Raw genomic sequence first — 72,089 nt, forward strand, 5'->3', positions numbered from 1 at the left:
TACGCCATTTAAAGAATTCGATCTACACCATACGATTAGCTCAAAATCCAAGAAAAATATATAGAACAGTTCTAAATATGAAACAAATCAATAAAGATTTAATTCCAAATCATTCACCCAAAAACTGGGAACCGGTTTCCCAGAAAAACGTTAACTGTGCAAATCGGGTAGAACGCCTTTTGCCCATTTACGCAGATCCAGATCTGGTTCAATTCGGTTCAAGATTTGAACCTGGCTCTGATACTGTTGAAGGGATGAGAGATCCATCATATGAATGACCGAGCCCTGCAGGAAGGTTTGGCAAAATTTCAAAATTTCTCTCTCATCTAGGAATCGCATTCCCTATTTTCAAAAACTACATTTCCAAGGATCAATCTTGAACAAAATCGGACCAGATCTGAAACCAAAAGGGAGGAGAGGGATATACCAGATACGGAGTACCAGTAACTCCCAATAAAGGTGTTCACGCCCAAGGAGAAATCCAAAAACTGCTTCCACTGAAGATGACACATTGTGAGGTGAAGCAGGATCAGCAGGACGGCTCTTCATCAAGAACCGAATTCTTCAGCAAGAATGGGGTAGAGGGCTGGTGAGCACAACTTCAAATTGCCTCTTCTGCCAATAAGCAATATCAAGAGCAATTCTTGATCACTCCTACAAGTGGAGATCGAACTAGGTAAGGGTGGCAAGAACAAGGGAGAACTCTGCAAACTGTTGTAATGTTTGTTGTGTGTTTTGCATGTTCGCCCTACTCTCTTATTTATAGCCTTAAAGAGACAACCTCCTAATCTGATTAGGAGTTTCCTTATCCAAATCTTTATTTCGATTTGGACTCTTTAAGTGATAAGGATAATCCCTTATCTTATCTACAAATTAAGATCATCTTAATCCTAATTAAATTAGGAGTTTCCTGATCCAAATATTTATTTGGATCTAAACTCTTTAAGTGGGTAAGACTTATCCTCTTATCCTTATCTATTGATCCAAACCCAGATCTGCCCCTATTTAATTAATCTAATTAACCCAGTTTGAATTGGGCTTTAGGCCCATAAAGTTTATGTGCTCACTTAACCTCTTAACCTATTGCCCAGTTGGCTCTCCTTGTACGGCGTGGGACCTAAACATTCATCTACACATCAGCACATGGATTCAGCCCAACCTTTGTTACAAGGCCTGGCCGAATTCACTGTAGAAGACATCGAACCCCTGAGTCCATCACCATGGGCTCTTAATGGGCCCAACATTTACACTAAATGGTCCTTGGGTTCAGCCACCTTATGAAAACCCAAGGACTGTGGGCAGATGCAAGATTAGCCCATCAAGTATTACCTTCAATGATCTTACACTTAACCTCTTAGCCCATAAATCAAACACTACCCGACAAGAGAGGACCTCTCCCTCGGCTGTAATGAACAGTCGTGCACTCTCTACTCACATGGATCACGAGAATTAAAACCTTTTTGCAAATATTTTGAAACCATAATATATATGTATATCTCTATATAAATATATTTTTCAAAAACAAATTTCAACGATTGAAATCAACTGTCAGCAGTTTTAGGTTTCCATCAGAGAGAGTGCATCCCCGATCATTCCCTTTGTCCGACAAAGGGGCTGATCCTGTAACTATGTTCACCTATTCAGATGAATTCTCGGACTGTCCCAACATACCCAGGTTTTGACCCCCACTAAGGATCTCACTGATTAGATTATCAAAGATAGCCCAATCCAACACCTGGTGCAGTACCATAATCGAGTCTAGGGGTCAGGTGTAACTTTCCAGTTTTGCCCATCTATCTCCAAGGTCCAGGGCAATACTGGAATTTTGGTCTGATTCAGGGCTTCAAGAAAACCCACACTGTATGTACCTCAGGTCTCACCCTAGCAACTAAGACAAGCCACCCCAACCAACTTGGCGATACATCAGTGTCAGACTTGGCAGGATAAATATCCCAGATCTATCCAACAGCTGTGAAGATTCTAAACTAACACGAGTCGCATAAGTGTCTAGTTTAAGGGTACTACGCAGAAACACACCACAATGACATGAATCAATTTTATACATTATTCATTTACAATAAATGTCAAAAGATACATCAATCTGATTGGAGCTAAGGGTGAAACTGTCTAAAATGAAGCCCTTATATAGGTGAGTCATAGGTCTTACATAACACCTACGAGATCCCCAGCTCATGCTTCTAGGAGTCTGTTCCTTACTCAGAGGCAGACTTCATGTGAGCTGATAAGGCTTATCGAGTCCATCTGATCTAGACAGGATAAGGATAAGACTTGCAGATGTGTGGCTTGATCCCAAAGAAGTCGGAGACAGCAGGCTAGCTTCTAGAAGTTGGCTATGTGTCACCTCGATAGGCCGGGCCATCACGAGCTACTCGAACCTCAGTCTTGGACGAGGTGCCCGAGGTATCCGAGCTGACTTGGCCCACTGAGGTGGCAGGGAATGCTGAGTTGTCATCTATGTCATCAGGTCGATCCACATGTCTGTGTGCTAATAGGTCAGGCCAAATTACCCCTCATTAATTGCCCCCTACTCTCATGCCAAAGGTGGTCAACTCGGTGTGGGAGTTCACGATGAGTTTGTGTGAATTTGGCCCAGTCTCTAGCTTTGCCGAGGTCCGGTCTATGGGTGAAACTTGATTGACCCAACTGGCTTTAACTTCGGGTTAGATCATGTCTTGGGAATGCACAGACCTCACGAGGACTACAAATTCTACGGACTTTAAAACATGCGCTCAACCGAATTTGACCTCTAAGGTCATGCAACCACCCCTCTCGGGAACCATCGATTCCAACTGATCTGAATCATCCGTGATCGGCTATACCGGTTATAAATAGGGGCCTTGGGGTCGCATTTGCTTCATCCCATTTGAGCTCTCACATTTGGAGGTTGCACGCTAAGCTTGGTGTCTTTAGGTCGGTCTTTTGTCCATGGTCTCCAAGGTCGGTCTTCGGTCTTCTCTTCCTAGGTAAGTCATCTTCCTTTGTCCTAGTTCATTCTTTAGCTTTGTTCCATTATGTCGAGTAGTATCCCTTTTAGCATGGAAGTAGAGTCTGACCAAGCCGAGGAGGATACCTCGACACAAGATTTGGAGTCTGGTCCTGCCGAGGTGGGTACCTCGGCTCAAGACCGGCAAACCTCTCACAAGAAGGCCTCATCTTCTCGTTGTGCACGTCACCATAAAGAACCGGACCACTTTGGTCATTCCACAATGTCCCCTAAGTATATCCGTGCACTAGCTGCTCGGTACAAGTTCATTCTTGACTAGTACAGTTACTACCTTCCCTTAGAACATTTTTCTTGGGACCATGACGACAAGGAGATAAACGTCTTCGCGGAGCACCTGAAAGCTAGGATCCTCTTCCCACTTCATCCCTTCATCGCCAAGGTCCTAAAATTTTTTTACGTCACCATGGATAAGCTTCACCCGAACTTGGTTCGCACCCTGGTCAGTACCATTTCTCTTTTTTACAACTTCAACTTTCCCTTAGGTTTAGACACCTTTAGTTCGATCTTCTCAATAAAGCAAGATCCTACTGGTCCTTCGACCTTGGACAAATTTAGCTATTATATATCATACCGAGCTGGATATAAGCTCCTTCACAAGTATCCCTCGAAGGTCCCAGCTTGGAAGAGGAAATACTTTACTCTTGTTGTTGATGGGGGATGGCCTTTCCCAACACACTGGAGGAAAGGCATTAAGGACCCTGGAGACTAGATGGATAGGAAAATGCAGAAATAGATATGTTCCCTGGTGGAGTTTGGCCTGAAGTTAGTTGGCCGAGGAGAAGCTTGTTAAGGCCGAGCTGAGTCCCCCGGGTAGGTCGCCATTTCGGGCACAAGCACTTCGTCTTTTCATGTTACTTTGTCCTTGTTGCTTTGACTGGCTTTCTATTCATCTTCCGCAGGCATAATGTCTGACCTTTTGATGAAGAGGCTCTTCTCCGACATGAAGAAGAGAAAGAGGAAGACACCCCGAGGTGATTCTTCCCAGGAACCAGCCGTTGAGCCCACTACCCTTGCTAAATCCGAGGAGGTTCTAGTTATCAACTTGGTCAAGGAGGACCAAGAGAGGAGGTTGCCACCCCATCAGCCTGAGGTGGCCCAGTCTTTCGAGCTTCAGTCCAATTGTCCCCAGGCTAGCTCTTTAGATGAGGGCCTTGGGGAGAGCCATAGCATCATGGACTTTAAGACCAGCCTCAAAAAGAGCCTGGAGCCCATTTTCCCCGAGGAGGTCTCCCAGCTTGCCGAGCAACGGACTCATGAATTGGGCATAAAGACATTACACTACATTATGGTGGTATGTCCTGATCTCATTACTGTGCCATTATTTGAATCTCATCTCTGAAACATAGTGAAATTGATTCCTTTTGCAGACCAATTCTATGATTCACGCCCTCTTGAAGTAGTCCGAACAACAGGCCGTGAAAATGAAGAATGCTGAGGTGGTAGCTACAGAATACCGGACCAGAGCGGAGAAGGCCATCGATGTCATCCACAAGTTAGAGGGTGAGGTGGCGGAGAAACACGAGCACTCCGACCAACTGCAGAAAGAGGTCGAGAGGCTGAAGAAAGAAGTCAAGGTGCAGAGGGTCGCTTCCACTAAGCACGAGGCTATTCTCACCGAGGGAATCAAGGATGTCAAGGTTCTTGCCATCCAAAAATATAAGGCTTCGGCAGAGTTTGACAAGATGAGAGAGAACCTCGGTACCGCGGCCTTCCGTAAGGGCTCCAAGCTCTGCCGCTAGATGAAAAGGCAGGCATTTCCCAACCTCGACCTCAAATCTATCACTACCTCGGCCATCACTACAAAGATGCTGGATAAGGCCGAAGAAGACCCAAACTCTGAGGTGGTGGAGGATGACAACCTCAACAAGGGAGCTGCGGAGAAGGATGGCCAGGATGCTGCTTCCGAGGAAGACATGGACACCGATGAAGCAAAAGATGATTCTACTACCACTGAGGAAGACGGTGGTGAGGCGCCCTGGGATACTTGATCACTTTGCCTCTTTTCTTGGACCCCCACTATGCAAACATCATCCATCGATCCTCTGAGCTCAGTTTAGTAGACTTTTTATCCTTTCCTTCTTTTTTATATATAAATTCATATTTTGAGGTAATGAAAATATAGTTGCTCTTTTGACCACCTCTCGTACAATAATCTTCTAGATACTCAACTCGCCAAAAAATCTCCTAAGTGTAGCTTCTCTCGAGGTGCCTAACTTCTAGAATGGCTAGGCATGGTATGGGGTAACTTGAGGTAATTGTGAACTGAGGCGAATAAGCACAATAAGGTATATAACCAAACTACCTATGCGCCAATAAGGCATAACTAAGACGTATCCGAACTTCCCATATTTGATGTGTGCACAATTTACATATAAATTCTGGTGTTTATGCATGGTTTTGATGCCGATTTGTGTGAATTCTTACCCCAATTGAGCTTGATTTCAGGAAATTGTCAAAGGGGACAAGTCTAGGGAAAAAGAGCATAAAACCATGCTAAAGGAGGCCAAATTGAAGGTGATACAGCCCAACTGGGAGCAAGGCCCAGCCGAGAGGTCAAAAGAGAGCTATTCGGCCCTTAAAGCCCATGCAACACTCTTTGGGAGAGCCCAAAGAGAGAGCCCAGCCGCAACCTTTAAAGGGAGCCTATTCGGCCCAGCAAGGAGGAGGCCCATTTGCAGCTCAAGAGCAGCCCAAATTGTAGCTCAAGAGCAGCCCAAAGTGAAGCCAAGAAAGGCTAGGGGCGGCAGCTTCTAGAGAGTTCAAGAGAGCTAAGGACAGCAACTTCTAGAAGGTTCAAGAGGCTAAAGGCGCCAAACTTTCTAGAGGAGAGAACTTTCTAGATGAGAGAACTTTCTAGATGTGAGAACTTTCTAGATGAGAGAAAGGGGCCAAAGAGAAGGCTATAAAAGGAGAAGAGAGCAAAAGGAAAAGGGGTCAAAAACCTTTTGGGGCGAATTCCTTTTGGGGAGAAGAGAAAATAGGCGCAAGAGAGGAGAAGAGAGGAGAAGATTCAAGAATATTCCAGAGAAGAAGAAGCTGATTTCGAATTTGGAGAAGAAGCCATTGTAGGTGATCAATCGAGGTTGTCTTCTTCCTTGATTTCTGCACAAGTGGTAATCGAATTCAGCTAGGGCTTTCATGTTTATTTTCTCCATTAATTCAATCTTTCTTGCTGTAATTGAATGATGTTTCATGTAAATTCAGATCTGTAATTAGTTCTCTAGGGTTATTCGAGTGAATTAGATTCAATTTTGATGTTTCTTGATTAAAAATTTCAATTGTAGAACTGTTAGCCGAGTTGATATCTTGTAATCTCAGATCTGAAATTTCAATTCATGCAATTGTGATATCCAAACTGCTATTCTGTAATCTCAAATCTGTAATTTCAGATCATGAACTTGTAAGGTCTGAATTGCTATTTTGTAATCACAGATCTGTAATTTCAGATCATGAAATTGTAATATCTGAATTGCTTGAGAGAGAATTCAGGTAACTTTAACTCAGTTTGGCCGATTTGTTCCTTGGAAATCCAAGAGTGCTTGAGAAAGACTAAGATTTCAGATCTGTTAATCAAGAACCAAATTGAGTGCAAGGTTAGATATAACTTGCACAATTTGGTTGGTGATCATTCAAATTTGAAATGATGCCCTAGAATTTCTAGATCTTAATGCATGCATGGGGATTAGATTCTTGCTAGAGATAGAAGAATCATCACTCATGCATAGAATGAACATGCGCTTGAGAGAGGCTGTTCATTGCCTTGGGGTTTCACCAAACCAAGGCTGAATCCTAATCTACTCGAATGACCTAGAGATCTAATTTCTAAATCAATTCTATGCATAGTTAGCTTGTCTTCTCAATTTGCTTGCAAGGTGTTCAATCAAATTTGTTAGAGCTAGTTTTGTAGTTAGGATTTCAGATTTGAAGTAGATTTAAATTTTGGCTAATCAGATAAGAGTTGGTTGATGTATTACTAGTAGTTGCTACATAAGTCCTCGTGGGAACGATACTATATTCATCACTCTATTACTTATGTGGTTAGTGCACTTGCTAGTGTAAGCAAATACGCATCAATATTCTTAAAAGCAACTGGGTCTTATTTTATCATGGTACCGAGGTCATCACCAACTCGGCACTAGGACCCTTAGGCTGAGAGTGACTCGTCGTCCACTCTTCAACATATTGTCTAGCCAACGTGTGGCTTGAATAGGTCAACAAAGTTGGTGGTCATTCATACTTAAGCTTTTTATGTGACGGATGCTTGACTCCCAAGGTCATAGGTAGTACTTTCTTAAATTGTCAACATTCCAGGCGCGTGGCACTTGCCTCCCTTCTCCGAACACCCATCGTACCCTGTATGGACCCTCCTAGTTCGGTCCCAGCTTACCCACACTGGGCTTGGGTACCATAACTTTCCGAAGTACTAGATCGCCAACTCAGAAATGGCATCGCTTGACTCAGAAAATGTAGTACCAAGCTACTCGTTGTTGGTAAGCTGCAGTCCAGATATAGGTCAAGTCGTGTACTTCTTCGGTCAGGTCAAGGTTGGTCCGTAGATCATTGTCATTGGCCTCCTTGCCATATGCCTCTAAGTGCAAGGTCAGTACTTCGATCTCAGCAGGGATGACAGGCTCCATACCATACGTTAGATTGAATGGGGTCTCTCTAATTATAGTTTTGATGGTAGTTCTGTAGGCCCAAAGGACACTAGGAAACTCCTCGACCTACAAACCCTTAGCTCAAGAAAGTCGAGCTTTGAGTCCATGGCGGATTGCCATATTCATCACCTCAGCTTGACCGTTCACCTGTGGATGTACTACCAAAGTGAAGTTCTGTTGGATTTCCATCTTGGCACACCAATTCTAGAACTTTATATCCTCGAATTGCTTCCCATTGTCGGATATCAGCACCTCCAGGAATTCAAATCTACATACTGTGTTCCTCCAGAAAAAGTTTTGTACGTTCCAGGTGGTGATGGTCACCAATGGCTCAGACTCTACCCACTTCATAAAATAGTCAACTGCCATGACCAGGAATCTTTTCTGCCCGGTTGCCGGTGGGAATGGACCGAGGATGTCTATCCTCCACTAAGCGAAGGGCCACAGCCCGGTTGCCGGTGGGAATGGGACGACTACACCTAAAACGCAATCCAATTTCTCTTCTCTTATCTTCTCTTCCATCCCACAGTCCTGCAATGCTTCGGTACCCCACCTTTTGCTATTCCGTCCTGCAGAATCAAAGAGAAACAAGAATTAAACTGAGATAACGGATCAAGTAATAAAACGAAAAAGAAAAAATAGTGAAACAGATCCGGACAAATCAAATAAAAATTTTTCTTTGTGCTTCCCCGGCAACGGCGCCAAAAACTTTGTGTTTCGGAAGCGTGTCATTAAGTACTTCAGAACACTAGTTTAATATTTATAATTTTTTTCCAATTCTCAAACAAATACTAACGCAATAAATGGGTGAGAATGGGTCGTATCTATAGGGAAGCGAGGGAAAAATTAATATACACTCAAATCCGGACAAGAGAACACAAGAGGGAAGTGCAGGAATATAAAAATTAATTAATTATACTAAGAAAAAATAGAATTCAAACAGTATTGAAAGTTAAATGTATAGAAACATAAATAAATTAACAAAAGAAATGAAATAAAAATCTGTAATCTGATCAGATGTAGCAGTCTTTGGATCTCTCCTTTGACCCTCGAACTTCTCGAGCTAGGCCTTCCATCTTACCTGGCCGAATTTCAGATCTACAGAAAAGAAATAAAACACAAATTGAATCTAATAAAAATAAATTTGCAGGAAGGAAAAAATTAAACTAGAAATTAAAGAACTGAAAGTAATTCGAAAACTAAAGAAAAAGTGGTTGGGATTTAAATCCAGAGGTGGCAGTAGTGGTGTTGGCGAACTACAAGTAGGAACCCCTTCTCTTGCCCGGGCGTCCTCCTCTTCCTCTACCCTTGAACTTCTCAAGATCAGCCTTCCTTCTTACCTGGGTGAATTGACCAACCCCTTCTATAGGGTCCCTGGGACCCTTTTTAAAGAGAACGGTGGACACAATTGGAAATAGGAAAAAAGATAGGGGGCAGCAGCTGGGATTTAGCAAAGTTAGGGATGCCCTAGGGTTTCAAATGGATGGCTAAGATGGTTTTGAGGTGATCTTATGGCTGAAGATGGAAGGAGAGGGCACCCAATATAATGTAGGGCTGAGATTTGGGCGCCCAGAAATGGAGGATGTAGATTAGAACATCTAGGGTTGAAGGGTTAAGATTAAAAGAATATGTGGTGCACTAGATTGAACGGCTGAGATATAAGATGGAGGGAGTGGCTGAGATTTAATGGTGGGGAGTTGAATGGTGAGGATTAGTAGAATAGGTGGCTCCTAGGGTTAGAATGCTAAAAAAAAGTACCCTACAATGGATGGTGGAAACTAGAAGGATTGGAAGGTGAGGATTTAGCAATTAAGGGTGGCTAGGGTTTGTTAAGAGTGAAAAGAATGGCTTAAAAGGCGCCCTAGGGTTTGCTAAGGCATGAGGAGCATGCTAATACAGTAGGAGGGGCGCCAAACTAGGTTTAGCAGCTAGGAGGTGCCCTCCTGCTCAGTTTTTCACAAAAATACCCCTTCTCTCAGTTGAACTTCACACCAGCTTCCAAAAACTGTATTTCAGCCATGAAAACTTCCCAGCTTTCTACATAATTTGCACAGAGACCCTCAAAGGTCACATAATTGATTTTAACTAGGAAAAGGGTGCACTTTGACTATTCTAAGGCCAAAAATACCCCTGAATTGAAGCCCTTAAGGCATCAAAATGCAGGGTTATCACACCCCCCAACTTAACCATCGCTAGTCCCTTAGCAATGCAGCCTCAAAATTACACTGAGTATATAGATCTTTCCCATCTCAAGATCCTCCCTGATATAATTAGTCAAGCATCCTGATTTCAGCATTCTCAAACTCTATATAGATCGGTATTGGGCTTTGGGGGGTAAAACTATCTTATTTTGTATATTACAGAAACTTGGCTTAAAAAATATTATTTACCCTTTCATTTGCAAACTGTCTTGATAAGATGAGATTGATTTTAAAATCAGATAGGTATTCTTCTTATTATTTCTGACAGCGGATTTCTACCCCTAAACTTATTTTTATTGTTATCTTTCACCATTTGACGCAAATCTCGACACTTGCCTTAGGTGAAGAGACCCGGTTACTAAGTGTTAAGTGTCCTTGGCATTCCCTTTTCCGTTTGATGCGAATCTCGACACTTGACTTAGGTGAAGAAACCCAGTTACTAAGTCTAGGGTATCCATTAACCTTTTATCCCCTCTTTTTTTTTTTTTTTTTTGCAACACTGTTCAGGGTAGTCCACTGTCTCTTAACAATTTGAAGATTTTTTTCTAATTTCTCAATCTTTCTCTTCCTATCTTGACAGGGGCAAACATGGGAGTATTTTCAAATTTCTAAACGGTTTCAACAATATTCAAACAAGACCAATTTTTTGACTCCTATCACTTGCTACTAATTTCTATAGAATTCAATATTCTTTTATCAGTTTCTTCAACTTTTTCTGTTTGGGAATCTCTTTTAATGGAATTTTTTTTATTTTTCAGTGAAATTTTAATTCTGCATATTTAAAGGCTTAGCTTCTCACATTTTTTTTCAATTTTTCTCTCTCTCTCTTTCCACACCCCCCCCCCCAACTTAAATGCCATTGTCCCTAATGACATGACTAAACTGATGCAAAAAGGACTTGGACCAAAGGGAACAATGAATAGGGTTTTCCTGAGGGGTTCAAGGTTTTCCACCTGGTCTTGAATCAAGAAAAGAAACAACAATTCTAACACTACAGACAAAAATCAATTGAAAACTACGTTGGGTTGCCTCCCAACCAACGCTAAGTTTAATGTCTTCAACCGGACACATTCACACACTGTTCTCATCTATACTCCCCGACTCATTTTAATTTTCCGGCAGACAGGGCTCAGACTGGGCTAACCAAGGGGTAGATATGTCATTTAAAAAGTCATCCACTACATCTACCTTGAACTCATCTTCCCCTAGGTTTGGATACTTAGAGGCACTAAAAATGTTTAATTGGACTTTCTGCTCCCCTAATGAAATGTCCATTTTTCCCGATTTATAGTTGATATTTATATCGGTCGTTGCTAGAAATGGACATCTTAAGTTTATCGGGATATGGTTCAACTCCTCGATTGGGGTCATGTCTAGGATAAAATCCAATGGGAAGTGACAACCCTCTACCCTGACCATGACATCCTCAATAACACTTCAAGGAGTGTTGACTGACCAATCAACGAGTTGCAGAATTATCGTGGTTGATTTTAACTCGTCGATCCTGAACCTATCATAAATGGATGGAAGTGGAGTTATACTGGCCCTAAAATCCACTAATGCCCGATCAAAGGTGATTCCAGTGATGACACAGCTTATGAGAGGAGCACTTAGGTCTTTCATATTCTGGGGGAGTTGATTTAGGAGAGTTGTACTAACATCTGCCGAGAGCATCAATTTTTGTGGGGCCAATTGTGGCTCCATCATTTGAGTACACAGCTCTTTCAAGAACTTGGCATAGGCTGAGACATGTTGGATCGCATTGAGGGGAGGGATGTTAATATGGACTTCTCGGCTCTCATTGTGAGTTTCTTTGTTCTTTAGCATTGGCCCGACTGTGAGTGTAGTTGGAAAGGGAACTACGGGTTGGTTTACTATAGGCTCTTCTTCTAAAGTTTCCTTTCCTTCTTCTCCCCCCAACTTAGGGTCTTCCTGCTCCTTTTCAGTAACTCTCTTTTTATCACACGGGTCCTCTAAAATCCTCCCACTTCTTAAGGTTGTAATGGCCTTGGTATTTTCACACTAAGGATTCTTAGGAGGTAGCTGAATTTGTTGTGGAGGAAAACCCGATGGCTGATTTCTAGGATTTACAACCGGTTGACTCAGTATTTTCCCTACTTCTCTCCCCGCCTTGGCTTTGGCTAGCTGTCCTATTTGGCTCTCTAATCTATCAATGGACTGCTGTTGATTTAGGATCAGCTGTTGAAGCTACATGAATTGGTCATCTACTGTACGTGCTTGAGGAGGTTGTGGGTAAGCCTGATAAGGTTGGGCCAGTTGGTTCCTAGGATGCATCTGCTGGAATTGACTTTGCATTTGTGGCCTTTGAAATTGGTGGGCCATGGAGTTAGATAGGTTGTATTGAGACTGTGTATAGGTTTGACATGGTCGAGCCGGTTAAGTCCCATGGTAATCATTGTACTCCCAGTGGGTCTGTGCTTCAGACCACCGAGAGTGCATATCTGGTAGGGGGTTTTCTTGGACTTGGGACCTATAATTGAAATTGGGCTGATTTTCCCACCCAGGGTTATATAGACTAGAGAATGGGTTAGCCATGGGTTGGAAAAATCTGTTGGCCACATGTATTTGGTTTGGATGGACTGGTTGACATGGGCCCATTGCAGCGCACTGGCTGACATGATGGGTCAGGCTTGTACAGATGGAACATGATGGATAGGATGACAAGGTTGGGTATGGGCCACTTTGTTGGCGACGTGTAAGGACTTGGTCAAGTCTTTGGGCCATACCATTAATCTTGTCCAGCTGTCGAGACACATGGTTCCAATCTATTTGTGGCTCAGGTTGGAAGTAACTTCTCATTCCACAAACTCTGGCCAATGAATTCATTTTATTCTAACCCCCTTTTTCTTCTGTTTTTTGAAATCTGAAATTTTAATTTCAAATTTAGATCTTGAAATTTAAATTCTGAAATTTAAACTCAATTTTGATTTTTAAAATTTTTTTAATTCAAAATTTAAATTTTTGAAATTTAAATTCAAATTCAGATTTTGAAATTTAAATTCCTAAAGTTTAAATTCAAATTTGAATTTTTTTAATTTTTTTTATTTTCTCTTTTTTCTTTTTTTTTATTTTTTTAAAGGCAAACAAATCAACCACACGACCTATGGACTAACCTAGGGTTTCCTAAACTAGTGGTTCAACCAATGTGAATCCTTTCAGGTTCACTTGGAATTACACCACTTCCTTCGGTTAGCCAGGTAAGAGGTGGGGATGTGGGAGGCTCCCCTTGCTCTCGCAAGGACCTAATTAAGTAACCACGAAACCCGCCTAGGCGTAGCCATTTAACCTCTTTCCTTATACACCAACTGCCGGTTATGGAAAGTAATTTCAAGCTTCCCTAAAATTCAGCACACCTTTGAACCAAATGTGAGGCTTCCCTAAAGGATCTCTCTATCCAAATTTTAAATTAGGGTTAGGGTGAACCGCACATGAATGGTGGTGATTTTTGGGACAAGGAAGGGTGATGAAATCCCTACCTTATCTTATTTAGGTTGGATGCCCTTAAATGAATTAACGGAAAGACAAAATAAACACAACAAAATGCAACTAACTACAATGCATGAACAATTATTTTTAAGATGCAATTCAACAATTAAACCTAAAGGAATAAAGCAAACAACTAAGCCAAAGGAACAAATAAAATAATAAAAGGAGCAACAATTAATTGTGCTAAAAGAATTAACAACTACCATAAATAAATCCTAACAAACTAATTGCTAATCTAAAAAGTAAACTGAAAATAAAATGATCAGAAAGAAAATTAGGCAAGAAATAGATAAATAAAAATAAAAAATACAAATCTAAAAAAAATTAAACCAAAAATAAAATAAACAAAATAAAAAAAAATTCTGAAAATTTTTTATTTATATTTTTTTTCGATTTTTTTAAGAAAAGAAAACACAAATCTAAAAATTAATACGAAAATGAAATTAAAGAAAGAAAATACGCAGTAAAAATAAAATAAAATAAAATAAATGAAAATTTTTACTTATTTTTTTGTTTTCTTTTATTGTTTTTTATCTGATGTAAAATAAAAAAAATGAATCTAAAATTTAAACCAAAAATAAAATAAAATAAAATAAACAAAAGAAAATTATGTTGCAAAAATAAATAAAATAAAATAAACGAATTTTTTTTTGCTTTTTTAATCTGAAATAAAAGAAAAGCACAAACCTAATAAAGCAAAAAAAATTGAACAAGAAATTAAAATAAAGAAAGAAGAATAGATCTAGAAACAAAAGGGAAGAAAGATAATACAAAAAAAAAATCAAATCTAAAAAAAATTTGAAAATCACTATTCCACCAAAAAAAGGAGTTAAAAAATAAAAACAAAAAGTTAAGAATAAAATGGGACGACTACACCTGAAACGCAATCAAATTTCTCTTCTCTTCTCTTCTCTTCCGTCCCACAATCCTGCAATGCTCGGGTACCCCACCTTTTGCTATTTTGTCCTGCAGAATCAAAGAGAAACAAGAATTAAACTGAGATAACGGGTCAAGTAATAAAATGAAAAAGAAAAAATAGTGAAACAGATCCGGACAAATCAAATAAAAATTTTTCTTTGTGCTTCCCCAGCAACGGCGCCAAAAACTTTGTGTTTCGGAAGCGTGTCGTTAAGCACTTCGGAACACCAGTTTAATATTTATAATTTTTTTCCAATTCTCAAACAAATACTAACGCAGTAAATGGGTGAGAACGGGTCGTATCCACGGGGAAGCAAGGGAAAAATTAATATACACTCAAATCCAGACAAGAGAACACAAGAGGGAAGTGCAGGAATATAAAAATGTATAGAAACATAAATCTGTAATTTCAAATAGTACTAAAAGTTAAATGTATAGAAACATAAATCCGGACAAGAGAACACAAAAAAAGAGAATTCAAACAGTACTAAAAGTTAAATGTATAGAAACATAAATAAATTAACAAAAGAAATGAAATAAAAATCTATAATCCGATCAAAGGTAGCAGTCTCCTGATCTCTCCTTCTACCCATGAACTTCTCGAGCTAGGCCTTCCATCTTACCTGGCCGAATTTCAGATCTACAGAAAAGAAATAAAACACAAATTAAATCTAATAAAAATAAATTTACAGGAAGGAAAAAAATTAAACTGGAAATTAGAGAATAAAAGTAATTCTAAAATTGAAGAAAAAGTGGTTGGGATTCAAATACAGAGGTGGCAGTAGTGGTGTTGGCAAACTGCAAGTAGGAACCCCTCCTCTTGCCCGGGGATCCTCCTCTTCCTCTACCCTTGAACTTCTCAAGATAAGCCTTCCTTCTTACCTGGGGGCAAAATCCAACCCTTTCTTATGAGCCATTGGGTCCTTTTTATAGAGAAGGGTGGATAGAACTAGGATTAGAGAGAAATAGGGACCACAATAGTGTGTACACCAATAAATTTAAATATAAATAATATAATTATATACAAATATTATATATAAATATAAAAATTATATATATACAAGGTTTGAATAGGCTCCAAATTGCATAATATTCGAGCTCGGCTCAATTAGTAAACGAGCTCGGTATTCCAGCTCGAATTCAGTTCGAAGCTCGGTCTGGACCGAGCTGAGCCGAGCTTTTCACGAGCCGAGCTCGAATAGCTTGTGAAAAGCTCGGTTCGCATCCACCCCTAGGTAACACAGAAGGTTGTTCTTGAGAAGTTCAAGGGTAGAGGAAGAGGAGAACGCCAGGCAAGAGGAGAGTTTCCTGCTTGCAGTTCGCCTAGCCACTATTGCCACCTTTGGATCCAGATCCCAACCAGTTTTCCATAGTTTTAGATTTACTTTTTATGCGTGTTTTTGTTTTCCATTCTTTAATTTCCAGTTTTTATTTTTTTCTACAATTTATTTTTATCAATTTTAATTTTTTTCTTCCTTTCTACAGATCTGAAATTTGGCCAGGTAAGACAGAAGGCCCAGCTCGAGAAGTTCGAGGGTCAAAGGATAGATCTGGAGACTGCTACCTCTGATCGAGTTACAGATTTTTTTATTTAGTTTATTTTTGTTATTTATTTATTTTTCTGCAATTTTTACTTTCAGCATTGTTAGAATTTTATTTTAATGGATTCCAGTTCAGTTAATTAAATTTTGTGCTTTTGCAATCTCAAATCCTGTTATTTTGTCCAGGTTGAAGTATGTAACAATTTTTCCCTCGCTTCCCTATGGGATACGACCCCTTTCTCACCACTAACTGCATTTTGTAGTTATTTTGAGAATCAAAAAATTTATAAATATTGAAACTGGTGTTCCAAAGTTGTTAACGACACGCTTCCAGACACACCAAACCTCTCCCCTGGCTGCAAGGTGCAGTGTTGCACTCTCTGCTCAGATGAATCCTAGGAATTAAAACCTTTTGTAAACTTTTACTTAAAACATAATATACATTTATTTTTCATATAAATATATTTTGCAAAACAAATCTCAATCAAGTTTAAAATTGACTGTTGGCAAAGGGGCAGATTCTTTCACTCTGATCACCCACTCGAGTGAATTCTCAGACTGCCCCAACATACCCAGGTTTTGGGGATTATGTGTAACTTTCCAGTTTTGCCCACCAGTCTCCAAGGTCCAGGGCATCACTAGAAATTCGTCCGAGTTCAGTGTTTCAAAAACACACACACTACATGTGCTTTGTGTCTAACCCTTGCAACTGAGACAAGCTGCCCCAACCTTCTTCGCAGCACATTAGTGTCAGCCTTGGCAGGATAAACTTCCCCAAGTCTATCCAACGACTGAGAACATTCTAAACAAACACGAGTCTCATAAGTGTCCATTTTAAGGGTAAATACACAAAAACACACCAATTATAACATGAATCAATTATGTACTTTTATTCGTTTACAATAAATGCACATGTACATCAATCTGGTTGGTTCTAAGGGCATACATTGTCTAACATGCGGCAGGTCTTCGATGTACATTGTCCTCATTATGATGTCGCTTCTGCTAGCCAGCTTCAAAAGTGTGTCGGCCTCAGCATTTTCTAATCTTGGTACTTACCGGACAAACCAAGAGTGAAAGCCAAGCAGGAGCTCCCTCACTTTGGCTAGATAAGTCATCATGGTAGGTTCTTGAGCCTCGTACTCGCCATTCACCTGGTTTACCACCAGCTGAGAGTCACTACATACCACGAGGTGCTTTGCGCCGACCTCCTTTGACAACATCATCCCAGGTATCAAAGCCTCGTACTTTGCTTCATAGTTCAATGCTTCGAATGCAAACCGGAGAGCATACTCCAGCTTCACCTTGCTTGGCCCATATAGTAGGACTCCGACTTCGCTTCCTCTCTGATTAGACGAGTCGTCGACATGGAGGATCTAGGGCTCCTCATCCCAGGACAGGGTCTCCCTGGCCAGAACGGGTGTCGTGCTGGTTGAAGCCTCCAACGCGATGGCCAACTCAGTCACCTCAAGGGTTGGCGTGCTGAACAAACACTCGATGACAAAGTCATCCAAGACATGTGCCTCAATTATTGGGCATGGCTCGAACTGGATTTCGTATTCACTCAATTCGATGGCATATTTCGTCAACCACCCTAAAACCTCGGGCTTCTGAAAAATATGTCTCAGAGGTCTATCAGTTAGGACAACAATAGTGTGGGATTGGAAGTAAGGACATAGATTCTGAGCTACAATGACTAGTGTGAAGGTCAGCTTCTCGATGTTAGTGTACCTGGTCTCAGCTGCCTACAAAACCTTACTGATGTAGTAGGCAGGCCTTTGGACCCGGTCTACTTTTATTAGTACCGAGCTGACTACCTCGTCACTCATAGAGAGGTAGAGTTTTAGCTCATCTCCTGGTTCAAGTCAGGTCAATATTGATAGTAAACTTAAGTATTTTTTGAATTCGTAAAATGCGAACTGACACTCTTCGGATCACTCAAAGTCCTTGTTCTTTTTATTGGCCTTGAAAAAGGGTAAACACAAACCAGTCGACTTGGACATAAATTGGTTCAGGGCAGCAATTCAGGTAGTTAATCGTTGTACTTCTTTTATTAACTGGGGTGGTCTCATATCTAAGATGGCCTGGATTTTGTCTGGGTTGGATTCAATGCCACGTCAGTTTACTATATAACCAAGGAATTTGCTCGATGTGACCCCAAAGACACACTTGTTCAGGTTGAGATTCATGTTATACTTTCTTAAAATTTGAAAAACACAATTTAAATCATCTATTAGAGAAGAAAATTGGGACTTCATGACCATGTCATCCACATAACATTCAACTTTATTGCCTATTAAAGGCTTAAAAACTTTGTTTACAAGATGCTGGAAAGTTGCCCCAATGTTTTTCAATTTGAAGGGCATAACTTTTTAACAATATAGCCTAAGCTCAGTTACAAAATTTGTCTTTTCTTGGTCGGATAAGTCCATCTTGATTTGGTTGTAGCTAGAGTAGGCATCCATGAAACTCAGCACCTCATGTCCTAAGGTCGCGTCTACCAGGCTATCTATTCTATGAAGGGGGAAGTTGTCCTTTGGGCAAGCTCTGTTGAGGTCGATGTAGTCAACGCAGATACACCGCTTGTCGTTGGCTTTCTTTATGAGCACAGGATTGGCTACCCAACTCGGGTAGTGGACCTCTCTAACGAAGTCTGCTGCAAGGAGCTTCCCAATCTCCTCATCTACTACCCTCCACCTCTTTGGGGTGAAGTTTCTTTTCTTTTGCCTAACTGACCTAACAAAAGGGTCCACATAAAGTTTGTGAGTAACCAAACTAGGGTCTATGCTAGGCATTTCTATTGTCGACCATGCAAAAATATCTAAATTTTGAAGTAGAAAACTTACCAGAGTAGACCGGAGTGGTTCATTCAGGTGAGTGCCAATCTGGATAGTCTTTCTTGGCTCGGTATCAGAGACCGAGACCTAGACCGTATCCTCCATCAGTGCAGCTCGCCCATTGGTATGCTCTAGGGGCAGTTCCAGCTCAACATCATCTTCCAGCTTCGCTTTTGCCTTCAGCGTTCCGACGTAGCACTTTCAAGATTCATTTTGTTGCCTCGTACTACCCCCACTCCGCACCTCGTCGAAAATTTCATCGAGAGGTAGTAGGTCGATACCATTGCATGAAGTGCGTGCAAGATGGGCCGACCTAAGATGGCATTGTAGAGGGACGGGGTGGCAACTACCAGGAAGGTGTGCTCGAACCAGACAATGTTGGGCTATGCTCCTGCTGCTACCGGCACTTTAATCCCACCGAGGGGCTTCACCACATCTCCGCTAAGACCGACCTGAAAGGATGAGAGATCCATCGTATGGACGCCCAAATCTTACGGAATAGAATGGGCGAATTTCAAAATTTCTCTCCTTCCTACTGGGAATCGTATTCCCTCTTTTAGAAAAATCATATTTTTCAAGGATCAATCTTGAACCAAGAACCGAACAGATCTAAACAAAAATAGTAGGAGAGGGATATACCTGATACGGAGAAACAATATCTCCCAATGGAGGTGTCCACGCCCAAGGAAGGAACCAAAGACTGCTCCCACTGAAGATGGCGCAGTGCAGGATGGAGCAAAATCAGCAACGTTCTTCAAAAGAACCAGATCCTTCGAAAGAATCAGCTAGACGGCACGTGAGCACGACTTCCAATCAGTCCTTTCACAAAGTACTGATATCAAGATCCAATATTGATCACTCCTACTGGGAAGAGGAGACCAAACTGGCAGTTGTGGCGGTGGCAGGAAGGAGGCGGCAAGAAAGAATTAGCACAATGGTGTTGTATTCTTTCTTCTATGATTTCAGCTCTAAAGAGAATGTGAATTCAATCTCTAAAGACTGCCACCCCCTCCTCCTTTTATAACCTTAAAGGGATCAGCTCCTAATCCCATTAGGAGTTGCTGATCCAAAACATATTTGGATCAGAATTCCCTTTAAGTGATAAGGGTAAACCCCTATCTTATCTGCAAATTAGATCAGCCCTCTCCAAATCCTATTAGGAGGTTTCCAGATCTGAATCTGTATTCAAATTTGGACTCTCTGAGTGGATAGGGTAAGACCCTATCCTATCTGCTAATCTAATCTCAGATTCGCCCCTTCTTTAACTGATCAAATCAGCCCAGTTCGAAATGGGCTTTAGGGCCATCAATAGTACGTGCTCACTTAGCCTTCCAAATTGCTGCCCAGTTGGGCTTCTTTGTATGGCGTGGGACCCAAGCATTGATCTACACATCAGCCACAAGGGTTCGGCCCAACCTTTGTTACAAGGCCTAGCCAAATTCACTAGAAAGCCCAGTAAACCCCTTGAGCCCATCACATGGACTCTATGGGCCCAACACTTACACTAAGTGGTCCCTTGGCCAAGCTACCTTGTAACACCCAGGGACTGTGGGCAGATGCAAGATTAGCCCATTAGGTATTACCCTCAATGGTCTTACACTTAACCTCTCAGCCCATAATGATCATACGCTGCCCGACAAGAGAGGACCTCTCCCTCGGCTGCAAGGAACAGTGTTGCACTCTCTGCTCACATGGATCCCGGGAATTAAAACCTTTGCAAACAATTTGAAACCGTAACACACACACACACATATATATATATATATATACTTTTATATCTCATATAAAATATATTTTGCAAAATAAATCTCAACAATGAAATCGGCTACCGGCAGTCTTGGTTTCCATCAGAGAGAGTGCATCCCCGATCATTACCTTTGTCCGACAAAGGGGCTGATCCTATCACTATGATCATCCACTCAGATGAATTCTTGAACTGTCCCAACATACTCAGGTTTTTATCCCCACTAAGGATCTCACTGATTGGTATATCAAAGACAGCTCAATCTAACACCTAGTGCAGTATCATAATCGAGTCTAGGGGTCAGGTGTAACTTTCCAGTTTTGCCCATCTATCTCCAAGGTCCAGGGCAACACTGAAAATCTGGTCTGGTTCAAAGATTCAATTAATCCTACACTGCATGTGCCTTGGGTCTCACCCTGGCGGCTGAGGCAGGCCACCCCAACATTTGGCAGCACACCAATGTCAGCCTTGGCAAGATAAATCTCCCCAAACTTACCCAATGGCTGTGAACATTCTAAACTAGCACGAGTCTCATTAAGTGTCCAGTTTAAGGGTATTACACAGAAACACACAACAAAAACATGAATCAAATATGCACTTTATTCATTTACAATAAATGTCATAAGTACATCAAACTGATTGGAGCTAAGGGCATACAACTGTCTAACACGACCAGGGCCATATCTACTGGCTATAGATCCTTCTGGTCTAGCTTCATCTTCTCGAATGCGTCCAGGAATAGGATGTCCGCCAAACTGCCTAAGTCTACCAGAATCCGCTTTACCTCGAAGTCATTGATGGTCATCTTGACAATGAGGGCATTGTCATGCAGATATTAGATCCTGCGATCATCATCCTCAATGAAGTATATGACCTCCACTCGAGGGTGCTTCAATGGGTTCTCGTCTTTGCACTCCACCTCCCAAATTGCATTCTTACTCACCGTCATGTTGCAACTGCAACTATCGACCCATCGGTGGTCATATTAATCACTTCACAGATCAATCTTTATGATCCTAGAGGATCATGGGCTGGCTGGTCACGGTCGTTCTGCTTGCTTGTCTCTGGTGCATCTCTGCACTACTCGGCAGGTCGATGGTCCCTATCATTGTACTTGATGAACTGTCTAAGATAGTCGCAGCAGATCAGCTCCTTGATCTCATCCTTTAGGTTTTAGCAACTCTCTGTATCATGCCTGACGTCATGGTGGAAGTGACAGTATCGGTTCGAGTTACGGTTGGCAGGGTCTCCTCACATCCTAGGTAGCCACTTAACGTAGATGGCTTCCTTAATCTACATCAAAATCTCACCCCATTTTTCATTCAAGGTGATGTAGTTGCAATTCTGGACTGGGGGTTTTAGATTGCCGACCTTATACGGAACTTCGATGTTTTGACCGGCTCTTTCTGGGTGATCTACTCCGCCTGTTGCACGGTGACCTGCTTCTTTTAGGCAACTTGCTTTTTTGCCACTAGTACTTGTTGCTACCTTCTTCTTCTATTCTCTTCCTCATCCCATCCTGTTGCAACTCTAACCGGGAATGCCTCCATGGAAGTTGGTGGGTTCAACTCAAGTTGCCAACGAAGGTCGGGTTGGCGGACTCCCTTCACCGCCGCAGTGAGCTGCATGGCCAGGTCAAGGTTTGGCACTTGGAGCCTCTCAAGGTTGAACCTTTTGATGTAGTCCCTAAGAGGCTCATTTTCTTACTGAACCACATTCAGTAGGCTTGTCGCAGACTTTGAACACCTCTTTCTCATAGCAAAGTGCGTTGTGAAGAGCTCCACAAACTAGCTCCAATTCTTTGTTGAACTAGGGTGCAGTCCCCGGTACCACAATCTCACCGTACCTCTGAAGGTTTTAGAGAAGGCCATATAGAGGCAAGCATCATCTGCCCATGAAGCAACATCAAAGACTAGAATCCATCGCTATGATCATTGGGATCATTCATTCCATCATATGTCTCCAGGGCAGGCGCTTTGAAGTTCTTTGGTCATGGAGATGCGAGGATCTCTAGTCCCAATGGGGAAGGCCGACTCAATGGAATCGAGGTTGGCTGAACAGTGACCGAGCTGACTTCTTCTCTCTTTTCCTTCTCAACCTCTACGATAGGGGCAACGCTACTCTTTATGGTCATGCGGCGTGTGCATCTGCGGCATCTCTTCTTTGTCACTTCATTGGTATTGTTGGCCTCTGTGTTCGCTGGAGTCACAACCTTGGTGTTATCCTACATAGGGGATGGGTCTCGGTTGTCGAGGCGGTAGGACGGGTCCGAGGCCGTGTCCCTACTCCTCACAATGGGCTACTGGTTACTAGGTTGTCAGTCATTCTATTGGTGGTGCTGCTGATCGTTCTGTGGACGGTTGTGCTGGTTGATCTACAGATGGTGGTGCTAGTCGTTCTGATGACTATTCTAATGCTGGTTATTCTGCTGGTTGATCGCAAGGGCTCGGGGTGGCGACAGACGCCGGGGACATTTATCTTGCCAAGGCTGACATTGATGTGCCACCAAGTGGGTTGGGGTGGCTTCTCTCAGCTGCCAGGGTGAGACCTAAGGTACATGCAGTGTGGGTTTTCTAGAAACCCTTAACCGGACCAAATTCCAGTATTGCACTAGACCTTGGAGACAGATGGGCAAAACTGGAATGTTACACCTAAGCCCTAGGCTCGATTATGGTACTGCACTAGGTGTCGGATTGGGCTATCTTTGATATGCCAATCAGTGAGATCCTTGACCGGGTCAAAACTTGGGTATGTTGGGGCAATCCGAGAATTCACCTGAGTGGGTGATCATAGTGACAGGATCAGCCCCTTTGTCAAACAAAGTGAATAATCGGGGAATGCACTCTGTCTGATGGAAACCTAAGCTGCCGGTAGTTGATTTCAAATTCTTGAGATTTATTTTGCAAAATATATTTATACAGATATACATATATATTATGGTTTCACAAAATGTCTGCAAAAGGTTTTAATTCCTGGTATCCATGTGAGTAAAGAGTGCAACACTGTACCTTGTAGCCGAGGGAGAGGTCCTCTCTTGTTGGGTAGTGTTTGATCATTATGGGCTGAGAGGTTAAGTGTAAGACCACTGAGGGTTATACCTGATGGGCTAATCTTGCACTGCCCACAATCCTTGGGCCTTCACAAGATGGCTGGACCCAAGGACCATTTAGTGTAAATGTTGGGCCCATTGAGAGCCCATACTGATAGACTCAGGGGTTTACTGTGTTCTGCAGTGAATTTGGCCAGGCCTTGAATTCATGTGCCTGATGTGTAGATCAATGCTAGGGTCCCATGCCATACAAAGAGAGCCAAACTAGCCAGCATTTAAATGGTAAAGTGAGCAGCGTGACTTAATGAGCCTAGGGCCCATTTTGAACTGGGCTTAAGTGGTTTAATTAAATGGGTGAACTTGGGTTTATAATTTGATTTGGATTAGCAGTTGGATAAGATAAGTTTTATACACTTGAGAGTCCAGATCCTAATATCAGATCTGGATCAAGAAACTCATTCCTAATTGGATTAGGAAGCTGATCCAGGGAAGGTTATAAATAAGGGGGCGAATTCTACAGAAAGATCACTTCTTTTCTGTAATTTTTTCTCCCTCTTCTCTTTCTGCCCTACCTAGTTCGATCTCCACCTCTTGGAGTGATCAAGAACTATTCTTGATATTGTTTCTTGGTGAAGAAACAATCTGAAGTCGTGCTCACACAACCCTACACAATTATTGCTATAGAATCACAGGTTCTTGCTGAAGAGCCCTTCTTGTTGATCTTGCCTCAACATTCATTGTGTTATCTTCAGTGGAGATGGATTTGGTAACCTCTTTGGGCGTGAACGCCTTGGGAGTTACTGCTATTCCATATCAGGTATATCCCTACTTGCTTCCTTTTGGTTTCAGATCTGGTCCAGTATGTTTTAAGAATGAACCTTGAAAAATGTAGTTTTTCTAAATTAGAGAATAGGATTCCCAAATGGGAGAAAGAAATTTTTTGAAATTTTGCCCAGCCACCCTACATGGTTCGGCCATCCATATGATGTATCTCCCATCCCTTCAATTCCGTTGGTTGATCGCAAGGGCTCGGAGTGACGACAGACGTTGGGGAGGTGTTGGACCCTGAGGTGGTGTTAGATCCTGAGGTGGTGTCAGACACTGAGGTGGTGATGGACGTCAGGATTGATGAGGCTGTTGGGGCGGCATGAATGCTCCAAACCTCTCCTCCCATGCTAGTATCTAAAGGTTCATGGTCCTTACGTATTGCACTAGCTCATAGAATTGTCACGCGTCTATCCTTGTGGAAACCACGGAAGGCTCTACTGCTGGGAATGGCGCATTTATTTGTTGTTGTGAGAATGTTGGGTTTGGTATTGCTGGTACTCCTGGAAGAGTTAAGGTTATTGTGAATTGCACGATTGTCACAAAGGCTATCTCTGGGTTCATTGCAGGCTGCTCTTGCCCTCCGGTGAATTGATGTGTGAAATTCAGAAACTAGAAGTAGGAACTTGGCTTTTTGTTGTGGTTCCCATAGACAGTGCTAATTGATGGTGAATGATTTGGATGCTCCTAGATGGATGGCAGCTCGGATGCCAGTCCGCTTAGTTGGTCGGTCAAACTGCAAGAAAAGAACACTCAGATGACCCAGGGTAGGCACTCCGATGCTTAAGTTAGCACTGTTGTTTGCGAGCTAAAGAGCTTGTAAGTAGAGAGCTAGTGAGCAATAATCATGCATACCTTATAGCATTGGAGTTGAAGCCCTTATATAGGCGAGCTACCATAGGTCTTACATAACACCTCTGAGATCCCCGGCCTACACTTCTAGGAGTTCATTCTGCACTCGGAGGTAGACTTCGTGTGAGCTGATAAGGCTTATCGAGTCCATCTGATCTAAGGCGGGATAAGGATAAGGCTTGCAGACGTGCGGCATGATCCCGGAGAGGTCAAAGACAACTGGCTAGCTTCTAGAAGTTGGCTACGTATCACCTTGGTAGGTCGGGCCACCACGAGCTACTCGGACCTCGGTCTTGGCCGAGGTGCTCGAGGTACCCGAGCTGACCTAGCTCGCTAAGGTGGTAGGGAATGCTGAGTCATCATCAATGTCATTAAGTCGATCCACGTATCCATGTGCTAATAGGTTGGGCCAAACTACCCCTCATTAGGTGCTAAGTGTGAGCCCCATCATTAAATGCTCCAACTACCTTATGCTCTAATGCCTTTACTTTGGTTAAAAAGTTGATTATCAAAAGAATACAAAATTGTATCTAAAAAATAGGTACAATAATGCTCTCTTTTAAGAGTACAAAAATGTCAAAAACTACATTTTTTATATGATTATTTTTTTACATGTCAAACAAACACTCGCAAACGCAAACCGCATTACATAAATACCCCAATTCAGCATTTGTATTGCAAACAAACGAAGCCTAAATAGTAAAGATTAAAGAGTAGAAACTTCTAACAATACATAAATAGTCCTAATTAGACCTAAAAATTGAGTTGATTGGCTTAACACATGACCCAACGCAACCCAACCCAATTTTTTCTAGGTTGGGTCGGTTCGATTCATTCTCACATTCAAGTAGCTAAATATGAGATCCTAACTCTATTTTTTCGAGTTGGGTTTGGTCAACTTTTTGCTAGGTCTAGTCATGATACAAATATTGATTCATGATGTGTCAAAGGGGTGAAAAATCTTATGTGCTATAGAGTAGTGAAAACATTTTGATTTACAATTACTCATTTATCAAAAAAAACATTTTGATTCATAATTTGTCGAGGGTGAAAAAACTCATGTGCTATAAAGTGGTGAAAACATTTTGATTCACGATTTGCTGGGGATAGAAAAACTAATGTGCTATAGAGCAGCGAAAAAAAATTGATTCACGGTTTGGTGGGGTGAAAAAACTCATGTGCTATAGAGTGGTGAAAAATGGTGATTCATAGTTTGCCGAAGGCGAAAAAACTCTTGTTCTATAAAGCGGTGAAAACATTTTGATTCACGATTTTCTGAGGCAGAAAAACTCGTGTGCTATAAAGCGGTGAAAAAAATTTTGATTCATGGTTTGCTGGGGGTGAAAAAACCCATCTGCTATACTATGGCAGAAATGATGATTCATAATGTAATAGCGTGGTGGAAAAAAAAAATTCATGTGCCATGGAGCGGAGAATACCCAATAATCTACAAAGTGCTACAGTAGTAGAAAAAACTCATGTGCTATAGGGTGGCAAAGAAAAAGTAATTTATGATGTGCTACAGTGGCTGAGAACTCATATGCTATAGAGCTAGAAAACAATGTGATTTTATTATAATACAATGAATGTTCAAAAGATGAAATTCGACTGGGGACTATTCCAAACTTAAATAAGAGATAAGAGTGACCACCTTTTCCTCAGAAAGCAAAGATCAAAACACATCAGACCTCAAAGACAAACATTGGATATGTAAAAATTGCAAGTCAAAGATTCATATCAAGAAATACCCATAAGAAGGGGGTGCCCTAATTTGGGGAAAAAAATGATGTATCACAAAGTGATTAGTTGCTTAATTTAGGTAGTAAAACCGATTTTGTCAAAGATAGGTACTTATGGTAAGCTACAAGTGAGGGACAAGGTTGAATTTTGAAATAAAAGAATTTTTCTTTTTTTTAAATAAAAGAAAAACACAAACCTAAAAAGATAGAAATTCGAACAAGAAATTTAAATAAAGAAAGAAAATTAGATCTAGAAACAAAATTGAAGAATAAAATAATACTAAAAAAATAAATTGAATCTAAAAAAATAATTAAAATTTTGAAAATCACTATTCAACTAAAAAAAAGAGTTCGAAAATAAAAACAAAAAAATTAAAAATAAAATGGAACGACTACACTTGAAACGCAATCCAATTTCTCTTCTCTTCTCTTCCGTCACACAGTCCCGCAATGCTCCGGTACCCCACCTTTTTCTATTCCATCCTACAAAATCAAAGAGAAACAAGAATAAACTGGGATAACAGATCAAGTAATCAAATGAAAAAAAAAATAATGAAAAGGATCCAGAAAAAGTAAATAAATTTTTTTCTCTGTGCTTCCTCAGCAACGGCGCCAAAAACTTGGTGTGTCCGGAAGCGTGTCGTTAAGCACTTTGGAACACCAGTTTAATATTTATAAAATTTTCTGACTCTCAAACAAATACTAACGTAGTAAAGGGATGAGAGCGGGTCGTATCCATAGGGAAGTGAGGGAAAAATTAATATACACTCAAATCCGGACAAGAGAAAACAAGAGGGGAGTGCAGAAATATAAAAACTAATTAATTAAACTGAGAAAAATATAGAATTCGAACAGTACTAAAAGTTAAAATTGCATAAACATAAATAAATACAGAAATAAATTAACAAAAGAAATGAAATAAAAATTACAATCCAATCAGAGGTAGTAGTCTCTGGTTCTCTCCTTTGACCCTCGAACTTCTCGAGCTAGGCCTTCTGTCTTACCTGGTCGAATTGCAGATCTACAAAAAATAAAACGAAGATCAAACAGAATGAAAATAAATTGCCAAAACTAAATAATGAAACTGGAATTTAAAGAACTGAAATTAAAACAAAATTAAAGTAAAAGTGGTTGGGGTCCGATTCTAGAGGTCGCAGTAGTGGTGTTAACGAACTACAAGTAGGAACCCCTCCTCTTGCTTGGGCGCCCTCCTCTTCCTCTACCCTTAAATTTCTCAAGACCAGCCTTCCGTCTTACCTAGGGGCAAAATCCAACCCTTTCTTAGGAGCCCTTGGGTCCTTTTTATAGAGAAGGGTGGATACAACTGTGATTAGAGAGAAAGAGGGGGCTGGCAGCTGCATTTTAGCAAAGATATGGGCGCCCTAGGGTTTCTAATGGAGGGTTAGGATGGTTTTAGGGTGATCCTAAAGTTGAGAAGAAAATGAGAAGGCACCCAATATTATGTAAGGCTGAGATTTAATGGCTAAAGGCTGAATGGTGAAGATTAGAAGTTAGGTGACTCCTAGGGTTAGAATGCTAAAAAGAGAGTGCCCTAAAATGGATGGTGGAGATTAGAAGGGATGGAAGGTGAGGATTTAGCAGTTAGAGGCTGGCTAAGGTTTGTTAACAATGAAAAGAATGGGTTAAAAGGCGCCCTAGGGTTTGCTAAGGCGTCGGGAGCATGCTAATATAGTAGTAGGGGCGCCAAACTGGGTTTAGCAGCTAGGAGGCGCCCTCCTGCTTTTAGTTTTTCATGAAAACACCCCCTCTCTCAGCTGGAGTTCAAACCAGCTTCCCAAAATCTACGTTTCAGCCATGAAAGCTTTCTAGTTTTCCCCAAAATTTGCACAGAAACCCTCAAAGGCCACAACATTGCATTTACTAGGAAAGGGAACATCTTGACTATTCTAAGGCCGAAAATACCCCTAAATTATTGCCCTTAAGGCATCAAAATGCAGAGTTATCACACCCCCCAACTTAAACATTGCTAGTCCTTTACCAATGCAAACTTAAAATTACACTGAGCATAGAGATCTTTCCCATCTCAAGATCATCCCTGACAGAATTAGTCGAGCATCCTGATTCCAGAATTCTCAAACTCTATATAGATCGGTATTGGGTTTAAGGGGTAAAACTGTCTTACTTGGAATATTACAAAAACTTATCTTAAAAATCTTATTTACCCTTCCATTTGTAGCCTGCTTTGATAAGCTGAGATTGATTTTTCAAATCAGACATGTATTCTTCTTATCATTTCTTGATAGTGGATTTCTACCCTTGAACTTGATTTGCACACTTATTTCTATTGTTACCTTCCACCGTTTGACGCGAATCTCATCACTTGCCTCAGGTGAAGAGACCCGATTACTAAGTGTTAGGTAAGTGTCTTTGGCATTCCCTTTTCTGTTTGACACGAATCTCGACACTTGACTTAGGTGAAGAAACCCAGTATTTGCCTTAGGTGAAGAGACCCGATTACTAAGTGTTAGATAAGTGTCTTTGGCATTCCCTTTTCTGTTTGACGCGAATCTTGACACTTGACTTAGGTGAAGAAACCCGGTTACTAAATCTAGGGTGTCCAGTGTCCATTGTCCATTGACCTTTTATTCTTTTTTTTTATTTTTTGCAACATTGTTCAGGGTTGTCCACTGTTTATAACAATTTGAAGAATTTTTGTCTAACTTCTCCATCTTTCTCTTCTTATCTTGGTAGGGGCAAACTTGGGAGTATTTTCCAATTTCTAAACGGTTTCGACAATATTCAAATAAGACCAATTTTTTACTCCTATCACTTGCTACCAATTTCTACAGAATTCAACATTCTATTATTAGTTTTCTCAACTTTTTCTGTTTGGGAGTATCTTTTAATGGAAAATTTTTTAGTGAAATTTTAATTCTACATTTCTAAAGGTTTAGCTTCTTTTTTTTCAATTTTTCTCTCTCTCTCTCTTTCCTTACCCCCCAACTTAAAGGTCATTGTCCCTAATGGCATGACTAGAATGATGCAAAAAGGATTTGGGCCAAAGGGAACAAGGAATAGGGTTTTCCTAAGGGGTTCAAGGGCTGCTACCTGGTCTCGAATCAAGAGAAGGAAATTCAAATCCTAAAACCAAAAAGCTACATTGGCTTGCCTCCCAACCAGCACTAAGTTTAACGTCTTCAACCAGATGCATTCACACACTTCTCTCTAGATCACTTAGGCCTATTTTTTCAACCTTTCCGCTCTCAGACTCCTTCCACATATGGTTTAAGTCTTTGACCATTGACTTTGAATGTGCTTCCATTCTTTGGGTCAACATTTTTAACTACACCATATGAAAACACTTTTTCCACAATAAATGGTCTATCACACCTAGACCTTAATTTACCAGGGAACAAACGCAGCCTACAATCAAAAAGCCAGACCTTTTGATTTGGTTCAAAAGTTTTTCTTGAAATGTTTTTATCAATGAAGGCTTTTGTTTTGGCTTTATAAATGTGCGAGCTTTCGCAAGCCTCATTGAACAATTCTTCTAGTTCACTTAATTGCAGGGCTCAGTGGGATCTAGCTTGGCCTAAATCTAAATTAAACTTCTTGATGGCCCAATAAGCCCGATGTTCTAATTCGACGGGAAGGTGACATGCTTTACCAAAAACGAGCCTATAAGGAGACATTCCAATGGGAGTTTTGTAGGCAGTCTGGTAGGCCCAAAGTGTGTCGTCCAATCTATCGGACCAATCTTTCCAGTCGGGCCTAATGGACTTTTGTAGAATATTTTTAATTTCCCTATTGGACACTTCCACTTGACCATTTGTTTGGGGGTGATAGGGGGTTGCTATCTTATGGGTGACTCCGTATTTGCGGAGCAGAGCACGGAATTGCGTATTAGTAAAGTGTGATCCCCTATCACTGATGATTGCTCGCGGACACCCAAACCTAGAGAAAATGTTCTTTTGAACAAATTTCATTACAGCTTTGTGGTCATTGGTCCAGGTTGCTACCGCCTCAATCCATTTCAACACATAATCAACGGCCACCAAGATGTATTCGTGACCAGATGATGGTGGAAACGGTCCCATGAAATCAATACCCCAAACATCAAAGATTTCTACAGCTAGAATAGGGTTAAGTGGCACATGTCTCTACGGGACATATTCCTGATAGATTAGCATCTTAGGCAACTCTAGCTAAAGACATGGGCATCCTTAAATAAACTCAGCCAGAAAAAACCACTTTGCAGCACTTTGGCCGCAGTTTTCTTTCCCGAAAAGTGCCCCCCACAAGCGAGAGTGTGACAAAAGTTGAGGATGCTTAGGTGTTTAGACTCGGGGACACAACACCGGATCACTTGATCTGAACAGATGCGAAATAGCTCGGGATGTTCCCATAAGTAATATTTGATTTGAGAAAAGAATCGGTCTTTCTCATTCTTAGACCACCCCTCGGGAATTTTACATACTACTAAGTAATTGACAATATGAGTGTACCATAGGAGAGCATTATGAGAGACAGCTAAGAGATGTTCATCTGGGAAGGAATAGTCCTGGATGGGCTCGCTCTTTTCAATTTGAACTCAGGACAGATGATCAGCTACTACATTTTCAGAACCCTTTTTATCTCGAATCTCAAGGTCAAATTCTTGCAAAAGAATGATCCATCTGATGAGCCTAGGTTTGGCCTCTTTCTTAGACAACAAATGTCTTAAGGCCAAGTGATCAGAGTAGACAACCACTTTCTCTGTGGTGGTATAATTCAATTGGGCTTCCGAGAGGGTATGGCTTGCATAATAGATTACTACAGGACGTTTATCCATCCTTTGTCCTAGAATAGCTCTAATGGCATAGTCAGAGGCATTACACATGATTTCAAAGGGCAAAGACCAGTCAGGAGGTTGCAGAATTGAAGCCTTGGTCAGTGCCCCCTTCAGGTACTCGAAGGCTTTAAGACAAGCTTCATCAAAACTGAATGGAACATCTTTTGCTAGAAGGTTGCACAATGGTCTGGAGATCTGGGAGAAGTTCTTAATAAATCATTGGTAGAAACCAGCATGTCCAAGAAAAGAACGGATTTACTTGACAGAAGTGGGGGGTAGAAGTTTAGACATTAGGTCAATTTTTACTTTATCCACTTCAATACCCCATTCGGAAACTATGTGACCTAAAACAATGCCTTCTTTGACCATAAAATGGCTATTCTCCCAACTGAAGACCAAGTTTGTCTCGATACATCGTTGAAGAACTTTTCGTAAGTGTTCGAGACATGTTTCGAAGGAATCCCCAAAGACAGAGAAACCATCCATAAATATTTCTAGGAAATCACCCACCATTTCTGAAAAAATTGTCGTCATACACCTCTAAAAGGTTGCTGGTGCATTAATAATCCAAACGGCACTCGTCAGAACGAGAATGTTCCATAAGGGCAAGTAAAAGTTGTTTTCTCTTGGTTTACAGGGTAAATGGCTACTTGGTTATACCCAGAATACCCATCTAAGAAGTAGAAATATTTTTGCCCAGCAAGTCTTTCCAGAATTTGGTCAATGAAGGGAAAAGGGAAGTGGTCTTTTTTGTGACTACGTTGAGTTTCCTAAAGTCGATGCATATTTTCCATCCCGTGGTAAGTGAGGTAGGGATTACTTCACCTTGACCATTAGTAACCACAGTGAGTCTAGCTTTCTTAGGCACTACTTGCATAGGACTTACCCAATTGCTATCTAAAATCGGGTAGATATTACCCGCATCTAACCCCTTAACTACTTCTTGCTTGACTACCTCTCTCATATTTGGGTTCAACCTTCTTTGCATCTCCCTACTAGGTTTGGCACCCTCCTCTGTGTAAATATGGTGCATACAAATAGATGAACTAATCCCCTTCAAATCAGCTACTACCAACCAATGGCACCCCTATACTCCTTTAATACCTCGATCAATTTCTCTTCTTGTCTAGAGGTGATCACCGGCAGTGTTTGGTCAGGTCCTAAAAACACATACTTAAGGGAGTCCGATAAGGGCTTTAGTTTCAGTTGTGGGGGAGATTCAAGAGAAAGCACAGGTGGTTCACTCTTTACTTGTGGCAGAGGTTCAACAGTAGGCCAAGATTGAAATGGGCGAGGAGACTTCATTAAGGCATTAATTTCTTTCGTCAGGTCATCTACTATGACCAGATTGGTTTCTCCAGGGTTTCTCTCTACATCTATTGTACAACAATTCCTATTATGTTCTGGGTAGGCAGAAGGATTTTCAGACTCATGCAGGTCTTCACACTTTCCCTCCTTTTGAAGAGCTGAGATTTCTTTAGCATTTTCTAAGTATGGGACATTAAAGGTTGTAAGATCTTGGTATTGGGGAAGACCTAAGGATTCATCTCTAGGGTCTATAACCATCTAACTAAGCATTGAATCATTTTCCCACTGCAGGTTAGCTTCCATGAGCTGAATTACTTGGCTCTCTAATTTTAGGATTGACTGTTGTTGAGCTAAGATCAGTTGTTGGAACTGCAAAAACCTATCATCAAATGAATTGGCTTGATAAGGCTGAACCGGTTGGGTCCCAGGGTAATCATTATACTCATAGTGAGCCTGGGTTGTAGACCATTGAGAGTGCACATCTGGCAGGGTGCTTTCTTGGGCTTGGGCCCAATAAGTGAAATTGGGTTGATTTTCCCACCCAAGGTTATATGGACTAAAGGATGGGTTAACATTGGGTTGGAGAAATCCGTTAGCTGCATGTACTTGCTCTGGAATGACCGGTTGACATGGGCCCATCGCAGGGCACTAACTAACATGATGGGCCAGGCTTGCACAGATGGAACATGTTGGACAGGATGACAAGGTTGGGAATGGGTAAATTGTTAACGACATGCAAGGACTTGGTCAAGTCTTTGGGATCCCATTGATCTTGTCCAGTTGTCGAGACACATGGTTCCAATCTATCTGTGGCTTAGATTGGAAGTAGTTTCTCATTCCACAAACTCTGACCATTGCATTCATTTTATTTTGTTTTAAAATTTTTTTAATTTCAAATTTAGATTTTGAAATTTAAATTCTACAATTTAAACTCAAATTTGAAATTTTTCTCTTTTTTTAATTCAAATTTTAAATTTTTTGAAATTTAAATTCAAATTCAGATTTTGAAATTTAAATTCAGATTTGAATTTTTAAATTTAAAAAAAAATGCAAGCAAATCAACCACATGACCTAGGGGCTGTTGACCTAGGGTTTCCTAAACTAGTGGTTCAACCAATGTGAATCCTTTTAGGTTCACTTGGAATTACCCCACTTTCTTTGGTTAGCCAGATAAGAGGTGGGGATGTGAGTGGCTCCCCTTGCTCTCACAAGGACCTAATTAAGTAACCACAAAACCCGCTTTGGCGTAGCCATTTAACCTCTTTCCTTAGACACCAACCACCGGTTATGGAAAGTATTTACAAGCTTTCTTAAAATCCAGCACGCCTTTGAACCAAATGTGAGGCTCCCTAAAGGATCTTGCTATCCAAATTTTAAATTAGGGTTAGGGTGAACCGCACGTGAAGGGTGGTGATTTTTGGGCAAAGAAAGGGTGACGAAATCCCCACCTTATCTTATTTAAATTGGATGCCCTTAAAATGGATTAACGGAAAAGAAAAATAAACACAACAAATGCAACTAATTACAATGCATGAACAAGTATTTCTAATATGAAATTCAGCAATATAACATAAAAGAATAAAATAAACTAAGCAAGAGAAATAATTAAAATGATAAAAAGAAAGAAACCCTAACACATTCACAACTAACAATGATAATTTAACAATTAAATAAACCTATATGATGCATGCTTTAGAATATGAAACCCTAAATGTTGGAATGCAGAAGTTAATTTTTTTTTCGATTTTTTATTTATTTATATATATTTTATTATTATTATTATGTTTTTTTAATTTTTTTGAAATTCGAAATTCTAAATTTAAATTTCAAATTTTGAAATTCAAATTCAGATTCAATTAAAATTTAAATTTAAATTCAAATTCAAAAATTTTAAAAATTTTCTCTTTAACAATTAATTATTCAATTAAAGCACTAATAAAAAGGAAATTAAATAAGGCAACAAATAATTATAACAAGCAGAAAATAAAAGAAATAATTATGCTAACAAGATTAACAACTACCAAAATAAATTCTAACAAGAAAATTTCTATTCTAAAAATTAAACTGAAAATAAAAAATAAAAAAAAAACAAAATAAAATTATGCAGGAATAAAAAAATAAAATAAAATAAACAAAAAAAAAATCTATTTTTTTAAATAAAAGAAAAACACAAACCTAATAAGATAGAAATTCGAACAAGAAATTAAAATAAAGAAAGAAAAATAGATGTAGAAACAAAACTGGAGAAAAAAATTAATACTAAAAAAATAATTAAAAATTCAAAAATCGCTATTCAACTTTAAAAAAAAATGAGTTCAAAAATAAAAACAAAAAAAAATAAAAATAAAATGGGACGACTACACCTAAAATGCAATCCAATTTCTCTTCTCTTCTCTTCTATCCCACAGTCCCATAATGCTTCGGTACCCCACCTTTCGCTATTCCGTCCTGCAGAATCAAAGAGAAACAAGAATTAAACTAGGATAACAGATCAAGTAATCAAACGAAAAAGAAAAAATAATGAAACAGATCCAAAAAAAGTAAATAAAAGTTTTTTCTCCGTGCTTCCCCGGCAACGGCGCCAAAAACTTAGTGTGTCCGGAAGCGTGTCGTTAAGCACTTCGGAACACCAGTATAATATTTATAAAATTTTTCGACTATCAAACAAATACTAACACAATAAAGGGATGAGAATGGGTCGTATCCACAGGGAAGCGAGGGAAAAATTAATATACACTCAAATCCGGACAAAAAAAACACAAGAAGGAAGTGCAGAAATATAAAAATTAATTAATTAAATTGAGAAAAATATAGAATTCGAACAGTACTGAAAGTTAAAAGTACAAAAACATAAATAAATACAGAAATAAATTAACAAAAGAAACGAAATAAAAATCTATAATCCAATCAGAAGTAGTAGTCTCCGGATCTCTCCTTTGACCCTCGAACTTCTCGAGCTAGGCCTTTCGTCTTACCTGGCCAAATTGTAGATCTACAGAAAATAAAACGAAGATCAAAAGGAATGAAAATAAATTACAGAAAGTAAATAACGAAACTGGAATTGAAAGAACAAAAATTAAAACTAAAATAAAGTAAAAGTGGTTGGGATCCGATTCCAGAGGTGGCAGTAGTAGTGTTGGTGAACTACAAGTAGGAACCCCTCCTCTTACTTGGGCATCCTCCTCTTCCTCTACCCTTAAACTTCTCAAGACCAGCCTTCCGTCTTACCTGGGGGCAGAATCCAACCCTTTCTCAGGAGCCCTTGGGTCCTTTTTATAGAGAAGGGTGGATAGAACTAGGATTAGAGAGAAAGAGGGGGGTGGCAACTGCGTTTTAGCAAAGATACGGGCGCCCTAGGGTTTCTAATGGAGGGTTAGGATGGTTCTAGGGTGATCCTAAGGCTGAGAAGAAAAGGAGAAGGCACCCAATATTATGTAAGGCTAAGATTTAATGACTAAAGGTTGAATGGTGAAGATTAGAAGTTAGATAGCTCCTAGGGTTAGAATGCTAAAAAGAGAGTGCCCCATAATGGATGGTGGAGATTAGAAGGGATGGAAGGTAAGGATTTAACAGTTAGGGGCGGCTAGGGTTTGTTAAGAATGAAAAGAATGGGTTAAAAAGTGCCCTAGGGTTTAGTAAGGCGTGGGGAGCATGTTAATACTGTAGGAGGGGCGCCAAACTGGTTTAGCAACTAAGAGGCGCCCTCTTGCTTTCAATTTTTCACGAAAACACCCCCTCTCTCAGTTGGACTTCACACTAGCTTCCCAAAATCTGCATTTCAGTCATGAAAATTTGCCAATTTTCCCCAGAATTTGCACAGGGACCCTCAAATGCCACACAACATTGCATTTACTGAGAAAATGACACATCTTGACTATTCTAAGGCCAAAAATACCCATAAATTGATGCCCTTAAGGCATCAAAATGCAGAGTTGTAAATACACTCAGATGATCAATAAGGACTTTATTCTATGATGAAATGTATATAAGCTCAAGCTTCATTCGAAGCCTTTCTAACTACTAAAAAGCTTATTTCAAGGTCATAAACGAGAGACTTCACACTAAAAATGCTCAACCCAATTCCGCAACTCGATTAAACTTTGTTTAAAGTCTTTCTAACTACCAAAAAGTTTATTTTAAAGTCACACACGAGAAGTCACACCGGGAAATTTGTTTCTGAAATTTTAAAATTAGAAGGTGCAGCATCTTAGATTCATGCGCACATTGGTTAACACTTCACAGATAACAATGGAAACAACCTAATGGCAGAGAGAGAGAAGACCCATTTTAGCGGCCAAGGCGATATCGCAAAATGGCATTAAATAGCGAGGAAAGAACCAAATCAACAACAGCGAACCTTTAGACCTCACCAACATTCTGTCGCTCAGTTTTAGCCTTTTGGGAAAAATACACTTTGAATTTCTAAACCTTATATTTATACCGTACATGTTTTTATTTGGGATCTTACCAAATTAAGCCTCCGGAAAAGAAATACTTTAGGCTGTGTATAGTTGTAATGCAAATTTATTTGCACTGATAAACAATGAGAGTGTAAATGATTTCGTGCAAATTATGATATTCTTATTTCAAAATTTACCTTGATATCGGTACAAATAAAGTAAAATAAGACCTGAAACAGAATAAAATTAATCTAGAATTACATTTTTTTCATTTGCACTCCCATGCATTTGTACTAATGAAAATAAAATTGCACAACACCCACACTGTCGACTTCGAATCTTTGAAAGATAAAGTTAAAAGTAATTGAAATTTGATAATTTTGTTTGGAGAAAGGTACCCTATTATATTATTTATCGAGCTGTGAAAAAAAAAGTCGCTAAGATAGATGGAACACTACGAAAGAGTAGTTCTGACAGTTCCTCTTCCATCAAGAACTAGTAACAAAATCAGATCTCATGACAAATTTAAGACGGTACTCTGCGACATACTCGATATATAACTGCAACAAATTTAATATATAACAGCTTTTCTGGTTGCATATAACTAAAACTATCAAAAATTAAGAGAACTCCGCCATACTCGACACCCCTTTACGCCAAACTTGAGCTACCAGGTCCCGCGCCATAACCACCACCTCCACGGCCAAAACCAGGCCTTGCACCAGGACCCTGCGAGTTCAAAAGTAACACGTTGAATACATAAATGATGAACCATTATTTTTCAGTAGATCATGACTGAAACTATGACTGTTAAATCATGACTGCTATCAAATAAAATACTTTTTTGACTGAGACTACTTATTAGTGACAATTGAGAGCAAAAATAGCCCACTCAGCCACAAAAGCCACCCACAATACAATGAGATTCAGTCACACCAGTAGAGGGAAGCTGTTCAAATCCCAAACAAGGTTGCAGTTTATCTACCAAAACAGCATGCAACAGCTTGCCAGACAAGGTTACCACTTGAATCAGATGTTTAGTGAAGAGACCCAAGCAAACTCGAAACTCCCCCGGACCCCAATCACAAAATGCACCTGATCATGTTATTTTATAAACTTGAAAGGTAATTAATTGACTTAGTGAAAAGAAGTAGTAGCCTGTGGTTATGATGCTTTGATCCTGCACTCTTACAAAAGGGCAACCATGTTACCATCTGATCACTCTCATTCACACTCTTGTTTGACTTAAAAAACTCTAATTTTTGAATTTGGTCCACTAATTGTGAGGATATTTTTTTTATAAATACACTAATTGTGAGGATATTAATACCCTAAATCAAAATTAAGGTATAAACTCCCATTAACATTCATTGAATCCTATTTTTGACTAGAATACCCCTATTGTTGAATTTGGTCCCTCTCTAATTGTGAAGGCACAAAATATAATTTATACTACATTTCCCCGCATTCAATTCCCTCTCATCAAGTTTTATATTTAGAGTACTAACAACTCCCATTCTCTAATTAAATCATATTAACCTATTCTTTTTACCAATAAATTATACTCATCATTAGCATAAATAAATCTATACTACTATTAAAAGTGTGAATGAGAGTGAAGAAGTCTGACTTAAAAAACACTAATTTTTGAATTTGGTCCACTAATTGTGAGGATATCTTTTTTTATAAATACACTACATGTGAGGATAAATATAAACAACCACTTTTCTCGTCATTTAAACCTCTCCCTAAATCATAATTAAGGTATAAACTCCCATTAACATTCATTGAATCCTATTCTTGACTAGATTACCCCTATTGTTGAATTTGGTCCCTCTCTATTTGTGAAGTCACAAAATGTAATTTATACTACATTTCCCCTCATTCAATTCCCTCTCATCAAGTTTTATAATTAGAGTACTAACAACTCCCATTCTCTAATTAAATCCTATTAACCTATTCTTTTTACCAATAAATTAGACCTAAATCCATGATGTCATATTTAAAAATTTTAAAATAGAAATAAATGAAAATACAAAAAATAGACAATCTCTAATGTTAAGGAAAAATAACAGTGACAAATAATAATTGTTTTTATTGATGTTGAAATGAAATATAAATTCAAAACTAGCGTTTGACCCAAAAGGTTCAATTGATGATGGAATATGTTTCCTAGATTTTTCAACAATTCAACCTTTAAAATCAAATGTGTCAACCCATGACATTATAGTTCAATAATAAAAGGTAAAAAAAAATAACACAAAAATATATATAAAAAAATGTATAACAGATTAATTGTTTTCGTATTTGGTGGTGAGTCAACAACTCAACCTTTTGGATCAAATGTGCCAAACCCTTGATGTTGCATTCATGAGTGTCTATTTGAGATAAACTGGAATAACCTTAATCATTAAACAAAAGTACCACCATCCCGGTACAAACTTTTCTAACTACTAATAGGTATATACTTTACATTTTCATTGCATCCCCAAAGTGTCCCAAAAAATAATTAAAATAAATTAAAGAACATAGTTCCCTCAGGAGACAATATTGAACATCCAATCATTGAAAATAATCGGTATTAGCATGGTAGAAATAAGCATCATTGGGAACGGTAGCCTCAATACAAAAAAATGATAGAAATATAAACTACATAAAACAATAATGAATAAGAATCATAATGAGATACTTGTGCTCAGAATTGATCAAAAAAAGAAGATAATTGTGCTCAGATATATGTCAAACAATCTTTTCCCAGACCTTTGAGTAGGTCTCATAATGAGCTGGGAATAAGAATATCATCATTGCATCGGAAAACAGAAGATAAAAAGCATTAGAATCAATGAATATAGAATGTATGCAGAATACAAGTTCACAAAAGTAGTTGGCATGGCTCTAACCACTCCTCTAACTACAGGTCCAACCCATGCAGCATACAAATTCACAAAATTAATGAATATAGAATGCATGAATGAAAGCAAGGAACAAAGACTGAAAAAGGTGAGTGAAGGCCCCTCTTACGTTCTCTAATCAAGGGATCCAAAGAAAGGCTCTGTAGTACGCAAGTGCATTAGTAGCAGTATCAGTGCTCTTTAATTGGCAAACACCAAGAAAACAGTGATATGTAGTTCTGCTTGTTATGGATGATATGGAAACATCCAAACCCACATACAGTGTTTTAAAGGTGCAAGGCACAAAAAAGGCACAAGGGCCAATTTGCACCCAAGGAGAAGCACAAGGCGAGGCACACGCCTTTTTGAAGCAAGGCGCAAAAATACAAAAAACAAATTGCTAAAAAATCAAAAAAAGTGAGAAATTTCAAAAAAAAATGACAATTCAAAAAAAGCAAAAAAAGATGAAAAAATATTAAACATAATATTAATAAGAAATATAAACTTAATTTTTTAAATTAATGGTTTTAAAAAACCTCTTATCTAAAATTAAAATACATAAACATAACATGTAAAGCATATTCAAATGAAAATTTAAAAATAAAATCAAACATATAAACATTTCCAAGCATTTAAAACCCACAATCTCTTTTTTTCTTTGATTGCACTACTTCAAGTAGCTAATGTGATGTAAAACATATTACATTCCTAATTCTACGAGTCACCTTTGTGCCATGTGGCCCATGCCCCTTGAGGCAAGCCCAAATAAGTCCATGTTAGGGTCCTAAATTCTTAGTTTTCACACAAAAATATTGATTTTATAATTTTAATTGCATTTTAAGAAGATATTTTAGTAGGATGAATGAATAAACATTACCATATAGGGGGTTCTCAGAGCTCCAAGGGTGGACCCCCGCCCAGCCGCTAGGTTCAAAAAAAGCAAAAGTGTACAATTTTCACAAGGCACAAGGTGCATCAGGTGCACACCAAGGCAATCCAGGTGTGTGCCTTTTGGAGGTGCTGTGCCTGTGCCTAGGACCTGGGCAAGGCACGTACCCTAAAATGCACCTCGCCTGTGCACCTTTTAAATCACTGCCCACATATATGCAGCAGCATCCTGCTTCTGCAACTTCTATTCATGTTTGTCACAAAAACATTGGTTATTTGTTAACATTCCAGTAAACTCTTGCATCACTTCACAATGCTTGCAACGATTATCTACTCTTGGCCTTTTCCTTGATGAAATTATCAGAAAACAGATCCATGTCCAAGCACAAGGACTACCAATCTTGTGATTGCAGAGGTGAGCAATTTATCACTTAATTCCAAATATAAAGGGCACATAAAGCACAACATGGGGTTTGGCAAAACCTTCCCCAACCAAATATATCACTAAAACAGACCTATAATACTTTAACAACAAAAATCCTATTAATAAATGTTTGCTTGCCTAGGAAATGATGCATATGAAACTTGTATAGGCTAGAAGCCATGACTGACTTGGTTCATGTTTGAGAGAATTAAATACTTTCATGAACTCAGAATCCAGCATTAAACACCATCTAAACTCCAAGGACAGAATTGCATGGACCCAATCAAGAAGAGCATAAAAGGAGATGTGCATGCAATCTGTGTGTCAACCCTGAAAGGCTCCAAACTCTTGGAGTGCCTATAGAGCATGCATGAATATATTTATGTACATGTCAGAGAGAGTGAAGCGGATAGGGGTGAGCTGGAAGCCTGGGACAAGGGAATAAAAAGAGTAACATGAAATTTTTTAGTAAAATAACAAGCACTATGGGCATTTTAAGGGGTAAAGCCAAGAAGCCAAACCAAGGTACTTTTACTTAAAGCCTAAAGGAATGTAGAAAAACGAATTGGGCTTAATTTTAAAATTTTTCTTTATTTTTGTGGTAATGTGGAAAATGGAAACATTTAAATGCCTGAAGCATAGGATGGGGGTTTGACTTGTATTACGTGTAAAGAGGGAAACAAAAAAGCATAGTGAAGCATGTAGCATATCAACTTGAAGAATTCACACCACCATGTGCCATCAAGCTACTAGAAACCTCAACTCAACTCAGCCTTAATCCCAACAATTTTCAATTGACTTGAACACACCTCTCTACTCTAATTTATGGACAACATCCTATTTAATTTCTCTATCATTACATATGATTGTTCCAAGGTAGAGTGGTTTGCATGAGGATTCTCCTGATAACTCATTATTTAATTTCTCATAGTGTGAGAGTCATCACCAAGACATTCATTATGTTTCTTCAATTCAAGTTAGATTTTGCCACCAATTATAATCAGGAAAACAGACTGAGTACTAATTACTAAAGCCCAGGTACATCACTATTTGCCACACTTCTTTACCTAATAATGTCATGTAGTAGATAACACATGGGAGACCCAATATTTAAGTTTCTCAAGGAAGTGCAAAAGACAAAGTGAAAACAATACTGTCTTAAAACAAGAGTATAGTAATAAAGGCAAATCTACATCAATATTAGAAAGAGAAAAGAGGGTAGGCGAGGGGGTCCTCTAGCCACAAAGCTCATACACTCTGCTCCTCTCATTTTTCAGACGTTGTCATCTATTTTTAATTAAATTATTAAAAATGTAAGAAATTACAATGAAATCCATCATTACTCTAATAAAATCATTCTGAACCTCACCCCCGATAGTTAATGTCTGTAACACCTCCCCTCCCATTAAATCTCCATTGACCCTTTTGACTATCTTAATAAAGCAGGGGCATAAATTAGATGGGCTTGAGTCAAGATAAGAGCCATCCCAACCCTAAAATATGGAACCTAGCATGGACCCAAACTGATATTAAAACCCAAATTTGCAACCCTAATCTAACCAAATTTCTATTCAAGTCCATGCATTTGGGTTCACTTGCTAGTAATAACAACAAAACATACAAAATGTAGCTTCTAATTACACAGATATTAAAATACCAGTACTTAACCAACCGATAGAATCTAACAAATCAACAAATGTCAGCAACCATGACAAGGTGCCAAATAGCATTTAAGATTTCATTACCCTAAACGATGGTTGGTACTCAGGCGGGGCTCCTCCCTTGTCACCGAACTCACCAGGAGGTCCTCGTGGACCACCACGGTACCCATCACGGTCGCCAAACCTAGGCCGGTCTCCCTCAAAACGAGGCGGTCCACTAAAACCAAAACCACAAACTCGTAAGGATGGTTAAAAAAGCATATAGGCGTAGGCCTACCAGCAGAAAACATTGAAAACGGACATCTTTGGCAGGAAACATTTACCGTGGGCGATCTCCGGGAGGCCCGCCCATAGGCCTCCCAGCAGGCTTAACAGATTTCTTCAAAGTGGCAGGGACGATCTCCGAAGGGAGGTTGAGGTATGTTCGGAGGAATTCGATCCCATCGTTTGTGAGGTACCAATAGTAGTGCATCCAAGCGAAGGTCTCACGCACATACTCTTTCGATTTAAAGCTTTGCATCAACTTGATGACCTGTAGATTCGGCACATCGATGTCCGGGTGCTTCGCAAGATTAAAATCTTTCTTCGCATAGCAAACGCCCTCTGTACATTTACAAGAAATCGAGAGATAAAATCAGACGTCAGGAATGAAACAGTGACAATCATTAAAAAGTCCCCAAAACAAGCAAAGAAAATAAAAAAGAAAAAAAGAAAAGTAGAAACCTTGGAAGAGATACTTGGAGATCTCTCTCCGGTTCTTCTCCGGAATAATCTGCAATTGCGAAGACGAGAATATCAATGATCGAGAACAAATCTAATAGTAATGAGCATAGCAACCTCAAATGCATGGTTATAGAGAAAATAGCAAGTTTTAGTACCATGGCTACAAAGGTGAAAGACGCCTTCTCCTTCCTGGTTCTCTCGTTTATCTCTCTCCGTTTTCAGTCACAGCAGAGACCCCAAAACCCTAGAAACATTTTCTTATATAGTTAGATTTGGGCCGAGATTGAATCTAGGGTTATTTGGCTCTCGTACCAGGGCGGCCCAGTTCGGTCATATATACTTATGACCAGCCCGAAGACAGGCCATGGACTGACCTTATTGGCTACCGGGGCTCAAGTACGCTGGTTGAGCCACAAGGCCCACAACCACAATATTCATCAAGTGAAGTAGTGTTTACTTTTCTTTGTAGAGAAAATGGGGTGCTACACAAACCGAGGTAGCAAAAATCATTACGTATCGGCCGGTATTGTATCGTGTCGGATAGAGGTGCTCACGAACCATGGTGCCTGGCGGAGCCGCATAGAGGAGAGGTGAGAGAGAGAAAGAGAAGAGAGATACAATATCAGAGATGGCATTGGTGCGTGCCGGCGAGGTGGCGACCGATGTTGCTGCTTGGTGCTGGTGGTTGGTGTGGGCCGCGCAACCGTCTGGGGAATAAGAAGATTTGAAGATGACTGTAAGAGAGACTGAGAACTTCAAATAGAACTGAGAGAGACGAAAGAGAAAAGATTGAGAGAGTGAGAGAAGGTTTAGCCATTTAGGTTTCTAATTCGAAGAGACAAAAGAGAAGAAAGGCTTGAAAATTTTCGATTTTCGAGACTGGGAGACTGGCAGTCTCCAGTTTGTAGGGGTGTAAACGGATCGAATTCGAATTGGATCAGGCAATATCTGAATTTGAATCCGATTAAAAAATCTGATATCCGATGGATATTGAAAATTAATATCCGAATTCAAATCCGATTAAATATTCGAATATTCGATTCGATTCAAATTTGATTAATTAATTATTTTAGATAATTAATAAATATTTTATTGATATAAAGTATATAAATATATAAATTATTTATATAGCTTAATTATTATATATATAAAATATATATCCTATTTTATATATTATATATAAGAATTAAATAATCGGTTGAATTCAGATATTTATCGAATCGAATCAGGTCATATTCGAATATGAATCTGATTAACTATTCAATATGAATAGGATACCCGAATTCGACCGATTAGATATTCGAATTATCTGGATTCGATTATGTTGAATATCGAATTCGAAATCGGATTTTCGAATACCATTGACACCCCTACCAGTCTGGCACTCTAGCACTCTAGCAGAGGCAGACTACTGAATAAACTTTCAATTGAAACTTTATTAGATTTTCAAAAAAAATAAAAAATATAATATAATATATAATATTATATAAATATATATTACTGTATATATATCGATCGGTTCGGTTAATCGCCGATTTTTTTAAATGGTTAACCGAAACTATCGGTTTTTTAAGAATATCGAACCGAAACTGAACCGACCGGTTCAGTTAACTGATTTTTCGATTCGGTTTCGGTCGGTTCGGTTTTTCAATTGTTTTTTGCTCACCCCTAGTATCGAGCCCTTCCTGATACGCCCCTACAAGGGTTGTATCAGGTCAGGGCCTGGTTTAAAGGGTAGCCAAGACTTAAACTAGCCCCTCTAAACCAAAATCGAAAAAAAAAAATGGAAGTTAAAAAAAGGGCCGATACTGGCCAATAAGTATCAATACTTTGAATTTTGGGTAGCTCTTCCCCAAGAATCAGAAAAACAAATTTAACTAATGTTATGCAAGATTTTTTTTTCTAGATTTCTTAGCATTTATCGCAACTAGAAGCAAGATGGTCCACGTCACCATGTCAATCTTTGCTCTAAACCTCTCTTCCTAATTTCTTGTTTTTTTTTTTTAATTTCACATAATTACCCATTAAACCAAGAAATAACATAGGCTTAACTATTTCTAACAACCATAAAGAAAGAGGGATTTGCTTTTCTAATGTTTAGCAAAGTGGCATCACTTTCCCTCACTTTCTCCTAAATTGTCTCTAATTCCTATATATCTCCTACATTATCTCTAATTCCTATTTTTCCTCTCCCCCACTTTTTATCCACACCTATTTAAAAAAGTTTCAATTAAAAAATTTCAGAATTATTTAAATATTATAACAAAATTATATACTAACTTTAAAATATTTATTCAAAACACAAAAAATAATTATAATAGATCTAATAATATTCTAATAATTCTATATTTTTTTTATAAATTCCATCATGAAATTATGTAGTAAAAATATAAATTATAATTTTATGAATTATTCAATTTAAATGTCATTCAAATAATAAAATATAAAATTAAAAAATTATTTAAATACTTCAATAACTAAATATCTTAAATAAAAAAACATTAAAATAGCTAAATAATTAAATACTTTATATATTATTTAAATATTTAAATAATGAAATATTTAACATGACTAAATTTTAAATAGTTAAAATAACGAAATTATGTAATAAATTTAAAAAAAATATTAAAAGTAGAAAAATAATTATAATAGATTTCATAATATTCATATAAATAATAATTTAACAAATTAATAACAAATTTTAATAATTAATATTTTAAAATTTTAAATAACAATATTATTTAAATAACTAAACAATAATGTAAATAACTAATTTCAGTTATATCAATTAATAATTATAGAAAATAACTTTCAAAAAAGTTAATATTTATTAGTAATAATTTTACAATAATAGTGTATATTCATTACATATTTATATGTACTAAAATTAATATTTGTAGTATTTTTAGTAATTATTTATTATATTTTTTGATAAATATATTTTCAATAATTATTTATAAATATATTTTTGTTTTATTATTTAACAGAAATTTGTCAATAATTATTGGAGATTGAACAACTATTGTTAACTTTTGAAATTTAAGTTATTGTATTTATTGAATTTTTGTTATAAATTTATTTTTAGTAATTATGTATTTTTTATAATTTATTGATTAATATTTATTAGAGATTAAACTATTATTTGAGATTACACTATTTATTGACTAATTTAGTATATTTCCAATATTTGTAACTATTGTATTTTTATTAGATATCTATTGTATTTTCATTGTAAATTTATTTTTAATAATTATGTATTTTTGCTATAAATTTTTAATAATTATTAGAGATTAAACTATTGTTATTTATTAGAAATTAGACTATTATTTTAGTTGAAATTAGGAGTGTTCAAAGATTGGTTCAGCTCGATTATAGGTTGTTTCGCCAACCAAATCGACCTAGTCAGGTTGGGAGTTTATCACTCGAAACTGACTAACCATTAGTGAAAACTGACCAACTCATGTTGTATTGGTTTGGGTCTATTTTTTATTTAGTTTGTTTGTTCAAAAGATTTAAACTTAAAAATTAAATTTAAATTTAATAAATTATAGTGGTATTATTAATAAATACATTTATAATATAAAATATTTTAGACTACAAATTTGGTAATTTTCCCACTTTCCCATATTAAAAAATTATATTTAAAATATAAAACATTAATATATATATCCATGGTCAAGTCGGTTCGGTTTTGGTCGGTTTACAAATGGCCAAACCAAAACTAACCTAACTTGGTTGGGTTGGAAAATTGTTGAATCAAAGCCGATTGGAAAATACTAGAAAATCGACCAACTAGGATCGAGTTCAACTGGATTGGTCATTAAAATATTAAAATACAAAACAATTATATACTCTTATGTGTTTCTATTGTTTAGCTTTCGCTTAATAAAGCCCGTGCATAACACAGGTCTCCGCTATTATCAAATACATCAGGTATGCAAAGGTTGCGTGCATAGGTATTTGTGGGTGGGACATTAACATTTGAAACCATTAGAATACCTACACTCTTTGTTGTATTGTTGGATATTATTGATAAGATACAATGTGTCAAGTGATGTGATTTTTTTTTTTTGGTACTCAAAAAGGGAAGATATCATTCATTATAAAACTCCATCAAGAAGGAAATACAAAGTCATAATTCTCATTCATGTAACAATAAATTCAAGAGGTAAACATATTCGCAGTCATAAAAGCATTTCTTGGTTGAGTAACAGCTTTTGTGAGCTCATGGGCAAGAGTGTTTGCAAGTCTAGGAGTGTAGGAGAATCGAACACGTCTTCTTTTGCAATTTAGACTATGGATGTCATGAATCACCGGGTGAATGGGGAAGAAGTTTTGTTTATCCCCCTAATAAAGACTATCAATTTTACCCCCCTCTTAAAGATTTTCTATTGCCTATTTTGAGTCAGACTCGAAGATAACATTATACAAACCAACCTATTCCTACACCCCCTGACCCATTCTTGGGTCAAAAACCATTGACTTCGTTAGAAAACCGCTAATCCGGGCGGTCGAACCGTCAATTCGTTTGACCTGGATAGCGGTTCGCGGTTTAAGAAATTACATAACATGTAATTACCCACCTCTTAACCCCAAATCCCAAGATATCTTTACTTAAAACCAAGAAAAGACAAAATAACATTTAAAAGTTCATCACATTTATATTTTCTACCATTAACAATCCTAAATATGAGACTACCATGACATGCCCCAAGCTCCCATTGGACACACAAAACCCATGAAAACCACCCCCAAATCAAAGAAAATGTTTCACCAAATAGGAAAGCTTGATTGAACATCTATTTCTTTGAAGAATCTTTGCCAATTTGTATGAAAAAACCTCTATTGAATCCCAAGCACTATAGCTGAATGAATTCAAACCTATCACCCTCCCTTTCTCTATATATACTAATATAATTCGAACTCAAAATTGTATCTTATTAATTGGAGCTTACCATTTGTCATTCCAATTTCATGACTAATCAGACCTTACCATTGTATTCGGGGACCCAAAAAACCCCATCACATCAAATTTCATAACCAAACACCTCCATTTGATCATTGAAAATGTAGATTCAATTTTGGGCCCTCTCGTAGATTAGAAAACCATAAGCTAAGATCATGACCTGAACTAAATCTGTTAATCCACTCTTCTTATCAAAGATACGTAGCTTCCATCACATTCAGGACGACCAAAAGTGCCTACCTACCAATTTTTATCCCAAAATTCCCTTGTTTGAGCTTGACCCTTCATCAAACCAAGGTCATATTTCGGCAAGTCTTGTTGATCCAAACTTGTTAGCCATAGACCTCAATCATCCTAACCCTATTTGACTAATCAGACATCACCATTGTGTTTAGAGACCCAAAAATCCTACCACGCCAAATTTAATGATCAGATTCATCAATTTAATTGTTAAACTAGAAAGATACCATTTTGATGCAGTAGATTAAATTGCCACATCATCTATTCCAACCTAAAGCCTCAAAAGGGTGATGGATGATGTCAAATCCATTCATGACCCATTAGAACACTTGGACAAATGAAATAGAGCTTAATAGACCCAAAAGCCCAAAAATCCCAAGATATCCCTATTTAAAACCAAGAAAAGACAAAATAACATATTAAAGTTCATCGAATTTATATTTTCTGCCACTGACAACCCCAAATACGAGACTACCATGACAGATATGCCCCAAGCTCTCATTGGATGCACAAAACCCATGAAAACCACCCCCAAATCAAAGAAAATGTTTAACAAAATAGGAAAGCTTGACTGAACATCTATTTCTTTGAAGAACCTTTGCCTATTTGTGTGAAAACCCTCTATTGAATCCCGAGCACTATAGCTGAATGAATTTAGACCTATCCCCCTCCCTTTCTCTATAAATACTAATCTAATTTGAGCTCAAAGGGAAAAAAATGGAGAAGAGGAAGGAAACTTAAGGGAGGCCCCCAGAGAGAGAGAGAGAGAGAGGAAAAGAGAAATGGGGAGAAAACCCATAGAGATCTAAAGAGAAGAAGAGGAAAAAAGAACAAATTTCCGAACCTTTGTAATCCCAAAGTCCTTGAAGATCAAACTTCAAATCTGCCCATCTATTTTCAACTACGAGATTTGAAACCAAAAAGCACACCATCCATCCTAGTATCTCATGGGCAAGAGTGTTTGCAAGTCTAGGAGTGTAGGAGAATTGAACACGTCTTCTTTTGCAATTTAGACTATGGATGTCATGAATCATCGGGTGAATAGGGAAGAAGTTTTGTTTATCCCCCTGATAAAGACTATCAATTTTACCCCCCCTCTTAAAGATTTTCAATTGCCTATTTTGAGACAGACTCGAAGATAACATTATGCAAACCAATCTGTTCCTACACCCCCTGACCCGTTCTTGGGTCAAAAACCATTGACTTTGTTAGAACACCGCTAACCCGGGCGGTCGAACCGTCAATTCGTTTGATCTGGATAGCGGTTCGCGGTTTAAGAAATTACAGAGAGGGGAAAAACTCTGAGTCTAAGACACGAACTCAGATCTGATATCTAGAGAGAGAAGAAGAAGAAGAAAAAGTTGCAGAGATCTGAGAAAAAAATAAAAAATCAATCTCATATCTGAGATCCATGAACTCGTATCTCAGATCTCATATCTGTTATCTGCATTGTTACCGTTGTTGCCATCTCATCGCCATCACTGGTGAACGTCGAATCATTCTCCTCCTCTTCCTTCTTCTTCCCTCCTTCCCTCTTTCTTTCCTTCATTTTCTTTCTCTCCTTTTCCTTTTTTTCCTTTCTCCTTCATTTCTTTCTTTCCTTCTTTTCTTCTTTCTTAACCGACAAAAGACTCTCTTCTCTACTTCCCCTTTCTCATATATAACTATATATAACTATTTGCTATTTTGCCCTAATACAAACCATCCGAACCGTTCAACCCAGACGGTCGAACCGCTGACCAGTAAATTGGTAGCCAGAACGATTTCGTTTTCCGGGTCAGTTTTTAAAACTTGATGCAAACCTTTTCACTAGCATTACACCTAGACACAGGGCTCTAGTTCCTGCATCTAAGGCTGAACCACATATATCTGTTGCAACCGAGCTTTTACAAATGTTCTAGATCTGTCCCTCGCAATACAAGCTAAACTTGTTGAGAGTTGAGAGGCTCTCAAATCGCTAGACTTGGGGGGTGAGATTGAACTACTTCATTCTCACACTAGAGATCTGCTGGCAGTCTGCTGCTAATTGAAATCACCTCCAACGGGTTTTTATCAGCTCCTCTAAAAATCAATTCATTCTTGGTGAGCCAAAGCTACCAGCATATGTTTGCTTATAAAGCTATCCGCCTCTCATAATCTCCATCAGTGTAGTTTTCTTTTTTAAACCAAGATACAATCCACTCATCTATCTATATGGTTGAATTCATCACTTCTGGATCTGTAAACTAGAGGGCAAGCCAACCAAACTACTCTTGTGAAGGGGCACTTCTATAATAAATGGTTCAAGTCCTCCTCCACACCATCACATCTCAGACATAAGGAAGAAATTGCAATTCCCCACTCCACCAGATGTTTCCCTACTACAACAGCTTTATTGCAAACTCTCCAGATAAAGTTCTGGATCTTAGGAGGTACACGATGTCAGCACCCAATTTTTGCTCGGTCCCTTCACCCTACCTCTTCATACTCACCTCTTAACCCCAAAAATTTGGAAACACAACCATGTTAACTTGACACTTTCCAAAACCTGAAATACCCTCCTTTGACATAATCCACAGGACGAATAAGAACCTTGAAATCAATATCAACGTCCGATCAGACATTATCCCCATACTTGGAAAACTACAACTTAGTTACACATCAATTTCCATGACTACACTACAAAGATCCAATGTTCATCACGCCAATTTCCTTTCTAACGGCCCTGATCTATGCGATATTCAAATTTTAACTCCTCCAAAATTCAATTCTAATGGCTCTAAGTGATTACCAATGTCAGTTATATCTTTCTTAGATCAGAATCATCCACTTAACTCCTTACCATGCCTACCTACCAAATTATAACTCAAAATTCCCCCGTTTGACCCCCATCAAGCCTACATCATTTTTTAGAAAATCTCATTAATTAGATTTTACCATCCGTCATTCCAATTTTATGACTAATCAAACACTACTATTGTATTTGGGGACCTAAAAAACCCTAGTACATTAAATTTCATGACCAAACACTTCCATTTAACTGTTGAGAAAATAAGATTCCATTTCGGGCCCTCTCGTTTATTGGAAAATCATAAGCTAAGACCATGATATGAACTAAATCAGTCAATCTACACCTCTGATCAAAGATCCACCACTTCTATCAGATTCAGAACGTTTAAAAATGTCTACCCACCAAATTTCATTACAAAATTCCCCTGTTTGACCCTATATCAAACAAAGAATCTATTTTAGCGAATCTTGTTAATCCGAACTTATTAGCCATAGATCTCACTCATCCTAACCCTATTTGTCCAATCAAACCTCACCACTGTGTTTAGAGACCCCAAAACCCTAGCATACTAAATTTCATGACCAGATTCATCTATTTGACTATTAAACTACAAAGATATCATTTCAATATACCAAATTAAATTACCACATCATTCGTCCCAACCTAAAGCCTCAAAAGGATGATGGCCGATGTCAAACCCATTTTTGACTCATTAAGACACTTGGACCAATGAAACAAAGCCTAATAGATTCAAAAAGCCCCCAAATCCCAAGATATCTTTACTTAAAACCAAGAAAAGATAAAATAACATTTATATTTTCTACCACTAACAGTCCTAAATATGAGACTACCATGACAGGCATGCCCCAAGCTCCCACTGGACACACAAAACCCATGAAAACCAACCCCAAATCAAAGAAAATGTTTCACCAAATAGGAAAGCTTGATTGGACATCTATTTCTTTGAAGAATCTTTTCCAATTTGTATAAAAAACCTCTATTGAATCCCAAGCACTATAGCTGAATGAATTCAAACCTATCCCCCTCCCTTTCTCTATATATACTAATATAATTCGAACTCAAAATTGTATCTTATTAATTGGAGCTTACCATTTGTCATTCCAATTTCATGACTAATCAGACCTTACCATTGTATTCGGGGACCCAAAAAAACCCCATCACATCAAATTTTATAACCAAACACCTCCATTTGATCATTGAAAATGTAGATTCATTTTCGGGCCCTTTCATTGATTAGAAAACCATAAGCTAAGATCATGACCTGAACTAAATCTGTTAATCAACTCTTCTTATCAAAGATCCGTAGCTTCCATCACATTCAGGACGACCAAAAGTGCCTACCTACCAATTTTTATCCCAAAATTCCCTTGTTTGAGCTTGGCCCTTCATCAAACCAAGGTCATATTTCGGCAAGTCTTGTTGATCCGAACTTGTTAGCCATAGACCTTAATCATCCTAACCCTATTTGACTAATCAGACATCACCATTGTGTTTAGAGACCCAAAAACCCTACCACGCCAAATTTAATGATCAGATTCATCCATTTAATTGTTAAACTAGAAAGATACCATTTCGATGCAGCAGATTAAATTGTCACATCATCTATTCCAACCTAAAGCTTCAAAAGGGTGATGGATGATGTCAAACCCATTCCTGACCCATTAGAACACTTGGACAAATGAAATAGAGCCTAATAGACCCAAAAAGCCCAAAAATCCCAAAATATCCCTATTTTAAAACCAAGAAAAGACAAAATAACATATTAAAGTTCATTAAATTTATATTTTCTGCCACTGACAGCCCCAAATACGAGACTACCATGACAGACATGCCCCAAGCTCTCATTGGATGCACAAAACCCATGAAAACCACCCCCAAATCAAAGAAAATGTTTAACAAAATAGGAAAGCTTGACTAAACATCTATTTCTTTGGAGAATCTTTCCCTATTTGTGTGAAAACCTCTATTGATTCCCGAGCACTATAGCTGGATGAATTTAGACCTATCCCCCTCCTTTTCTCTATAAATATTAATCTAATTTGAGCTCAAAGGGAAAAAATGGAGAAGAGGAAGGAAACTTGAGGGAGGCCCCCAAAGAGAGAGAGAGGGGAAAAGAGAAATGGGGAAAAAACCCGAAAGAGAGAGATCTAAAGAGAAGAAGAGGAAAAAAGAACAAATTTCCGAACCTTTGTAATCCCAACGTCCTTTGTAATCTCAAAGTGAGAGCTTGAGAGGTGGTGCTTGGCGGAGCCGCAAAGAGGAGAGGTGAGAGAGAGAAGAGAGATACAAAGATCAGAGATGGCGTTGGTGCTTGCTTGCCAGCGAGGCGGTGAACGGCGTTGCTGCTTGGTGCTGGTGGTTGGCGCAGGCCGCATGACCATCTGGGGAATACGAAGAGTCGAAGAAGACTAGAAGAGTAAGACTGTAAGAGAGATTGAGAACTTCGAATAGAACTGAGAGAGACGAAAGAGAAAAGACTGAGAGAGTGAGAGAAGGTTTAGTTGTTTAGGTTTCTAATTCAAAGAGATAAAAGAGAAGAAAGGCTTGAAAATTTTCAATTTTTGAGACTGAGAGATTGGAAGTTTGGCATTTTGGCAGAGGTAGACTGCTGAATAAACTTTCAATTGAAACTGTTAACCGCCGGTTTTTTAAATGGTTAACTGAAACCGAACTGAAACTATTGGTTTTTTAAGAATATCAAACCAAAACCGAACTGACCGATTTTTCAGTTCGATTTCGGTTGGTTTGTTTTTTTTTTGCTCGCCCCTAGTTCTGAAATGTTGGAGAACCATCGTTTGCAATTTTTTCTTGACTGAGAATAGAGGTAGAGAGGCGAGGGTCTTAGGGAAATCAGTACCTAAGACCCAATAACATCACCTCAAAATCGGTCGTAGGAGAAGTTGAAAGGTTGTTCCTCCAGATTTAAGAAATTCCTATAACCATTTTTGTTTTTCTCCGAAAGAAATTGAGCCTGAATAACTCTCGTAGTGGGCTACTACAGTAGCTTGGGGAGAGGGGTGCCTAATACATTCCCTCTCATAATCCTTGGGACCTAAAATCTCCCAGTTTTGTGCCTTTTCCCACGGAGAACGGAGTCACTATCAAAGACTTGAATCGAATTTTTCAAATCTGAAAATGAGGACCCATTTCCTCTAAAAACCGGGTGGTGACTCCATCTTTTTGAGCCGATTATGAGCTTCCGGGAGCTTACAGTTGGTGACTCCACTAAGGAGTTATGAAGACCTTTGCAGGGTGTTATTCTAGTTCAATTTTATGCTTTTTCTATTGTGCGATGTAAAGATTTAAGAATTTAAAACTTGATTACGATTCAAAACCACGTTTTAGCATTCTTTAGTGTGGGAGACCTCTTCCTTGTACGCCCAAAACCATCCCTAGGCCAAAATCGCAACCAAACTTTCACCCAAAACCGTTGCAGTGCCAAAATCACACCTTCCTTTCAGCCCATCACAACCCAGAAATTCGAAACCGCACCTTCCTTTAGTTCCATCGCAGCTCAGAACATCAAAATGTTACCTTCCTTTCAGCCCATCGCAACCCAGAAATTCGAAACCGCACCTTCTTTTCACCCGATCGCAACTCATAAATTCAAAATCGCAACTCCTTTCATCCCATCGCAACCCAGAATATCAAAACCGCACCTTCCTTCAACTCTATAGCAACTCAAAACATTAGAATTGCAACTCCTTTCAATCCCATCGCAACCCAAAACTTCAAAATCACAATTCCTTCAACTCCATCACAGCTTAGAACATCAGAATTGCACATTCTCTTAATCCCATCGCAATCTAGAACTACAAAATCACACTTGACTTCAGCTCCGTTACAACCCAGAACATCAAAATTGCTCTCTTTCAGAGCTTCATTGTGTTTCAAAATCTTCCCATTACAGCTCAGAATAGAAGTGATCATGGGCCAGGCCCGGGCTGGGCTTTGCAATTATGATAAGGGCTATAGCTTAGGCCCAGGCCCAGGCCGACCTAGGGTTTCGGGCTTGAAACATAAGCCCTAGCCCAGGTCTATACAAGCCTGGGCTGGGCCGGGACAGATTCTGGGTCAATGTCACTCATATATAAAACATTACATATCTATATATTAAATGACAAAACATGCATATAAACTTATTTTATACATTATATAATATAAAATATTACATATAATATAAATTATACATGTCATGTTATAATATTTATATAAAATATATAATATAATGTAAAATAACATGTATACACATGTATACATTATACACAAAATGTGTAAGTTTAAATATATGTGGTCCGGTCTTGAAGTATTAAGCCCAAGCTCGGCCCTAAAATTTGTGGGCCTGATGTGGGCCCGGGCCCGGGCCGGGCTTGTGCGGGCCAGGCCGGGCCGAGCTGAAATGATCACCCCTAGCTCAGAACCCTCCCATCACAACCCATAAGCCTAAAATCACAACTCAGTTCAATCCCATTATAGCCCAGAACTGCAAAATCACACTTGAGTTTAATCCCATTGCAGACCACAACATCAAAATTGTAATCCCTTCAGAGCTTCATCAGACCTCAAAACCTGTTCATCACACCTTCCTTCCTGCTCATCGCATCGTAGAACCTACTCATCACACCTTAGAACCTGCTTATCGCACTCTAAAACCTGCTTATTACACCTTAGAACCTACTCATCACACTCCAGAACTTGTTCATCACACATTATTTCCTACTTATCACACTCTAGAACTTGCTCATCGCACCTTCTTTCCTGCTCATCGCATTCTAGAACCTGTTCATCGCACTCCAGAACCTATTCATTGCACCTTCCTTCCTGCGCATCGCACTCCAGAACCTGTTTATTGCACCTTCCTACTCACCGCACTCCAGAACCTATTTATTGCACCTTCCTACTCATCGCACTCCAAAACCTATTCATTTCACCTTCCTTCCTATTCATCGCACTCTAGAACCTGTTCATCGCACCCTCCTTCCTACTCATCGCACTCTAGAATTTGTTCTTCGCACCTTTCTTCCTGTTCATCGCACTCCAAAACCTGTTCATCACACCTTAGGACCTGCTCATCGCATTCCATAACCTATTCATCGCTCTCCAGAACCTGCTCATTGCACCTTAGAACATATTCATCGCACTCTAGAACCTTTTCATCGCACCTTCCTTCTTGATCATCGCACATTCCTGCATGCTCATTGCGTTCCAAAACTTGTTCATTGCACCTTCCTTCCTGCTTATCGCACTCTAGAACCTACTCATCACACCTCAGAACATATCTATCGCACCTCAGAACCTACCCATCACACCTTATTTCAGTCTTACCGCACCTGAAATCACCCCATCTACCTTTCTCGTACCCTGTTATCGCACCATATCCTCCATTGCAATGCACTTGTTCTCTATCGTGACTAGCCTTCAGTATTGTGAAAAAAATTATAATTTTTGGTTGGTAAGCCCCTTGTTTTTTTTGGGTTTTTTCCTTCCCCCCTCTTTTCCTTTGGTAATCTCTCAAAATTTGTAGTTTTTTGCTTTCTTTATAACCGAGTGCAATTAGCCTTGTTTTATGGTAGGAGTAAATTGTATTTGTTTCTTGTTCTGCTCTTTCCTCTTCGTTGTTTTGATTAAAAATGCATCAAGAGAACTTAGCTTCTATTAGATCCCCATATGTGGCCACTTAGAGACTTATAGGATTGCTTGTAAGCTTGAACATATGGCTGCATTCTCCCCTTGTTCTTTGTTGCTTTCCTATTTATCTTTCTTGCATGCTTGAACACTCACAACCACACACACTCTCATGTAAATAGAATTGGAATATCATTTTACCTATTAGAGGAAAGATAGTAGGTGTGCCTTTGGACTTTGGTCCTCAAAGGCTCCACCAAAACCTTCAAACTAGCCACCAACCAAAGAAGCCCACTTGTCCATGGGTGGAGGTTTGAAGGCTAACAACTTGACTGGAACTTTTGCGTCTAGAACCTACCTAACAACTTCATGCATCGAACCTGTAATACCCATACATAGAAGCCTTAGATGAAAGTAGGATAGAGGAAATGTAACATAATTAGGACTAGGACACCATGAGTGTTGCACTATGTGGTTTCCATCTCTAGAAGTATGATAAAAAAATGAAGCCCAAATTCTTTCAACCCGTTAAAAAAAACAATAAAAAAGAAGATTTGATCTTTCATTAAAAGACACTAAAACACCTTAAAAGTTACCGAAGGCAACACCTAGGCCCAAATTTCCAAATGTTATCCAAGTTTAAGCTAGATTCCAAGTAAGCTTCAACATATCAAACTCTTGAATCAAAGTCAAATAAAAATAATAATGTAAGATAAAAAAAATTGAAACCAGTTAAATAAAAAATAAATGAAAATCAAATCTACAAGTTTCATCTAAGATTCAAATTACAATAATACGGATAAGAAATTTAGGAGTTAAGATCAAAATCAAAACTACAATTATTAGAGTTTGAAACTCTCATCTAAAATGACCATCTTCTGACTCCAGGTTTTTGTTCCCTATCTTGGCTAAGTAGATGCATGACTCTATGAATTCAACTCTTGAGAAGTAGCATCAAAACATCACTTTGACCCACTCCGGGAGTATCTAGTAGATATATATGATAAAGGGTTTAACCCTCCTTTGACCAGTATCAAAGGATACTACATTCACTTAACCAAACATAGGCCAAGTAGATGTTTGGCTCTACGAGTTACTCTTGAGAAATAACATCAAAAGGCCACTTGGACCTTCATACCTTCAAAACTTTGGGATCTAAAGTAGGTACACATAGGGTGCAAGGATTAATATTCCCTTAGCCAGTATCCAAAAGACATATTCTCATGATCCTTCATAAACTTTCGAGCTCAAATATCTTTCTTACTCTTCTCCAAACTGAGTAGATGTTTAACCCAATGAGTTTGCTTTTGGAGAGCAACATCAAAAAAGTTTTTGTTTCATAAACATGGTGTAGGAACTAATTACTCTTGACATTTCCTTCAAGCCTTAACCTTTTCTAAAACCCAAGAATATTTTCTAATTATAACTTTATTCTAATTACAACACTAGTTGCCCAAGTCCCAGAATTAATAATAAAACGAGGGGAAAGAACAAATGTACCAAATAACATCAAATTGTAATTACTAACTCATAATAAAAATCAATTTCCAGAATCATCCAATATAAAAATCTATCAAGTCAACAAAAACACAATAAATGAACTACTCATAAAATGAAATGAAATAAAATTGTCAAACCATCAAATTCTATTGTAAGGATTGTCAAAATAAAGTCCCTTTATCAATTACTAACTCACATGATAATAATGATGTATGGTCAATTGCAAAATTAACCTTCCATAAACTCTAGAAAACATCAAAGTCTATGAATACTTTTTTAATCTCATCAAAATCAGTAAAGTTAATCAAGTTTGCTTAGACCCCCAAAAGGTTTTTCAAAGTTTCTTTGAACAATGGATTTGTTTTCCAACTTCAAGTTCGACCTTGGTTTTCTCACCTTCTAAATGTTTTGCCCCATCTTTGTATCCTCCTTTTAGACCCCAAAATTTGGAATCACAACCAAATCAAATTGAGACTTTAAAATCCCTCTTTTGACACAATCGGTATTGATGTCCAATCAAATATGGCCTACAGACTTGGGAAACCATAAATTAGTCACACATCCACCATTTGTCACATCAACTTTCTAACAACCCTAATCGAATACATCCATCGCCTCAAGACCATTAGGATACAATTAACTAGCGAATCCCTCTGTAAATCTACAATGATTAACCTCAAAAGTGCAAAGATTCCATTTTGACGACCCTGTATAACTAGAAGTAGAAAACCTAGATAAACCATTTCTTTTAATATCAGAACCAGTCATTTGACTCCTCACCTTAATTTGTACTTACCCACCAAATTTCAACTCAAAATTCCCCATTTGACCTACCATCAAGCCCAAATCCTATTTCAACAAATATCATTGATTATATCTTATCATTTATCACCCCAGCTTCATTAGGACAATCAAATCTCACCGTTGTGTTACGAAACCCAAAAAACTCCAGCAAGTAAAAGTGGGAGGTTCTATTTTGGACCGTCTCGTTATCAAATTTAGGACATTCAAAAGTGCCTACCCACCAAATTTTATCCTAAAAATTCCCCCGTTTGATTCTTCATCAAACAAAGATTATATTTCAGCAAATCTCGTTGATTCAAACTTTTCAGCTATAGATCTCCATCATCTGTTAGACAGTGTATGCCCTTAGCTCCAATCAGATTGATGTACATTAAACATTTATTGTAAATGAATAAAAGTACATAATTGATTCATGTTATATCCAATATGTTTCTGTGTAATTACCCTTAAACTGGACACTTATGAGACTCATGTTAGTTTAGAATGTTCTCAGCCATTGGATAAACCTGGGGAGCTTTATCCTACCAAGGTTGACACTAATGTGCTGCCAAGTCGGTTGGGGTAGCTTGTCTCAGCTGCCAAGGTTAGACCCAAAGCACATGTAGTGTGTGTTTGTTTGAAACATTGAACCCGGACCATTTTCCAGTTATGCTCTGAACCTAGGAGACTGGTGGGCAAAACTGGAAAGTTACACCTAACTCCTAGACTTGATTATGGTACTGCACTAAGTGTCGGATTAGGCTTTCCTTGATATGCCAATCAATGATATCCTTCAGGGGTCAAAACATGGATATGTTGGGGTAATTTGAGAATTCACTTGAGTGGGTGATCATAGTGAAAGGATCAGCCCCTTTGTCGGACAAAGTGAATGATCGGGGGCTGCACTCTCTTCGATGGAAACTTGCTAGCAGTCGATTTCAACCGTGTTTGAGATTTGTTTTGCAAAATCTATTTATATGAATATATATATATATATATATATATATATATATATATATATATGTTTTATATAAAAGGTATGCAAAAAGGTTTTAATTCCCAAGATCCATCCGAGCAGAGAGTGCAACACTATACCTTGCAGCTGAGGGAGAGGTCCTCTCTTATCAGGCAGTGTTTGATCATTATAGGCTGAGAGGTTAAGTGTAAGACCATTTAGGGCTTTTATACCTGATGGGCTATATCTCACTTAAGTCCATCGTCCTTGGGCCTTCATAGGATGACTGGACTCAAGGACCATTTAGTGTAAATGTTTGGGCCCATTAAGAGCCCATAGTGATGGATTCAGGGGTTCACTGTGTCAACAGTGAATTCGGCTAGGCTTTGTTATAGAAGCTAGGCTGAACCCATGTGGACTTTTGTGAGGTCAATGTTAGGGTTCCATGCCATACAAAGAGAGCCAAGTTAGTCAACAATCAATAAGGGACATGAGCCACTTACTTAATGAGCCTAGGGCCCAAGATTAATTAGATTAATCAAGGGTGTCACATGACAACTTAAACAATCATGTGACATGGGACGAATATGGATATGGATCTGGGTTTGGATCAGAAGATAAGATAAGAGGATAACTCTTATCTACTTAAAGAGTCCAAATCCAAATAAAGATTTGGATTAAGAAGTTCCTAATCAGATTAGGAGATTAGCTCTTTAAGGGTTATAAATAGGGGAGGGCGAACTTCTCCAGATTACTCTGCTCTAAGCTCTCTCTCCCTCCTTCTTCTCTTGTCACCCTAACCCTAATTCAACTTCCATTCTTGAACTGATAGAGATCAGTTCTAGTCCTGATATTCTTCAAGAAAATATCAGATCAAACTCGTGCTCACCTCTCTTGCTTGATCCAAGCCGTTGGATTGCAATTCTTGCTGAAGGACTGCATTACTGAACTTGCTTCATCTTAAGCTACACCATCTTTAGTGGAAGTGGGTTTTGGTAACCTCTTTGGGCGTGAACACCTACGTCGGGAGCTACACATGTGGATTCTATATCAGATATTGCTCTCCCTTTCTTTTGGTTTCAGATCTGGTCCATTTTGGTGCAAGAATGATCATTGAAAAATGCAGTTTTTCTAAAACTAGGAATACGATTCTTGGAAGGGAGAAAATAAATTTTTGAAATTTCGCCCAACCACCCTACATGGTTTGGCCATCCATATGATGGATCGATCTCTGGACCGGTAAGAAACCAAGTGTAAGACACTTGAAGATTTGGGGTTGTCCGACACATGTTAAAAGAACAAGTGCTGACAAATTGGAATCGAAGACCAGCCGTTGCCTATTTCTAGGCTACCCCAAAAGCTCTATAGGATACATATTCTATGATCGAAGAGAGCAAAAGGTGTTTTGCAATCGAAATGCCTACTTCTTGGAAGAAGATTACATCCTGGACAATCGTCATCAAGAAATTGTTCTTGATGAGGAGAGCTCGGGAGTAGTGGGAGATGTCCCACAAGTTCCAGATAACACCCAACTTAGAAGATCTACCCGGGTTTCTAGGCCTCAAGTTTGTTATGGCTATGATCAAGAAAGTTATTTGATGGAAGCCACGATCAGTGAGGAAGATCCCATGACTTATACGGAAGCTATGTTGGACATAGATTACTTGAAGTGGGTAGATGCCATGAAAGCCGAGATGGACTCAATGGAAACCAATAAGGTCTGGACTCTCATAGACCCACCCCCTGGGGTGAAAGCTATTGGTTGCAAATGGATCTACAAGAGGAAGAAGAGCCTTGATGGGAAGGTTGAGACCTATAAAGCTTATTTTGTAGCAAAGGGGTATACTCAGAAAGAGGGAATCGGTTATGAGGAAACCTTTTCACCAGTGGCCATTCTTAAATCCATACAGACCCTACTAGCTGTAGCAACACACTATGACTATGAAATTTGGCAAATGGATGTCAAAATCGCATTCTTGAATGGAGATCCTTACTGAAAATATCTATATGCAGCAACCGCAAGGTTTTATTGTTGTAGGTCAGGAACACATGGTGTGTAAACTTAATTGATCCATATATGGACTTAAGCAAGCTTCAAGAAGTTGGAACATCCGATTTGACTTTGCTATCAAATAGTTTGACTTTGAGCAAAATCTGGATGAGCCCTATGTTTATAGGAAAGTAGTGGGATATAAGGTCACATTCTTGGTTCTATATGTAGATGACATTCTACTCATTTAGAATGATGTAGGGATGTTGACTACGATGAAGGTATGGCTTTCGCAGCAATTCTCCATGAAAATCTTGGAGAAGCCTCCTATATCTTGAGACTTTGACTCTGTAGAGATAGATAAAAAATGATAATAGGATTATCCCAATCTGCTTACATTGACAAGATTATCAATAGATAAAGCATGGAGAGCTCCAAGAAAGAAAATGTTCCTTTCAGGCACGAAGTCACTCTCTCTAAGGGTATGTCTCCCAAGACTCCTGAGGAGATTGATGGCATGAGAGAGGTTCCCTATGCCTCAACCGTAGGGAGCATCATGTATGCTATGTTGTGTACTCGGCCAGACATTGGTTAGGCCGTGAGTGTGGTAAGTAGATACCAATCTAACCCAGGACATGAGCACTGGACAACTGTAAAGAACATACTGAAATACATTCGAAGGACAAAAGAGTTTTGTCTAGTATTCGATGGTAGTTCACTACAGATCCTAGGGTATACCAATGCCGATTTCTAGTCAGACCTAGATGATAGAAAGTCTACATCTGGTTACATCATTACGATGGGGTCCTATGCAATTAGCTAGAAAAACAGCAAACAAGGGTCCATAAAAGATTCCACGACCGAGGCTGAGTACATTGCCACAAGTGAAGCTACTAAGGAAGCAGTGTGAATGAAGTTCATTCACGAATTACGAGTAGTTCCATCTAGCACATCACCTATTCCACTATTGTGTGACAACACTGGAGCCATTGCTCAGGCAAAGGAGCCAAGAACCCACTCAAAGTCAAAGCACATTGAGAAGAAGTACCATGTACTGTGTTAGATTGTTGGTAGAGGGGACGTCCAGATTTAGAAAGTAACATCAGTGGAGAATGTGGTAGACCCATTGACAAACCCACTGACACAGAAAGTGTTTGAGAAACACATGGACAGTATGAGACTCTGGCTTATACCCAATTGGACCTAAGTGCAAGTGGAAGCTGTTTGTATGCCCTTATCTCCAATCAGATTGATTTATATTAAACATTTACTGTAAATGAATAAAAGTACATAATTGATTCATGTTATATCTGATATGTTTCTATGCAATTACCCTTAAACTGGGCACTTATGAGACTCATGTTAGTTTAGAATGTTCTCATCCATTGGATAGACTTGGGGAGCTTTATCCTACCAAGGTTGACATTAATGTGCTGCCAAGTCGATTGGGGTAGTTTGTCTCAGCTGTCAGGGTTAGATCTAAAGCACATGTAGTGTGTGTTTGTTTGAAACACTGAACCCATACCATTTTCCAGTTATGCCCTGGACCTTGGAGACTGGTGGGCAAAACTGGAAAGTTACACTTAACCCTAGACTCGATTATGGTACTGCACTTAGTGTCGGGTTAGGTTGTCTTTGATATGCCAATAATGAGATCCTTTGGGGGTCAAAACCTGGGTATGTTGGGGCAATTTGAGAAATCACTTGAGTGGGTGATCATAGTGACAGGATCAACCCCTTTGTCGGACAAAGTGAATCATCGGGGACTGCACTCTCTTTGGTGGAAATCAAAACTGCTGGCAGTTGATTTCAATTGTGTTTGAGATTTGTTATATATATATATATATTATGTTTTATGAAAAAGTTTGCAAAAAGGTTTTAATTCCCGGGATCCATCTGAGCAGAGAGTGCAACACTATACCTTGCAGCCGAGGGAGAGGTCCTCTCTTATCGAGTAGTGTTTGATCGTTATGGGTTGAGAGGTTAAGTGTAAGACCATTTAGGCTTTTATACCTGATGGACTATATCTCACTTAAATTCATTGTCCTTGGGCCTTCATAGGATGGCTAGACTTAAGGACTATTTAGTGTAAATGTTGGGCCCATTAAGAGCCCATAATGATGGGTGCAGGGGTTCACTGTGTCAATAGTGAATTTGGCCAGGCTTTGTTACAGAAGTTGGGTTGAACCCATGTGGACTTTTGTGAGGTCAATGTTAGGGTCCCATGCCATACAAAGAGAGCCAAGTTAGACAACAATCAATAAGGGACGTGAGCCACTTACTTAATGGGCCTAGGGCCCAAGGTTAATTAGATTAATCAGGGGTGTCACATGACAGAGGATAACTCTTATCCCCTTAAAAAGTCCAAATCCAAATAAAGATTTAGATTAGGAAGCTCCTAATCAGATTAGGAGATCAACTCTTTAAGGGTTATAAATAGGGGAGGACGAACTGCTCCAGATTACTCAGCTCTCAGTTCTCTCTCCTTCCTACTCTTGCCACCCTAACCCTAATTCGACCTCCATTCTTGAACTGATAGAGATCAGTTCTAGTTCTAATATTTTGAAGAAAATATCAGATCAAACTCATGCTCACCTCCCTTGCTTGATCCAAGTCGTTGGATTGCAGTTCTTGCTAAAGGACTGCATTGCTGAACCTGCTTCATCTCAAGTTGTGCCATTTTCAGTGGAAGTGAATTTTGGTACCCTCTTTGGGCATGAACACCTATGTTGGGAGCTACACATGTGGATTCCGTATCAGGTATTGCTCTCCCTTACTTTTGGTTTCAGATCTGGTTTGGTTTGGTGTAAGAACGATCCTTGAAAAATGCAGTTTTTCTAAAACTGGGAATACAATTCCCGGAAGGGAGAAAATAAATTTTTGAAATTTCGCCCTTCCACCCTGCATGGTTCGGCCATCCATATGATGAATCTCCCTTCCCTTCATCATCCCAACCCTATTTGGCTAATCAGACCTCACCACTATGTTTAGAGACCCAATAAACCCCAACACGACAAATTTCACGACTTGATCTACTAGTGACTGTTAAAGTAGGGAGATGCCCTTTTGACGTGCTAAATCAAATTGCCACCTCATCTGTCCCAACCTGAAACTTCAAAAGGGTGATGACTAATGTCAGACCCATTCTTGAATTGTTCAAACACTTTGAAGAATGAAATTGAACCTAATAAACCCAAAACGCCCAAAAACCCAAAGGTACCCCCCACTTAAAACTAAGAAAAGAAAAAACCACTTTTAAAAGTTCATCAAATTTACATTTTATGCCAATAGCAGCCCTAAATACGGGACTGCAACATCTAGCATGCCCCCAATCTCTCATTGGAGGCACAAGATCCATTAAAACCACCCCCAGATTGAAGAAAATCTTTCACCAAAGAGGAAAGTTTGATTGAGCATTATTTTCTTTGAAAAATCCTTGCCTATCTCTTGTAAAAGCTTTCTTGAAAACCAAGTCCTCTGGTAGGAGAGATCTCAAAGGGAAGAGGAGACCCAAAAGAGCATTTCCTAATCTCTATGAATCCCTTTGTCACCTGAAATCCCAAAGCATTCAAAGCTCAAACTTCAAATCCGCCCCTCTGTCTTCAACTGCAAGATTTGAAACCAAAGGTACACCATCCATCCCAGTATCTCATTTAAGCTTCTTTGAACTTGTTTCCACTGCTAGAAAACTCCCGTCAAGGTTGCACATGAGAGGTAAGTCTCTCATTTTAACATTTAAGTTTGAATTAGTAATTCCTGTTTTTCATATATTTCTGGGTTACTTGAAGTTTTGAGACCTTGGAGAACCATTTGTTCTCAATTTATTCTAGATTGAGAATAAAGGCAGAGAGGTGAGGGCCTTAGGGAAATCAATACCTAAGACTCGATAGCATCACCTCAAAATCGGTCTTAGGAGAAGTTGAGAACATGTTTCTCTAGAGTTCAGAAATTCTAACAACCATTTCCGTGTTTTTCGTAACAAATAGAGCCAAGACAACACCCATATTGGGCTGCTATAACAACTTGGAAAGAGGGGTATCTAACACCTTCCCTCTTCCAATCCTTGGGATCCAAAATATCTTAGTTAGGTGCCTTTCTTAGCAAATAATGAAGTCACTATCAAAGCAAATAAAAGGATTTTCGAATTAGAAAACAAGGGCCCGTTTCCTCTGAAAAAAGGGTGGCGACTCCATTACTTTAAGCCGACAATGAGCTTCCCAAAGCTCACACTGATCATACTTGATACGAAGACCACAATGCACAGTTCCTAGATTGGTGGTTCACACCCAATATCATTCCCAAAATTAGCTTCCAATTGAAAATGGCAAAATGCGTATGTGAAGCCAATTCAACAACACAGTTTCAACCATTACAAGAAAATAGGCCTATAGCTACGACCAAATCCATAGCTATAAATGCAAAAATCCATAGCTATAGGTCTATAGCTACGGACCGGCTACGGTCAAGAAACAATAGTTACAGTTGCGGAGGCTATAGGCAATAGCTACGGCTGAACAAATCCGTAGCTAGAACTAACCTATAGCTATAGTTTGTGTCCGTAGCTAAAGCCTAATCTAAATAAGTATATATGCATTTGTAGCTACTGTTTTTAAGTCATCCGTAGCTACAAAGTTGGCTTTCTAGCTACGGTTTTGTGATGTCCGTAGCTGCAAAATTTGGATTTATAGCTATGGACCCAAGTTGCCTGCAACAAAAAATGAAAAACCTGTATAGCTACGACTTAAATAGTCAGTAGCAAAAGACATCACTCTATAGCTACGGATATTAACTGACCATAGCTAAAAAAGCCTATAGCTATGGTTCACGTTGTCAGTGGTAGAAGAACAACAATCTATAGCTACGGATGTGAATGTTTAGCAACGGTTTTCGTTGACTGTAGCTAAAAACATAAACATATTATCATTATTTTTTGAAGCCTTCTTTCCAGTATTGAATACAAGCACAACTAATTCATAATATAAGATGAACTTAAATTTAAAATTCCATTAACAGATTATATAATAAAAAATGAATTATATCTCAAGGTGCTTTAACATCCCTGTGTTTGCTACAAATTCAAGGTTCTTCAATACATGAAACTCAATCAAAAAAAAAAAAAGTGGCGTGTAAAGTTTGGTCAAATGTCTCCATCCACACATGTGAAGTGTCCTCCTTTACCATGTTCAACCTATAAGAAAATAATAGAAAATAAGTTAGAAATCACATTTTTGGAGATAAAATAGAAAATACTCCCCTAATTGTATTGAATCTTTTCTATGTGTAAATAAATACTTTACTTATCAAAAACAAATGACCCTTTCTCTCTCTCTCCAAAGTACTAAACTGAACAAGTGAATATAACAAGCATACCACTGCAAAATACCAATCATATCCTCACACTATAGATACAATATCAAAAGGAGGATGATCAAAGTAATGACTACGGCAGTTTTGATAAAAGGCTATATTAACTAATCTATCATTACATCTATTAGCTTTCCTATAACAATGAGCTAGAACTAAAGATGTAGTACATTGGCCTATGAGCTCAAGGTGGCTTTAAACAAAGACTTATCTTTTAGAGAGGGAGAGAGAATGAAAATGGAACTTTTATAGGTAAAAGGGTCATTGTGGGTATATAAGAGTTTGAACATCGACTAAAGTTGGGATCAAAATTCTCTCTTTGTAATATAGGTTCTAGATATATAATAGAGTTTGGATTTGGTGACTACAAAACACTAGCACACCCTATGCACAACACAAATGTAACTGCACACAGGGAATATCTTGCCATGAAAGACAGCAATAAGTACAAGGTAATGGTGGTCTATATTGGATTCAGATTGGTTGAATAGGCCCTCCAAAAATGATTCGATCTCATATGCTCAAGATGCACATCCAATAAACAGATGACCCGGGGCTAAGATATTATCCATGTTTAAGACCAGCTGATTAAATGAGAGTTAATAATGGAATCCTTACCTCAGATTATGGCTTTTCTATTCTTTTATTTTGAGCACACTTGAATTAGTCAAAGACAAGGCTAGAATGATATTTTGATCAATTTAGAGGTGGTTTGGTACCATTGCTGTTTTGTCATGAAATGTTTTTGATTGACAAATATCAAATTGGCAGACAACTGTTACTCTAGCTTATTTATAGTTGAAATATAAACTTGCCTTCCGTATTGTGAAACCTAACCAAGCTTTAATGCTTGTTTACCAATAAAAGTGTTTGTACTTATTTTCCAACAATTTTCAGATTTAATACCTGTAAGCTATAATAAGTAAAGTGAGATGGACTTGAATAGAAGGCTGGAAACTCAAGATTTTGGCTCTTTCATTAAAAGGTTTTGTTGGTGATCTCTTCTCTCCTTTTTCCCCCATTCTTTCTTCTCTATTCCCACTTTTTTCATTCCTCTCTCTCCTCATCATCTCTTCTCTCTTTCTCTCTCCTCCTAAGATATTCCCTCCAAAATTCTTTAAATTGAGTCACATTTTGCATATCAGGTTGAATTAACCTGATGATGGAAGAACTAGCACTTGTCTCATGTGTGTGTGTTGTGCTTGAAGAGTGGGGAGTCCACCAACCACTTGGTTTTGCTCTGTCCCTTTGTAGATCAATCATGGAAGCATTTTTTGTCTTTATTGAGAAAGAGTTGGGTTGCACCAAGGGAGGTTGTGGACCTATTCAAGACAGATTTCATTAGTTTTACTACTCAGAGACAAAAGGTCCTTTGGAAGTGTTGAGAGGGGCAATTTTGTGGGGGTTGTGGGCTGAAATAAATGCAAGACTGTTTGAGGAAAACTGCAAGTCGGTTGAAGAGATGTTAGAGTTAACAATAATTAGGGTGACACATTGGACACTAGGGACAAAGGAATTCAAGGGAGTTTCCATGAATGATTTGCTGAGGGGATGGCAACCTTTAGCTGTTTTTCAGGTTAGAAAACAACAAAGAGTGCTGGACTGGAATCCTCCTGAAGCGGGTGTAATTCAGTTCAGTTTTGATGGGTGTTGTCTGGGAACCTGGGGCCATCTGGGTTAGGGGGTGTAGTAAGAGATTGGCAAAGCACTGTTATTCTCAATTTTACAGGCCCAGCAGGACAGGGTATCTATCTGAGGGAAAAGTTGTTAGCACTGATTCAAGGTTTAGAATTGATACAATAGTAGGGGGTGGAAAGATGTTGTATGAGAAGGGGACTATCAAACTGTGATTCCTCATTCAATTGGGTTCCTAGAGTGCAAATATGGTGGTAGATGGTTTAGCAAGAGCAGGGGTGGGGAAAGAGGTATTAGAATGGGGTTGCCTGGGGCTGGGTTGTACTAGGTAAAGATCCTGGGTTGTTGCTTCAAATTAGTTGAGTTTACACTTTAAACTCCTACCCCATATGATTTATTTTCTTCCTTCAAACTAGTTGAGTTCACACTTTAAACTCCTATTCACATATTTCTCCATCATCAACTTCAAGGCATCCTAGGCCTCCTATTGATGAAGGTTTATCCAACCATGGACAATTGTCATCAACTTTAAATCCTAACCTTCAAACTTCAACCAAAGTACTTGGCATGGCATGACACTCATATATGGGTTTTCAAGAATCACAACTAGGTTATGTTTGGACTGATGTGCAGGAGTCAAAAAGCAGAATGGATTCCATGATTCTATGAATAATGTAATGATACCAAGTTCCAATTCATTCTTTTATCTATATCGACCAAAAATGCAGCATAAAACCAACTACTTCAAATACTTTGTGCTGCCCTTTTTCCAAGGCTGAACAAAAGAACATTAAAGGTGTTAGATTGAAGTCCTATTTGTTAACATAAAATCCACTCATTTTATGATTGATTGTTAACATAAACAGTGACCCACTAAAATATAAGAAATTTCCAAATAAATATAGATATAAAAATTGATACACCACCCTTTACATGAAATTCAAGAAACATATACATATACAAAGCATGTTAAATTAACCACATCTTAGAACTTCTAAATCATAGGGTCAGAATCTTCATTCATTTGAAATCCTATTTGTTAAAAACCCATTGTTTAGACAAATTAACGTCATTCAGCCACTTAGTTGTTATCAAATGGCCCCTGAGCCAGTTAAGGGAAAGTGTTAGCTGATTAGAGAACCACAAGAATGAGCTGCTTAAGGTTGGAGATATAACCTACACATCTCTAATTAGAAATATGAAAGCTATGAACCATAGCAAAGGCAACTATCCAACCAGATGAAATGAGAATAAATAAAAAAAGGAATGCACTTGTTGAAATATATCTGATTACATTTTTATGAAGTTGTATTTATGATATTTGATCCGTTTTGCCCTTTTCTGGTTTTTAACCATTGAAGGTGAACCAGGGTAGGAGAACTAGGGTAAGAAATCTTCCTAGTCCTGAACTCACAAGTAATGACCATCTCTCTCATTGCTAGTGACGGCAAACAATTTTTTAGTATGACCTGAACATTTGATAGGTTGGAATTTCAAGGTGAGCATTTTCTAAAAAAAAGCTAAGAAATCTGGCACTAAACAACATCAGAACTAGAGTAAGAAATAACTAAACGAAAAAAAAGCTAAGGAATCTGCAACTTCACTAGCATCTTCATTCAAATAGGATTTAAAGACAGAAAACAAAGAAAGATAAAAAAATGGTTCTAGAAAAAGGATCACAGGGGTCTCATTATTAGTAACGATGTGGGCAAAAAAATTACAGAGGGTGGCTCTACAGAACCTCATTGCCACCTCTGCCAGTCAACAATCGAATGCAACATTGGAGAGGAGAAATCGAAAATGGGATATATAGACAATAGAATGGAAAAGAGTTGCAGAGTAAATTAGAACTTACCTGAGATGGGGTTTCGGCCTGGTTCGATCAAGAGAACAGGGAGCCTCGATCCTTTTCAATCGGTGGTGGCTTGTAGGCCTTAATGCAGATGCTGCAACAGGGGCTCTAGTAATCTTCCTCCCAGATTGTTTTCTTTAACAACAGTGGTTACCGATGACTACAACATTGATATTCAACGATTCTACGCAATTGGCGTAGGAGACTCAGACAAGGGGTGGCAAATGGCCAGAAAACCCAAAAGCTGAAGGAAATTGATGTAAATTTTGAGGGAATAAGATGAAGCTATGGAAACGGTTAATAATCACCGGAAATCCGATCGAAAATGGGGGCATCTTTCCATTGTGAGGCCTCCTTCACGACCAGAGAACAGGGTGTGAGAATAGGCTCGAAACGGTCGCCAGT

General features: G+C 38.7%; 1 protein-coding gene, 1 long non-coding RNA gene and 2 other non-coding genes across 4 annotated transcripts in view; all 4 read right to left on the reverse strand.

The window, feature by feature from the left end:
- Positions 1–37,774: 37,774 nt before the first annotated feature.
- On the reverse strand, positions 37,775–44,415 carry LOC104611513 (small ribosomal subunit protein eS10z-like). Its single transcript, XM_010278589.2, has 5 exons — positions 44,139–44,415; positions 43,984–44,032; positions 43,584–43,863; positions 43,345–43,477; positions 37,775–38,125 (listed from the first exon to the last, which is right to left on the reverse strand). The coding sequence occupies exons 1-5, from the start codon at positions 44,139–44,141 to the stop codon at positions 38,048–38,050; spliced, it is 543 nt and encodes a 180-aa protein (XP_010276891.1). The 5' UTR covers positions 44,142–44,415; the 3' UTR covers positions 37,775–38,047.
- On the reverse strand, positions 39,927–40,009 carry LOC148790809 (small nucleolar RNA snoR53Y). The gene has a single exon (XR_016078196.1). It is a non-coding gene; the product is annotated as a small nucleolar RNA snoR53Y (small nucleolar RNA).
- On the reverse strand, positions 40,117–40,211 carry LOC148790810 (small nucleolar RNA snoR69Y). Its single transcript, XR_016078080.1, has one exon. It is a non-coding gene; the product is annotated as a small nucleolar RNA snoR69Y (small nucleolar RNA).
- A 23,371-nt stretch (positions 44,416–67,786) lies between the features above and the next one.
- The window catches only part of LOC148790811 (uncharacterized), a 4,315-nt gene continuing 12 nt past the window's right edge, over positions 67,787–72,089 (reverse strand). The window contains exons 1-2 of the long non-coding RNA XR_016077742.1: positions 71,688–72,089; positions 67,787–68,021 (exon numbers count right to left, since the gene is read on the reverse strand). The exon at positions 71,688–72,089 is cut by the window's right edge and continues 12 nt beyond it. This is a non-coding gene — a long non-coding RNA (uncharacterized LOC148790811). The remainder of the gene's footprint in view (positions 68,022–71,687) is intronic.

Source organism: Nelumbo nucifera, chromosome 6 (assembly GCF_055504915.1).
Source record: "Nelumbo nucifera cultivar China Antique chromosome 6, China Antique-T2T, whole genome shotgun sequence".
Taxonomy (NCBI): domain Eukaryota; kingdom Viridiplantae; phylum Streptophyta; class Magnoliopsida; order Proteales; family Nelumbonaceae; genus Nelumbo; species Nelumbo nucifera.

Bases quoted from the DNA above. Each gene is read 5' to 3' on its own strand.
- LOC104611513 (XM_010278589.2), bottom strand. The intron at 43,864-43,983 runs GTTTCTACTTTT...GTAAATGTACAG, and splicing joins CTCCAAGTATCTCTTCCAAG to AGGGCGTTTGCTATGCGAAG. The intron at 38,126-43,344 runs GTAATGAAATCT...TTGAACTCGCAG, and splicing joins AGTACCAACCATCGTTTAGG to GGTCCTGGTGCAAGGCCTGG.